Here is a 65,897-nt window from a genome sequence, read left to right as displayed (position 1 = left end):
GTCTCGATGCGACTGGTAGTCCGAATTAGATGACGACCGAGAGGGCGACCTCGTCACGCCGTCGCCGCCGCCCCTGGATAACCGCTTCTCGTCGTCTTCAAAGCCGCCATCCTGGAGTGAGTTCGGGGCCGGTTTCCGTGCCTCCTGCGGGATGGAAGTTTCTTCCGCAGCCACCGCCTCGCCGGACCGTACCGTCGCGCCCGCGGGCGTTACACCCATGTTGTTGCTGTCGCTGGCGTATATGTCTGTGTCACCTCTGCCATCAGCAGAGTTTTGCTTCTCCAACATCTTTCCCCTTTCGGTGCAAACTCCAATTGTCAACTCTCTTTTCGGTTGAGTTGAAAGATGCTGAGAGCTATGGAGCCCAGAAGATTCGTGAGAACGCTTTCCACTCTGAGCGAACGCTGTTAGCGTCTACACGGTAGTCCGTCGGGGCTAGTTGATTAGAAATGATGAAGTCATTGCGGTGAGTTGGCAATCTTTAGAGGTGTTGTTTCTTGGCTTCCAAAGTCTCATTAAAAAAATTCATGGATCCTATCCCGGGAGCTCAAAATATTCCATTCAAATGGCAAGTTCCATGTTCCCAACAACGCATCAAAGAGGAAACGTTTTTCGGCAACATGGCGACCACGATAAGTTTCTATGACGCGAGTCGCGGGCGCATAATGCATTTACCGACACTCGATTCCGGGGGAGGATTTGTCACGGAGATAAGGCTACATCGATGGCGCCAGACCAGGGCGGTGTCCTATCATCGTCTAGCAAGCTTATTCGGCCGGCACCGACTCGGCGTGGGGGTTTGACTCGGAACTGGGTGTCTGAGACCAGACATGCTCCGATCCCCCGCTATCCAAAATAGGCCGGACCTCAGGGCGATGCAGCCTATTCGCGATCAACTTTCGAACGGGTGAAGGGGTTTTATACGTCTCTACTTGACCTTTGGCGACTAGCCAATCAGAGACGTTGATGTCTTGTTGTCTTCCAAAATCATCCACGTCTGCTATTCGAATTAACACTCAGATCCGGCTTCCTTTTCAACTATTCTTCTCTCCGTCCGGTTTCATCTTATTCTTATGATCAAAGCACCAGGTCGTCGTCTCCGGCGTATTCTGGGGTAGAACACTACCTTAGGGGATGGTGGAAATTATGAGAGATAGGAGGAGTTGATGTCCTGTGTGGTTTAGGTACTTAAACACCGGCATGACACTATCGCCCCTTACTAATCCGGGCGGCCCTTGTGACCCACTTTTTATGAGACTCCGTTCATAGGACACAAATTTTGCCTCCCAAACATCAGCAAGCACAATAGCTCAGGGGTAGAGCGCTGGGCTCATAACCCAGAGGTCCCTGGATCGAAACTAGGTTGTGCTATCTAATTTACAATTTTTGTCCGTTGTGCGTCCTTTTGTTTAGTGCATTCGCTGGGTTCAGGTGAGAGAGAGGTGGTTGTACTGAAGTACTACGTACACTTGAATGCTTATATTAAACTCGCTCGCTGGCGACTTTCAAGTGTGCAGGGCTTTCTGGGTTCAGTTGTGTGGTAATGCTTTTAGGTTTACAAGGTTTCATGGTTTGTATGCACGCACTGGTGGCAGGAACATTGTCTTTTCTGTCGTACCTGAGGTAATAGTCTGTGTAAGGTTTGCTACGGCAGCCTGCAGGGCTGACTGCGACAAATTCCGAGTTCGCAAATACGGTAGGTGGGAGCTTACCTTCCACTTTCATCTTTAAAAAAAAAAAAAAAAAAAAAGGAAATTATTTACTCAGCTCGCTTAATACAGCGTGCTTATGCAAGCGACTGCCGCTACCAGCGCCCACTTTAGCGCCCACTTCGACCTTGAATAAGGTACCTCCACTTACCGGGCAAAGCCTACCTTACCTTAATTGCTAACGCCTAGGTACCTCACTTATTACGAACCCCTACTTCTGCACCAACTTCAGCACTTATGAGGGTATTTTTCTCCGGCGTTACTCGCTTTGGGGATTAATCTAAATGAGATCCAGCTTTCAAGGGAAATCACACAATACGACGTACACATAATACAGAACCACAGTACTAATACTACATCCCAAGTTCGTACTAACAGCCCAACGTAGTGATTATTTTAAGCAGTTACAGTGAGTCTAAGCCGTCAAAGCGGGTGCTGGTAAGTGGGAGCTAGTAGTGGCGATTACGTTCGACGTACGTGCCTTCTTATATAAAATATGAATAGAAGCAAGCAGTAGATACTCAAAAAAGTACTTGTTATTATAATTGGTCCTAAATATTAAAGTAAATGATGATAAGAAAAGCCCGTATTATTTATATCACACCTACCGTCACATTGTAGGGAAAAGAGGGGTTTGACCAAGTCGGCCTTGCAGGCTGCCGTAGTTTCTTGTTTCTATCTATCTATCTTGTGAACTCTTGCTATGCCCCCGAACTTCCTGCCTACCTTAGTCGCAGATTACCCGCGCCTTCGCTAGCAGAAGCCTCGAGTCATAGTGGTGGCCATCAGCAGTGCCAACCTTTACCAGAGCAGGTGAAATGTTGAGCAGCACGGTGCTCCCATCACCAAGCGGTTCCTTCTCCCAACCTTCGGCCGTCATGGACCCACTGTCGAAATGAATGCAGCCATCACCCATCACCTGCTCGCGGGGCCGATCCAGGTAGAAGTGAGCTTTGGACGCCATGAAGGTAGCCTGGAGCTGCAAAGCATTGTCAAATATCTTGCTGAGTCCTTTGCCGAGCTTCTTGCACTTGGCGGGGTAGTCGGAGCCGACCTTGGGAATGAATTTGGAGAAGGCTGCCCGCTCCATGCGGACGACCTTCCGCAACTCCGTTTCATCGACACCAATCATCAGCCCGATCATCTGTCCGGTTTCACCCTTCCAATGTATAAGGTTATCGGGGTTCATTCCCTTACGAGTGCATAAATCTGTGATCCGCAGTTGTCAGCACCATGCTCATTCTGTGGGAAAGCGCTTACCTACCCAGGAATTCATGAAAGCAAGTGGTGAAGTTCATTCCGACGGTGCCGGCCCAGCTCTTTCCAAAATTTCCATCCGGTCCGGGCTCAAAGACTCGTCCAATGACGGCTTTCCAGATGTAGTGTTCGACAACAAATGATCTCATGTCCTCATTTTGGAGCTGTTCAAATTGATTGGGGTCGATGGAATTGAGGACACAGGAGCCGTCGACGATGCCGATGCCATGCTCGAAATCTTCCTGTGTAGGACTGGCAGTGAGAATGTTGGAAGCAAGGTGCTCGATGGTATACTTCATCCTCGCCCACGCGGCCACGATCGAGGCGTCCGAGACCTTGCTAGAATTCGCAAAAGGCTGACCATGTGGTTTCGCGGCCTCGTCTCGATCGAGTTGGGACACGACGTTGGTGATCTGTGCCGCAAGCTCTTTGTTGTGTTGCTCAAGTTTGCTCATGGCATCTTGATGATCTGACTCTCGCTGGGCCAGCTTTGCCTCAGCATCAGCGGCCTCTTGAAGCACCAACGCCAGCTTGATTTCCTTGTCGGCCGCTTCATCGACTATCTTGGCCAGTATCTCCTCAAAACGATGCGCGTCTTCCTCGCACTTCTTCGCTGCCTTCTCGCGCTCATTCAGGCGGTCTTCCAGATACTCGATACGCGCTGCCTGTCGGGCAATCTTCGCCTTGCCCACGACAATGAAAGTGTGCTTTTGGTGGAGAGACACCGAACCGTTGTGGAGCATACACTTCTTCTTCCACTGGATAACTTCTAGGTTCTTGCTGAGAAAGACATTCCGTGTCTTTTGAATGAGCCTTTTGCGGGGAAGGAGGGATACTTGAGGCTTCTCGGAGGACATTGCCATCTGCGTGTAGGTGGTGTCGATGATCGTTGGTGGATGAGTCTTTGCCTCACCCTGCTCTTCTTTCGGCATATTCATGGGAGAGTCTGCACCAGTGACATCGTCATCGACGACACCCTTCCAGAATCAATGTTAATTTCAGAGGATCTTTTTTCAGGACTTTGAGTGCTTGGGGCAGCTTACCTGTCTATGCTCATCCATGATTCCGTTGGACTCCGTGGAAAACTTTCTCTGGCCGAGATTGGGAATTTTCGCAACTAAGCAAGCTTATCTAGGATATGGAGGGTTCTTGTATGAGAGATACACTCAGTAAGTGAGGGGCTGACGAGGTGAGGTGAAAGGAAAGTCGGGTATTAAGGTAGTCGATGTTTTGCACCTTCCCCTTCTGCACTCACCTCGCCCAACGGGCGCGCTTTCCGATTCAGATTGCTTTCTCTGAAAATTAGGCGTGAACCTGTCAGCTTGCACACTTTCAATTCCCTTCGTGAGGGTATCGCTTACCTCGGGCACTCCTTCTCTGTACTTTTCGATATCAGGTACCTTCCCTCTAGTTCCATGGCACCCAAGCTTCTCAGCGGCGTCTCAGCAGCACACCCAAGAAATAGCTTCTTCGCTTTCTTATTTCCAGTCAACATCTCACCATTTGCTCTCACTTCACGCTCTTCCGAATTCTCTAGCTTCAACTTCTTTTACTCACCAGCCTCCTTGAGGCTTGCGGTATGATTACTCCTCGGTGTCTCTACAACGCCTTACGTCCCTGAATTATCTTTTCCATGACCTTAATTTCTCCTCCTGACTACCTTACCTCAGTCATCAGACTTCCTCCAATTTGATCATCTCCCTTCTTTTACTGACGAAGCTCATCTAGGATACATCCCTGCAGAAGTTTTCGTTGGGAAAGTAATGCCCATCATGGCGAGAAATCGTGTCGCCAAAGAGAAGAAGAATGCCATCATCATCGGCATAGACTTCGGCACGACGTAAGATCACCTCATGATCATTTCTCATTGTCAAAATTGATGGATCATTCTGCTGATGACTCAAAAGCTTCTCCGGCGTCAGCTGGGCCCACTCTGGTCAGCCAGACGACATCGAGGTCATCAGCCGCTGGGAGTCCAAGATGAACCTTAACTCCGACAAAGAGAAAGTGCCCTCCTCCATTCTGTTCCGAGGAAAGCGCGGCAACTCCTCTTGGGGATACGCCATACCCAATGACGGCAAGCAGGAGCCATTGAAGTGGTTTAAGCTCTTGCTCGTTGACGAATGTGATCTTCCCGAGAACGTCCGAGATTCTAGCCAGATTGAGGCTGCCAGAAAGCTGGCTAGGAGCGCCAACAAAGAGCCGGTCGAGATCATCAGTCGATATCTTCAGCACCTATGGAATCACGCCATAGAGTGCATTGGAAGCACACTTGGCGATGTAATGGTGAAGATGTGTCAGTTCCACGTCGTCATCACTCTTCCGGCAATCTGGCCGGACTACGCCAAGGCCAGAATGCGCAGGGCTGCCGAAGATGCCGGCTTGCTGGAGGCACGGCCAGCTGGAATGACGAGCTTATCCTTCATTTCTGAGCCTGAAGCGGCGGCTCTGGCTACAATGAAGGACTTATCGAAGATGCCCACCGCCAAGGTCTGTAAAATATTGGGTTTTTGAGTGCTGTGGCACTGGCTAATTGCTACTCAGGTTGGCAATCACATCGTTGTGTGTGATGCTGGTGGCGGCACCGTGGACCTGATTACCTACGAGATTCTGAGTTTGAAACCATTCATCGTTCGAGAGGCAGTCCAGGGTGACGGTGACCTATGTGGCGGTGTCTTCTTGGATGAAGCATTTGTCAAAATGCTACAGGAAAAAGTCACACCGCAAGCTTGGAACAATATTCCCAAGGGGGAGGTTGCAAAGCTATTGAATAACGACTGGGAATATTGCATCAAGCCTTCTTTCAAGAATCTGGAAGACGACTGGCACGTCAGTCTTCCTCCTGAGTGTCGCGCTCCTGGATCTCAACAGCGCGGCTTGAAGCGCAAGCGCAACCTCGTCCTCGACAGTGAGGACTTGCTTGAAGTTTTCGACCCCGTCGTTAACCAGACAATCTCACTGGTCAAGAAGCAGATTGATGCCGTCATGACCAAAACAGATTCGAAGCCCAAGGTGAGAAGCATTGAATGTGGTGAATGGCAAACGTCTGACATTGAATTGGAAAGCAAATCATCCTTGTCGGAGGATTTGGCAGATGCCCGTATCTACGAAGTCGCCTCAAGGAAGAAGTTGGAAAGGACGTCGAGATTCTTCAGGGTCATGGCGCCAAGCCGTAAGTTCTCTTCACAGACCTTCCGGGCCGATGCTAACATGAGTCAGGTGGACTGCAATTTGTCGGGGTGCGACCATCCATGGACTGACGCGCCGCAACCTCGCACCTGGTCTCGCGGTCGAGATCCAGTCGAGAGTCTCGCGTCTCAGCTACGGCACCTGTTGCACGATGCCTTATGATCCTGTGGAGCATAACAAGGACGACAAGTTTTGGTGCAAGGAAGAGCTCACGTGGAAGGTTGATAATTGCATAGAATGGTTTCTTGAGCGGGTATGAAAACGAACTTCTTTTTTTGTCATTCTTGTCTGAATGGTAACCAAAGCTTACACATACACTAGGGGACTGATGTCTCTACCGCAGATCCGGTCTCCAAATCGTACTACCGTCTTTGGGAGTCAGTTCCCAGCGAGGTCAGTGACACAATCTATTCCAGCGCGGTATGGCCCCCTCCGAAAAGGTTGAATGACAGCGTCAACGAGCTATGCACCATTGCTTGGAGAAAGAAGATCAAGTTCTCATCCCTTCCGCGCTTCACTAATCCCATGGGCAAAGTCTTCGCAAAGATCACTTACGACATGGAGATGACCTGCTCCGGAAGAAGCGTGGATTTCACTGTCATACACGATGGCAAGCAGGTGGCAGCTAAGAATGTCGAGGTGGTCTTCAAGTCGGAGGACGAGTGACTGAATGGCTTTCAATCTCTGGGGATCAATTCATGGATGGATAGCGAAGAAGCTAAGGGAAGGGAATGACTGGCTTTTCCGGCATACATAGGAGGGAATGGCAGTCAGACAGCAGCTCCTCAGAACAGCTTGGAAGGGAGAATCAGAGCTGATATTAGAAGGGCAATTAAAAGGCAACAGAAATACTAGAACTTGACTTGCAAGATGACTTTCACATTCACATTTACTTCAATACCGTGAAAGCTTCATGTTTCCTCAGATTGGCTCATATGAAATTAATGGGCCCGAGATTCAAATATGCTGCCATGTTATCCTTCGTGGCCTCCATAAATCTCGTCTCCATGCACATTACTTGTGAAATGGCTCTAGATCGCCAGTGTTGCTGTCTTCGAAGCGGGCAGCGTTTTCTGCGGCGCGGCGCCGAACATGAAAAGCCTCATCGTCGCGGACGTCCTGTTCATGGTTTGCTCGTCATTTGAGGCATGACCATGCTGAATGAAAGTAGCAATGCTTGATGTTGTGGGAGACGTATAAAATCAATGAGAGACAAGGGATGATATGGAGGCGAGTGAGGTCGTCGCGGTGGAACGTGCACCAACGGGCCGTGCGGAGAAACCCGCCCCAGCGCGTCTTACCTAATACGCTTGGTGACCCACTTCTTTAAAACAAAGCCCAGGGGGAATGCAGCTCCATGTTCCAGCCCAGTTTCGGTCTAACCCGTTGCGGCCGGTCCATCCCTCGGTCGGGGGACGTCCAAAAGTCGACACCTCTTCGGAAACTTGACCACTGCCTGAACCTCTCAATAACCGGAAACTCAGTTGCTAACTCATTAAACCGCCCTCTATCCCCGAAGACGACGCAAAGGCTCGCTGCCATCGATTCCGGCCCGCGAACAGCATGAGTTCATGAGAAAAGGGTCCCATCGCGCCCTCGTTGTTGTCCCATCACAGCCCGCCATGGCCCTAGCTGGCCTCCCTCTCGTGAGAGGTCACCCCTTCAGCGGACTCTGGATCGCGTTCCTTCATCTCCTCTTCGCGGCCTCGGTATGCGCCTACACGCCGCTCTCAGCAGCCGTGCTCAAGAATGTCACGGTCTCCGAGACCGACTTTGACATTCACAACGGCCCGCTGCTGGCCCCCATTCTCATCCCTAGGGTGCCCGGCACAGATGGGCAGCTGAAGACTCAACAGCATTTTGTCGACTTCTTCACCAAGTCGCTACCAAAATGGAATATTCAATGGCAAAACTCAACAGATAAGACGCCCGTCACGGGAAACACCGATATCCCGTTCCAGAATCTCATCATCAGGCGCGAGCCGCCTTGGACGAAGCCCGGCCAGGCTAACTATCTCACCCTGGTGGCGCATTACGACAGCAAGATCGAACCTAAGGGCTTCATCGGCGCGACTGACAGCGCTGCACCGTGCGCTATGTTGCTGCACGTTGCGAGGACTCTGGATCCGATGATGACCCAGATGTACGATGAGATGGTCGCCCTCGGGGAGAATGGAGGCACCGTTCCTCAGGATATGGGTCTGCAGATCCTGCTTCTCGATGGAGAGGAAGCGTTCAAGTCCTGGACGGATACAGACTCATTATATGGCGCAAGGTAGTTCCATCATGGTATCGCATCAGACGTACGACACTGACACTATGCTGCAGGTCCCTGGCTCTCGAGTGGGAGAACACGTTCAACCCTGCCATGTCCCACTACAAGAACCCTCTCGAGCAGATTAGCATGTTTGTGCTGCTGGACCTGCTCGGCTCGGCAGAGCCTAAAATCCCTTCCTATTTCCAGTCAACCCACTGGGCCTATAAGGCCATGGCCGACATTGAGAAACGTATGCGTGACCTCAGCTTGCTTGAGACCAAGCCCAAGATGCCGTTTCTCTATGACATCAACAAGATGAACAAAATGTTTGGACGCAGTGGCATCGGCGACGACCACGTACCTTTTATGATAAAGGGCGTCAACATCTTGCACATGATTCCCTCACCCTTTCCCGACGTATGGCACACGATGGCGGACGATGGGGAGCACCTCGACATGCCAACGGTGAGAGACTGGACGAAGATTGTGACGGCATTTACTATGGAGTGGCTCGATGCAATGGAAATAATGCCCGAAGAGGCACAAAGGTAGCATACCTAGAAATATGTCCTTATTCGTAATCATCTCTGTTCCCCGCTAGTTTTTGTGCTATCAGAAGAAACAAACTTGAACCATTTCGGTCGTGGTGGGGGTTCATGTTCTCACGCAACGCCTTTGTCACTGGTGTGGTAAACCATACAAGTGTTGAACCTCACTACCTAAACGAGGGGCAATCTGGTTAATGTCAAAGAAATGAATGCAGCCTTACCCTATGCTCAGTAAACCAAAAAGCTGTCAGCTGCGCGCGTATTCCGAACAGTCCGATTTAAGGTGCCCTCCGTTTCTCCGCAAGGTGTACATGAAGCAGCCCGCTTCCTCCAGACGAGACAGGGCAAATTTGACAAGTTCATCCTTCAACCACTACACTACACCCTACACACACTATACTACCGAACGCGCGGAAGGTCCAAAACAGAGATGGAGAGAGAAATCGAAAGTCTTCAAAATCAGGCCCAAAGCTTGCAAAAGAAAAGGAGCTTCACGACTTCTACGGCCATCAGCAACAGCCATTCGCAAGCAGACACGACGTCTATCGATGAGATGTGGAAATCAGTCAAGGAAAAGATACCGCCCAACCGATTCATCAGTCTGTGCGAGGATGGTTACATCGAGTATATTATTTGCAGCGATAACCAGAGTCACAAAGGTGACACGGAGAATCCGAGCAATTCGACCGGTGGGGAGGACGTGGGAGAGTCAGGCGATGCCGCTGCGGGGCCTTTGGCGATCTCGGTTCTCGTCTCCCGCCAGATATTGGCGGAAGCTTCTCCATGCTTTGAAGAATTGCCGACGCACAACAAGCACCATGTGGAGAGATTACCAGAAGATCGTGCCGAGCCGATGCTTGTTCTCTTCGCAATCGCCCACAGCACCTATCCGGAAATCATCCCAACGGAGGTCTCTGTTGAAGAGCTCCTTGACCTATTGGCACATGCTGAACGGAACCATCTCACGCATCTTCTGGGTCCGCACCTCCAGATTTGGTTGTCCGCACTGGACGAGAGGAAGGTTTCTGTTCACGAAGACCGCGTTGCCTGCATCCTTTGGGAGATTGGCGCGGGAGACAAGTACGACGAGATGGTCGATTACCTGGGCTTCATAAGTAGCATCGATGAGCAACAAAACATCCTAAGCCCAGCCAAAACTCCATTGGCAAAAGATCTCAGCATCGGTCGAACAGGAATCCCTGGTGAGTCTCTCGCATTTTGATCGTTGGCGAGTCAAAAAGCGACATTGTCTAACGAAAACAGACGATGTAGCTACAGTTCGCGAAGCAAGACTCTCATTCATGTTCCACCAGCTGAAATTCGCCATAATGTACGGCAGACTCGGCAAAGGCTGCAACGCTAGTAATACAACAGACGAGGATCGGTATCAGTGCACCTCTGTGATTCAACATTCCTTGACGGAGATTTGCAAAACGATCGATATAGACGCTCGTGCCTTCGCCGCGTCAGAGAAGCCGCATTATCTAGGTAGCGTCAAGCAAATTTGGGATTCGCTTGCGAAAATGGCGTGTACTACCATTCAGGACCACGAGTCTTGCAATCCCGTATTAGACATGAAGGAGCGGCCAGAAAACTGGTCGCCTATAGAGTTTGCCTCGAGGCGGGAGCTACATTTCACTTGGCAGGCGCGGAACGCAGGATGGTCGCCCCAATAGAAAGTTGAGCCTCGAGACATGAACGTGGGATATCAATGATTCTTTGGGACTCTCCTCAAGCTTGCCATTGGAGTGTTCATTAAATTAAGAAACCGGAGCGTATAAACAAAGCGTGCAAGAGAGACAAAGCAACACTGATAAGCTGACAAGAATGTATGTCACTAATCGTGAATTATGCCTGTTTACTTTCTTTTAAGGTTCCTGCCCATTGAAAGTTCAAAAAGAGACTAACTATAACTAAATCACTTTTATTTGTTTAAAAATGTAATGAATCGAAGTGATTCAATACTTTAATCTCTACATTACTTTCAAAAAAAAATTAGTTATTGAAATAAGAAGTAAAGGCTCTCAATTTTAGGTTGAACGATAGAAATCTGTGCTGAGACCTTAATGGCTAAGCAGCGGTGCCGCTCCTAGATCGCATCGTGCCACAAGGGATCGAGGTTGGCTCAGTGCGATGTCGGCTGCGCTCAATCCCTCTTTGACTGGTTGAAAGTCGCCGACACGTCCTATGCCAATTTGAGTTGGGAGGATGGGACAAGCCCCGATATCCTGGATTCGTTCATCCCCTACGGTATCAACGGAACGCGCCAGACAGACAAGACAAGCGGCCGGTACTGTGATGATTCATTCCGCGAATCGAAACTGAGAGCTGGTTGATCGGTATAGCGTGATTTTCTTTCCTGGCCAAGTCCGAATCTGACTGGGTCAAGGCTTTCAGCGGTTGTCATCACTTCAAGGAGGAATGCGCCATTGCATTGGGATCTGGATATTTGACGATTGCGATGACCGATGAAGCGTTCGCCTTATCTTTATTGATGTGCGCGGTCATCTAATCTCTGTCGAATAACTTTGTTGAGAATTGAGATTAACTCATCAACGATATCCTATCGACTCATCGAGCCTGCATGGTGTGGTCTGAATAAGGATTGTCAGCTTCGGTTCCTGGTCTCATATAAAGAGACCCACGGAGTATGCCATTAGTATCCAAGCCATGGCGATGGCTGAGCCGAAGCCCCTTGCCGTTGAGGAGCTGTCCATCAGTGTCAAACTTCGACATGAGCACAAGACCCTGAGCCATGCCTTGAAAGGCCTTTTCGTGTCCAAGCTCCCAAGCCATCCACAAGAAAGTTTCGTTCCCTGCTCTTCCCAGATTAGGTGATTAATGTAGGATTTTCTCTGTTCCTCGAGATCTCTACTACTCGAAATCATACTTCTAAACTGGGAAGTTAGTCTGTAGGTTCGCTTAGTGCTAGCAGAGTAGGCTGAAATAAAGGAGGGAGGCGCGGAGCTCCTGTTGAGTCAACATACACAGGTCTTTTAGTAAAGATACGTACGGGGGTCACCCCAGACCAAAGGATAATGAGAGCTCATTATGAAGACCTCTACCGTGAGAGATCCCCCCTCCCCCCCTCACAGGTAAGGTGCGTAATTTAGGGACTTGGATTCTGGATCGATGATCGTCTGCTGGATTTAGTCCAATTTTCTCGTTCTAGATTCAACCCCACGACAACGGATGGCTTTATTCACAAATGATGCAATTGCTTGATGATACCAAATTTTGAATTCAATTTCATCATATGGCTCTCCACCCGCAACGCCTTGAATGCCCATAGACTTGGCTAACAGTAGGTCCAAGGTACAGATCATCGGCGCAACTTCAGATACGAGCTTTTCGCCCTTGCCCTCTTCTCACGCAAGAGCTTCCTCTCCTCGGCCGAGTACAAACCATCTCCCGTCTTCTCTCCTAACCTCCCTCTAGAAACGTACTTCTCCTCCAACCAGTCCGTATACCCGGCCTTCTTTGCGTCCACCACTCCCATGTTCACCCTGTTTCTTTCAACCTGCCACACAGTATCCAGCCCGACCTCATCCATCTTCTCGCAAGGCCCTTTCTCTGCGTGGAAAAAGTCCCGAAAGAGCGCATCGATATCACGGGGCGACGCAAGTTCCGCCTGCAGCACCCTCAGCGTGTCTGACTTGACGGCGGACCATATTCGGTTGAAGACGAAGCCGACCGACTCGTGGGGGAGCGCCAAAGGGTTGAACCCCACACTTTTCATCTGCTTCTTCAGAAAGGGCATGAGTTCCTGGTCTGTGACGCCGCAAGTCATGAGCTCGACGTAAGTATTACGCGGTGGCAGGTGGTAATGCGTGTTCAACAGTCGCTCCGGCCGTGTAATCAGATGCCTCAGCGCGGACGTCGGCCACGTCGAGCTGTTGGACGCCAGGATGCAGTCCTCGGGGACAAGTGCATCGACTTTGCCCAGCACCTCGCGCTTGATCTCTGGGTCCTCGGGGAGGGCTTCGATGACCATCCAGGGATTACGGCCGCAGGATTCCTCCAACACCGTGCTGGTGGTGATCCTGCCTGGATGTGTCTCGCGTACGGCGCAGACTGTGGTGAGCGCATCGCCGATATAGGGCATCGCAGAGGAGAGCACCTTGGCATCGACGTCGTGGAGAATGACGGGGCGGCCCGTCGAGGCCCACATTACGGCGAGCCGTCGGCCGAGGACCCCCGCCCCGAGGATGACGACCGGCCGGGAAGTGGGGTCGCTGGGCGGCGTCCATTTCGGCGTGACTGGCGCCGCTGCTGCTACCTCAGGAGAACGGCTTGAGAATTGGCGAATTTGATGTAGAGAGGAGGAGGAATTTGATTGCCGGCATTGAGTTGTAAGTCGGGCTTTGGGGAGGAGTACCGCCTTCGTCACTGGCAGGGTTCTGGCGATTGCCACGGGGTTTGTGATGCTTCGGCTTGTGTTGCCGCTTATTAGGGTGGGTTGAGTGCGCCATAGTTGTTGACAAGTTCTTCTAGATGCCATTATGATGCGTAGCCTCTCTAGCGTCTCTGCTAGATCCGGGGGAAAGGTGGTCCATTTTATGTTGTTGGTTTGCCGCTCCGCACTGAGCCGATGATGATGGCACTGTCGCCTGATGAGAATGGCCGGAATGGTGGCGTGATGTTGTCGACTAACACTGGGCTGACCTCAACCGCCAAGTTCGGGTCTTCGCGGCTGGGGTCCCAATTACATCACGCAACTGGGGAAAATCCCCAGATCTCCCCGGAAAAGCATGGTCACTTGCTCGGGTAGTCGATGCCGCCCGACGCCTAATCCCCGCTCCTTCCCTTGCAAATGTGGCCCCTCCAACGAGGGGAAGGCCATGATCCGTCTCGGAGGTGTTGGCGCGACGACGCGTAGTGTCGTCATCTAAGTGAAGTCTTCGTAAAGTCCTTTGAAAGTAGTCATTTTTCAGATGACATGAAGAATCAATGATTAGATTGGGAGTCCTTTTAACTCGTGAGAATATACTCAGAGGTTTCGAGAATTCGCAGGTTCATTCACTTCGCTGATTCTTTTCAATAGCTTTGACGATGATGGAGCTTCTTATTCTGACCACCAACGCCTCACCTGGAGAGCGTGGGGATGTACCCAGCACGTGCCTAGGTATCTCCACGCTGAACGATAGTGGGGCTAGCGGTCTGCAATTGGCCCCAAGTTCAATTGTGGGTGTCCGTTTTCTCCCCGAACAAATTCCGTCGGCCGACTCTTGTGCAACTTCAGCAGCAACTTGAAGACCAACCTCAACGCGGTCGCCAGCTTCCCTTCAGTGCACTCCGAACCGACGCAGCACAGTCAAAGGCGTCGTCTTCACAGCCTGCCATCTGTGCCTGAGCAGCGCACTGTGGAATGTCACCCTGCTGGCAATAATGTGCGGGATCCACGTCGTCGTTTCACGCGACGGCTTCCAGTCGCTGCCCCCAGACGTCAAGGCCTGCCTCTGCAACCGCGGTCCGGATCACCTCGGCCAAGTTTGCTGCCAAACATCAGGCGGTAGCAATGGCTCTGTCTTTCTGACTCTGACCTCGACGGTCCTGGCTCTGCGCGGGGATCATGTCACGCAGCAGCCCTTTTGCGACGCGTCTTCTGGATCTGTCCTATGCTGGAACGGAGAAGCCTGGAAGATTGCGGGTGAACCCGTCCAAGGGAACGACGGAGAGGCAATTTTTGCTTTGCTTACAGCGGCCAGTAGCCGCGATACCGCGGAGGACGCGATTTTGAATGTGCTGCGCAGCATTGAGGGCCCTTTCGCTTTTGTCTACTTTGACGCGACTTCGTCCCGTCTGTTCTATGGTCGCGACCGACTTGGTCGACGCTCGTTGCTACTCAATGGAGAGGGAGGTATCAGACTATCCAGTATATCTGAAAGCACGTCATCGTCGTGGGGGGAGGTGGAAGCGGATGGCATCTACGTCGTCGACTTCGTCTCTTGGGATAGTGACTCATTCAGCCCAACTTCGCCTCGCTCTTGGACGCCAGGCGAGACTGAGACGGTAAGCTAGATGTCTCCCGCGGCATACACTACGTTTTTGCTACTTACGATATCAGGTCCTCAATATCGGGGTCTTCAATATGACACTTCCACCATCAGACGTCCAACCATTGTCAGCAGTGTCGCCGTCAGTGCAGGCTGTCAGACAGCAGATGACGCAGTCACTAAAGTTACGTGTCTTGAACGTTCCTGAACCCCCAGATCACAATACCGGCAACGACACGCGATTAGCTGTTCTATTTTCCGGCGGGCTGGACTGCACGATCTTGGCGCGTATGGCAAGCGACATAGTCCCGTCCGATCAAGGCATCGACCTGATCAATGTAGCCTTTGAGAACCCTCGCCTAGCAGCGAAGGCTGACAACTCTCCTGGCGGGCCGAGCCTCTACGAGGCCTGTCCAGACAGGATCACGGGAAGGAAGTCCTTTGCCGAGCTAACTAGTGTCTGTCCTGCCCGCAGCTGGAGGTTCATTGCCGTAAGCTCCTTCAGCACGCTCAGCGGCCTTCCCATGCTAATCTCAGACAGGTGGACATTCCCTATCAAGAAGTGCTTGAACATCGAAGCCAAGTTATCTCTTTGATGTATCCTCATAACACCGAGATGGATCTCTCCATCGCCTACGCTCTCTACTTTGCTGCCCGTGGCGTCGGCATGTCGCAGAGTACTCCGTCGGGTCCCGTTGTACAATACGCCACGCCAGCGCGAGTACTTCTCTCGGGCCTCGGAGCCGATGAGCTCTTTGGCGGTTACGTGCGTCATACCACCGCCTTTTCGAGAAGAGGTTATGTGGGCCTTCTCGAGGAACTCAAGTTGGATGTCAGCCGGCTCGGGAAGCGCAACTTGGGACGCGACGATAGAGCCATGTCCCACTGGAGTCGCGAGGTGCGCTTCCCGTTTCTCGACGAGCAGTTTGTCAAATGGTCTATCGAATGCCCGGTCTGGGAAAAGTGCGACTTTGGCTTCACCGAAGCAGATTCGGGGGTCGATCCTGAGAAAAGGGTGCTGAGGCTTCTTGCGAAGGACCTCGGCATGTGCGCAGTCGCACAGGAGAAGAAGAGAGCGGTAAGAACCATATTGAATGAGGCCAATGAATAAGTCACTAACCAACCTACCAGATTCAATTCGGCTCAAGGACCGCAAAGATGGAGAGTGGGAAAACGAAGGGAACAACGCTCATTGCTCCGTGAGTTTGTTGCGGGATGCGAGTGCTTCCCGAGGCTGGCGATGATGACGTACAGATACTTCCGAGCTGGCGGTCCCTTGAACGATGTGGCCAGCAATTGTGCGTTTCTGTTCTGCAGTAACCCTTTGCTTCCAGCCTGCGTTCAAGTATACATACAATGACCGCTAGCAATGATGTCGTAAAGGCAAGTCTGAGTCAGAGGAGACTTAAACCGAGCTCACTATGAGAAGGTGACAAGAATCAAGTTTCGACGCTTTTTGAAAAGCGCTCTCTAAACCCCAAGGCCGGATTCAGCGACGTTGTTGGTTACATGGACCAAGCCGTGAAGCGAATTTCCTCCAAGCCCCTCAGCATCATGAATGAAACGCAAGTGGCCAGGGAAAATCTCACTGATGGAGCGACGATGGCAAGGCTGTGAGACAGTGGCACATGGTCAACCATCCTAAAGTAGATATATTGCGACTCGGCAGTCCCCATGTAAGCCGAGATCACGCACATGTCGGGGATTCCCAGCCACCCCTTGCCTCGAGGTTTCCTGCATATTGCGCCACCAACAGCGTCCCCATTCCGGCTTGGCAGCATCGCTTAGCTATTCTCAGGCCCAAGGAGACACAATCGGCCCTGTCACAGCATCGCTGGTGGGGTAGCGACGGGCTGTGCTGTCTCTGTGTGATCCTGTTGCCTTGACGATCCACCCACAAACAAACCCAAGGCAGATGATTGTGCTGCACGGTGTCGGCCGCTTTTCTTACTTTAAAGTAAGCAAGGTTCACATTTCCTGATGTTGTCAAGTCCTTCCCACGTACAATGCCAGGCTACAAGCGTTGTTGATTATTTGCAATCTGAAGGCTAGATTCTGGCCGGCAAATGAGCAATCATGCACCACCTTGAAGGTCCCTGGGCGGCGGCAGATAGTTCCAGGCGCCCGCCGTACAGTTCGGAGCCATCGGACCTCTCAAGAGACGACCAGAGACCGCTAATAAATGTGCGGTCCGGCGACTCAACGGAGACCCGCACCGAACTGCCAGAGTCCGAGCAACCCCCCACACCGAAGAGCTCCGTGACCGCCGAGCCCAGCGCGGCCCTCATCTCCGGCGATCCGAGAATTGCCTATAAAAAGCTTGCCAACACGGACCGGGACTCGACCGAGTCACCCCGTCACGCCGGGTGGGACTACACGTCAGGAAGAACAGATACAAAGTCCCATCTGTCCCACAAGGAATCCGGCCTTGCTCCTCCTGGCCCCAAGCAGCCATGGACTTCGTCCCTCATGGGCTGGCTACCCGAGCTGCTGTGGTCCATCATAAGCATCGCCTCCGTCGCCGCCCTCGCGGGAGTCTTGTCCCGGTTCGACGGCCAACGGCTGCCCGAGTGGCCCCTGGGGCTGACGATCAACGCGCTCATCGCCTTTCTCGCGACGCTGGCGCGGGCCGCGTTCGTCATCCCGGTTTCCGAGAGCCTGTCGCAGCTGAAATGGCTTTGGTATCGCAAGGAGAGGCCTTTGGAGGACTTTCAGGACTTTGACTCGGCGAGTCGAGGGCCGTGGGGGAGTATCCAGTTGTTGAAGACGACCAGGGGTTGGTGAGTTTTTTGTGGGGGGGGTTTCTGGTACCGGTGGGAGGAGAGGGTTTGGTTGAAGTTGCTGACTACGTACGCAGGTCCCCGAGTCTCATCGCCACGATCGTCATGATCACGGCAATCTTCACCTCGACCTTGACGCAGTCTGCCGTGACGTACCCCGTCCGTCTTGCGCGCGTAGACGGAGATGCCACGGTAGCCAGGTCCACGTCGTACTTTTTCAGTACTTCCAATCTCTTCTCCGGAAGTATGAACTCCCTCGTCCTCCTCTTCTGCCTTCGTCTGCATGCCACGTTTTACTAAAAGAGCCCCATGTAGTGAACCAGCAACACTATGTCCAACAATCCATATTCGAAGGCCTGAGCTACGATCACACCCAAGAATTCCCCCTCAGCCCGGCCCGCTGCCCCACAAGCGAATGCCAGTGGGACGCCTACAGCTCACTGAGTATCTGCGCCAAGTTCTGGAACATCTCGGAGTCGCTAAACGTCACCACCAAGAAGAGGCCAACCGGCGGCCCCTTGGTACTCGTCTCGCTCCCCAACGGGCTGTCAGCGAACTTGAGCGAGCCTCACTATGGCCTCGTCAACCTGAGGGGCACGAGCGAGCCGATTGCCTCGGACGTAGACCCCGAGGCGGCGCTGTTCAATTTTACGGTAATCTACTCCCTGCGGGAGGGGAATGATGACACGATCGGTGCCGTGGAGGCTGTGCTGTATTTTTGTGCCAAGACGTATACTCTCTCGTTCACGGGCAACATCGAGTCGCGCGAGGTCCTCGATGTCACGTTGGAGGTTGAGCCGGGCTCCATCACGTTCCCGACCGGCCAGGTACGGGACGACTTGCCGGCGATACGAGATCCTCTCAACCCCGAGGGCGGCAATTTCCCCTACGGCGGTACGGGGCTCGGTGCGATGCGGGAGAGTCTGGCGTACGCGCTCAACGGGTCGTATGCGGACCTAAGCGGGATCCAGAGTACACTCGGCCTGGCGCCGGCTCGGTACTGGGCGGCGTTGCAGTATGGCGCCAAGACCTTGGAGGCGCAGGGGCGGATGAACGTCTCGCAGGAGGTTGTGATCAAAGAGTCTGTTGCGAATATTACGAATAATATTGCGAGGAGCTTGTCGAACCGGTGAGTTCCATATGGCACTTTCTCCGATGTTTTTGGAGTCATGGATACGGTGGCTAACTGAGGATAATGCAGGATTACGGATGACACCACAATTGCAAGAGGGAAAGCGCTTGCGGCGGAGACTTTTGTAAAAGTTCGCTGGCCTTGGCTCGCATTTATCTCCTGCCAGGTCGCCCTCTCAATAGTCCTCCTGGCCTTCGCCATCATTCAAACAAGGTCGGCGGGGATCGGCGTGGTGAAGAGCTCTACCCTGCAGGCTATGGTGGCCATCAACTCGAAGGATAAGCAGACCCTCGAGATTGGACTTGCGCAGAGAAAACACCAGGAAGAGGTTGACGATATCGTCAGGAGAGGTCCTGGAATAGCCTGGAGCTTGGGCATGACTGATAGGGGATGGAGTCTACGTATTTGACTTCGAGCGCTGTGTCAGGGGCCACTTTTCTGGATTTTAATGAAGACGATGCAGACAAATGTGAGATTTAAAGACAGGAACACGAGCACTTGAGCACCAGAAACCTTGTAAGCACAGCCGACTTGACATCATCATGTGAGGGTGATTCCAGCATATTTTCATCGACCGCGTTATCAAATGTGTTGTCAAGCTCTCCGTCTGCCGAGACTTCTAGTACTATGGACGATCAATCTTCAGAGGCTTCCTCAATCTGCTTTGACGCTCTCTGGCTTGAGTGATGCGGGTCAGGAATTCTTTGACTTTCTTATATCCTAATTCATCTTCAATTACCACCACTCCATCTACAGTCCATTCTGCCTTTTTGAAAGTCAGTCTCCAGAAGGAGTGGAATCACGAAAACCCCAGCCTCTCCGTCTCCTGAACCCTCGGTAAGCAACAGTAAGAACACAGCGTGACCTCATTATTTCTATCAATATGGTCCAGGCGGAGTAGCAGCATAGCTACTCCGATTTCTTCTACCTTGGTTCTGAAATATCTGCCATCAGCAGCACGATGCCTTAAATCTTTAAGTCTTCATTGACCTCCTCCGTCTTAAAGTGTAACTTGTGTACTTCGACCAGACCCCTTCATCCTTTAAAATATCTCTTGGTTTGTAGATTTCGGTCCAAAATCTCTCTATCACCACTCTCAACTTCTTTGAGTTTATCAAGTAGGTGATAATACGGGCTCTTTGAGCTGAACTACTGGATGGTGGAGCTCTCCTATAACCAGCACACCGGGTCTGTCGACTTCGGAAAATCTCCTCCAACCTCTCTAGTACCGGCAAAAAGTTCAGTGCAAGTGAGCATGTACTCACACTAGGGAGTTGTGTATAAATCACTGTCTGCAAGCAACTTGGCGCTTTACCCGCTTGGGTCATATTTACACTCTGCCTTCTCACGATGACACCTTCGTGCTTTACTAATGCGATTATCTTAAGCAGCCACGATAATACCATCGAGTCGTGGTGAAAAATCAAAATGGTAAAGCAAATTACTTTGAAGGATTCTCGTAGTTGGACTACCAGGGGTCTCGCTCCTGCTAGTCACTTCGCTACAATTGATAACAGGCTCCACTTTCCAGTGACTATCATTCAATTTAAATTTTGCCCGCGGACATGATCAATCCGCACTCTCACTCTACTTTTCCCTCTCGATATGCAGCCAGCGTGGTAAAGACGATGCTTCGACAATTTCTGGATCGTGGACTCTCCGAGACCGGTCTCCGGGCTCTCGGCAGATGCCACCTCGATGTCAAGTTACTATGCCTCCAGCGTTTCGTGCGCATGTTCGCGTACGGCGCGACGACCCTGCAGCTAGTAGCGTACTTTGAACTACTCGGCTTTTCAGCGACGCGCATAGGCCTGTTCATGGCATTCACTCTGGTCGGGGATGTCTGCATCAGTCTGGTCCTCACCTCCATCGCCGATGGCGTAGGGCGCAAGGCGGTGCTTGCTGTAGGGGCCGCTCTGATGGCCGTCAGCGGTGTCGTTTTCGCAATCTGCAGCAATTTCTGGGCGTTACTGGCCGCTGCTGTCGTAGGAGTCATAAGCCCAAGGTCTCACCACACACGCTCTCCGAAAATTGAGACTATGGAAGACTAACAGTCAATAGTGGCAATGAGATTGGGCCTTTCCGCGCCGTCGAAGAGAGCATCGTCGCGCATCTGACCGTCGCTGAGGACAGGAGCGATGTGTATGCCTGGTACAGCCTCATGGGAGCCGCTGGAACGGCGTTTGGGGCAATGACGAGCGGCTGGACGGCGCAGTACTTGACGACGAAGGCCGGCTGGGAGCTCGAGCGCACGTATCGCGTAGTCTTCTATGCATATGCGGCGCTGGGTGTGTTCAAGTTTGTCCTGGCATTACTACTAAGCCGTGATACGGAGGCAGAACAGGACGAAGCTAGGGTCTCTGAGGAGGAGACTGTCCCCATTCTGGGCGAACGACCGGCGATGAGACAAGTCGACGTCAAGACTTGGCGGTCAAAGGTGGTTCCTCGGGTCGAGAAGGAGAGCCTGCCTGTGGTCATCACCTTGTGTGTCCTGTTTGCGCTTGACTCCTTCGCATCGAGCCTGACTCCCCAGTATGCCTCCAATAGTTCCTTTACGATTCTGAAAGCTAACGTTTCCCAGATCCTGGATTGCCTTCTTTTTCCGTTGGAGATTCAAGGTGGATGATGGAACCCTGGGGTCTCTGTTCTTCACAACGAGCTTCTTGGCCGCAGTCACAACTCTGGTCGCGTCTTCTATAGCCAAACGAATCGGCAACCTGAACGTACGTACATAACTAAAGAACCCGTTCCAGATCTTTGTAGCCCCGATAGACTGACCTTTGACACCCAGACAATGGTCTTTACTCACCTGCCCTCAGCCATCTTCACCGCGCTCATCCCTCTACCGCGAGATGCCAACACGGCCATCGCCTTCCTGATCCTTCGCGCGCTGACGCAATCCATGGACGTCGCTCCGAGAGCCGCCTTTCTCGCGGGTGTCATCTTGCCCAAAGAACGCACTGCTGTAATGGGGCTCATCAACGTGTTAAAAACCGGCGTTTCGAGCGTCGGCCCAGTGGGAGTGGGAATCTTGGTGGACAAGAACCTTTTCTGGGTCGCTTTTGTGGGCGCGGGATGTCTCAAGGTCGTTTACGATCTTGGCTTGCTGGTTTGCTTCCGCAAAAATGAGCGAGAGCAAAATGATGAAGCGGGAGGAAGTGCTTAAAGGCATTGGGGGACTGCGTTTTGAGCAGTGCGCATGCAAATTTCTTGCTGGAAAAAAGGAGTAGGGGTATTTTTGTCATTGGACTGCGGACATATCATTCAAGAGACAAAGTTTGGACTGCAATTTGGACGGGGAAGGTTGTGTTAACCAGTCATGTGTATGAAAGCGATCAGCCAATGCCTCCGTTTTGATCTCTGAATCTTTCCATTGCAGCAGAATCTCAAGTCCCTGGACTACGCATGCCAGCCAGAATCTTGTCAGACAACTTTAGTCGCAGCTTCCGAAGGAGCTGTGGATCCAGCCTGTGCAGCAAGCATGGAACTCGGCGGGGGTCTCCCGTCTGTTAGGGCAGTAGAACTCCGCCTTGTGGAAAGGTGCAATGACAACGTCGTCTGAGTTACGCCTTAGTCTTAGGCGCAGAAGGATGGCCAAAGGATAAAGAATTAGCACTTACCACCGCAGCAGTGGGCAGTGGAACCCTGGGAGCCCTGGTCGTTGCCGTCCTGGTTCTTGAACTATAGTGACAGTAGTCAGCTCTGTAAAAATAAAAACGTAGCTAGATTAAAGCTACAGCAGGTGAGAGTTGCGTGAGACGTACAAGACACACGCATTTGCGAGCATCAACCAGGCTGCTGGAGATGAGCAGCATGGTGATGGTAGAGATGATGGATGTCTTCATTTTGAGTTTGGTGGGGTATTAGCTTGAAGTTGTGATGAGTTGTTAGAATTTTCTGTCTACTAATCGGATAAATCGCGAATCGCGAAGACCTCCGCCTCTTTATAGGATTGACAGTTGACAGCTTTCTCTGAATCCTCTCCACTATTCTCGATACACGGTGGAGCTACGGATACAATAAGAAAGTCTTGCAAAGGGTAACCACATGTAATTTCTTACCCTGGAGTTAGCAGGAGACAACAATCATGGATAACAAAGTTAATGTTTGGACTTCTTGTGGTTGACGACAGGCACTTCTCATGCCCCGTGTATCCATATAGCCAGCCCACGAGTCATCTAATTTTCTACCGTAGGCACGATATCTTTGACAACACGACGAGTAGAACAGCGGTATCGGATGATCTGCCCTTGATTCTAGCCTACGAAAAAGCTAGTTTATATTGTTTGCGACAGCTTGACCAAACCGAAGTCTTGCGCACCGCCTCATATCGGAGCAGGCGCGACTCGGCCTCGCCTTCTAGAATTTTCCCGCAAAAGGGCGTCCCGATCATACACGGTTCAGACCGCAAGTTTTGCCGCAGAATCACGCTGACTTCTTGTCGTTTTAACAGCGTCGCTTTCAATCTCCCGACCATCGAAAAGACGCCTACCTAGGTAGGAAATCGCGCTCTCAAAGATGCGCCTTCCCTACCTCAGGACCCGCTGGACAGAAATTCACCCGCGGCGACCCCGTGAACGAGTTCTGTGGGGCATCGACGTCTTCGGCGTCATGAAGAGAATCCGGGGAACGATTCCCGACGCCGCATATCCGGGATGCCCGTTGGGGAGGGGAAATTTTCCATTCGCACCGCAAAAGCCGAAGCCATGAACCCTGAAACTCGAAAGAATCCCTGTTGATTCTCCCAATAATGATTCACAAGTAATGAGCATGGTGATTACCGTATCCTTGGGGACTTTCATTGCTGGTTCGCTTTTGCCCCGTGACAAGATAACTCTGTCTCGGCTCGGCCCCACATCGCCGGCAGACCGGGTTGTGTTTGCCCCCACCTTCTCGTCCGGAAGTTGTGACTCTTGCTTTCCGAACGTCCCCCGGATTCAGATTTACTGGCCAAATTAGCGTTCTTGCTCCATCACCAAATACAATCGTTCCTGCGACCCGCCCAGTTTCGTACTTCATGCCAATTCATTGGTCGTACAATCACGATCTGAAAGTTCCGACTCCCGAGCAAAGGACAACGCACCAAATCGCATAGAGACCAGAGTCTTTCCGCAAAGATGTAGCAAAGATGCTGTGATTTCTGGTTATATTGCGTTATTTCCTTTCGTCACAAACCAGCCACATAGGTAGACGGCGGTGGCGGCGGCAAGAGGAGAATAATGTGTCCGAGAACGACGGTGGTAACATAAAATGAAAGATAAAGAGATCCAATGATCCTCGGGGGAGGGAATGTTGAGTGTCATATGATTCAGCACAGATCACAGAGTACTGCAATCTTGGTAAGCCCATATCTCCATCCACACCGGCATTGCTATCGTGGGGTGGCAATATTATCTCTGCGTTGTGCACAGGAGCCTAGGTCGTCATGACAATGTTCAGTCTAACATGGCCGCCAGATTAATGCCACATTAGGCCGTTCAATACGGAGCTTGAAGAACGCATATGATGGATAAAAGGCACCGTCAATGGCAGAAGCTGGCATTCAATCAATATTGCAAAGACCAGTCGCACACACCCGTCTCGAAAACCCTCGGCAACGCCCAGTCTCGTCCTCACGATGTTCCAGCCAGCGGTGTCGCTTGAAGACGACAAGAAGCATCAGGCAGGTGCCAAACCGCAAAGGATCACGCCAAAGCTTCGGAAGAAAGGATTATACGACTCGGTTATCCTGCATGAGACGTATCAGAGGACATGGGCGATCATATAGGTGTACCACGGTTCGGTTGGTGGTGGTATGGTCCGACGGTTGATAGCATACACGCCATGATTTCAGAAACGCCTGGATCCAGAATTCCTTTTCACGGAAGGGAAAGCGACGTTTCGTTTCCAGGTTCCACGCTGTTGAAAAAGATGGGATGGAGAAGACCCCGGGAGAGAGAGGCTGTGCTGCGTTGGCAAGGGTTACCTACCCGCCTCGCATAACCTCCTCAGATCCGGAAAGAGACAACTCAAATCACTGCTGATTAACGGCAAAGACGTAGGGGTTTTCCAGAGAGCCTGTGCGACGTTGAGTAAGCAAGGCGCACCATATGGTATCTATTACCATCGACAAGTCTCTGGTTCATCGGGCCGAGGCCTCTTGGAATCTGGATGTGTTCAGGTCCCGGGCACGACAGAGAAATCCAGGCTCGGTTCGGGTATTTTTTTCTGAGCTTCGAGAATGCCACCGCCGGGGGGCGTGACTGATCGAGGTTCATCTGGTCTGAGACTCGTCCGAGCCCGAGAACCACCAACAATGGCGGGCTGGCCCTGAAAGAGTAAAGGGCCCCCCTGGTAACGAACCCCATGGTGGGTGTTGCGCTTGGCGTCTCCAGAACGAGCCTCACCAGGGCCACCAGGGGAAGAAGCATCATCGACTGGGCAGCGGGCTATTTTGAAAAAGGGGAGCTAGGGCAGTCCGGTGAGCGGCCCCGCAGAAGCGTCCATGTTGTGGCACTCGCGGATCCCCTGGAAACCAGACTACTGCACGGGACGGCGTCGAGTGCCGGTGCAGGGGGCACACGGTTGGGCGACGGTATGATCTGCGCAGGGCCCATTGGCTATGAATGGGTTGTTACCCAAAGACCCTAGGAAATGATGCATACTGCTGCGCTGCATTCGGGGACGCGGCACTGTTGCAGCTCGCTGCTCCGTTGCACCAACAACACGGTTGAGTTGGAGGAGACCGGACCGCCCTCCCCCTTCCACCCTCCACCCTCCAAAAGTCGAGAGACATCTGCACCGACTCTGGCTCAAAACGACGGGTCTGTCCCGCAGATGCTCTCTTGGCGGGCGTCTGAGATTCTTCTTTCCTTCTTTCGACATCTCACATCGCCGGACATACGTGAGAAGGGCACATCTTTTGCACCTCGCTGGCCGTCGTCTCTGTTTTCTCGCGTCCTCCATGCCTCGGGGGTTTTCTGCCCATTCGTTTGCGTGTTGACGAACCTTGTCCGGACTTCTCGCCCCGTGCCCGGTTCCCAATCGTCTCTCGTCTCATCCTATCCATGAATGATCGACCGATTCGGCTGAAAACAACCGCCCAATCGTCCACGTCTCAACATCTTCAGTCCGGCTGAAGGCAGATCAGGATACGACCCAACAACACTCCGTCTGCTCCGTGCCTCTTCTCGGCTCTTACTCACCCACTCGCTCACCCTCACACTCATCTCACTCGGCGTGATCTCCTGCCACGTTCCAGAATCCCGAGGTTTATCTCTTTTTTAATATTGCCTAACCTTTTGTTATTACCCGACCTGGCTTATCATCTTTACTTCCCGTCTGAGACACCCGCCGCATCGGTCACTAGTGTCTAGTCTTTATTTTGGTTCCTGGCATTGCCTCTTACCCTATTAACCTCCTTTTGGTTCTAATTTTACCCGGTTCCCTATTTTCTCATAACAGATAACGTCACTGGCATGCTGGGCAATCTCCAAACGGAAAACTAAGTCGAAACAAGAAAAACAAAACAAGCTTCATCATCGCCGAGAAAAAGATCATGCTCACGGCCGCTCACGCAAACCCTCGATCCTCTTCACCTTTTGTCGCCCGCTTTTAATCTCCAAAACGTTTTGTTGTTGTCCAAACCCCCCAATTCGAGGATCTCTGGTGGTGCAGCGGCACAACAACAACAAACACCACCACCGCTGCTGCCGCCGCCGCCGCAATGGAACGCCCCCACCGTCCTCCGCCGCTCACGATCCCCCCACCGCCCCGGAGCCGGACCCGAGTCCGGAGGCCTCGTCGTCCCAACGCACAACAGGCACGACAATTCAAACGATGGCTCCTCCGCGCCCAAATCGCAAATGACGTAGCGCACGTCGCCGCCGCCTCGATTCTGTTATGGATCATGTCCTGGTTTCTCTACAATGTGTCGTTTCCCATGTCATATCGCACAGGGTCTGTCATCTCGCCTCCTCCTCCTCTATCCTTCTCCTTTCCCCCCGCATATCTTTTGAAGTCTAACCATGAACCACAGTCCCGCCGCCGTCGCCCTCATCGCGATCCTCTCCACAGATATCCTCCTCGACGCGCGCTCAATAGTCCATGCCCACGACCCCTGGCCAGGCTGGACCCTCCTCCTCCGCCTCCTCCTCGGCGCCCCCCTCATCGCAATCTTCTGGGTCTACATTGCCCTCGGCGACGTCTTCGCGCCCGGCTTCACCTACTGGGGCATGCCCGACACCTATGGCCGCGTGCTGGCGTACATGTTCCTCTGGGGCATCGGGCTCTGGGACCTGTTTTTCGTCCTGCTGTGTCGGCACTGGCTGGGAAAGGAAGTCAAGCGGTACGGGATCCGGGCGAGGCGTTTGTTTAGAGAGGTGAGAAGGGGGAGGATGTCGCCGGGCGTGAGCGCGCATCGGTTGGGTAGCGCGGGTGGGGAGGCGCCGGGGAGGGTTGCGATTATGGATGTTGAGGCGGCGCGGCCGGTGGATGAGGAGGAGGAGGGCGGCGACGGCGACGGCGGCGGTGATGGTGAGAGGGTTGGGTTGCCGGTGAGGATGGGGGTGAGGCGGGTCAAGAATAGCGTGAGAGCGAGCGTTAATTCCGTGGCGAGCGGGACGGGGACGGGTAATGGGAGGGGGGATGAGGATTCATCGCCGCCTCCGCCAGCGTTTATGAGACCGGCATGACATTTGTTTGGGCGCCGAAGTTGGAATCAAGATACCTTACGTAGCCAGAGAAATAGTGAAAATGTCTACATTAGCTAATGATAATCTATATTAATGTCAGAGGACTCATTATGGGATATGCATGTGAAGTGGTTCAAGGGTGACATGTCCATCTGATGGTGACTTTGGTTCGTCTTGTCGATTTTCATTATTCGTCCGAATTTACCTGGCAAGCTTAAAACTTTGATGAGCGCAATGTCAAACAGCATCTGTTGCAGCACGTCATTCCATATTTATGCTTTGGCGCGAGGAATAATATGTGCACTGAGTCGTGAGGGTATATTAGCCGCATCGTGACTCTTAACACGTGAGGTCTCAACGATCAAGGTCAGCTTCATCACATATATTTGAGGTGCATCACTCAAAGCAAACATCATGAAGAAGAGATAAAGCTACTGATTAATTGCAGTTTGGCTGCGGGTATCAACTCTACAACACCGTGTGCCATTCTAACTTCTGGGGTAATTCTACACAAGGTATCCTCTGCTACTCCCCGCCTTGATTTTGATACTGGGATAAGTGACCTCAAAACCATGGCTTCAGCTGCGCCAGCTCCTTGAACAAGGTATACGCATCTGTGTCTGGATCGATCGCAGCCTTTTGGCTTCGCTTTGTCCGCCGTCCACTCTTCGGGGCCTCGTTGGTATCAACGTTGATGGGAGGAGCCGCTGGGCCGACTGTCGGTTCAGCCACAGCTGTCGCGACCACGCTGTGCCCGGCTGCCTCTTCACGATCGCTCGCCGCAGCACCAGGACCATCCAAACTGCCCGCCATTTTCTTGCTGAGAAACCTCGAGGCCTGGGCCCAGTGCCTCTTCTCACAGCTCCCATCCCCTTCGTCATCGGGCTTCTATCCCACCAGAGGCTCCATAATCTGCTTCCCATGCTTGTCGACCATGAAGTGGCTAAACGCCTCCTCGTCGTTCTCGTCATAGAGCAGCGGGTCGTCTCTCTCGGGCTTCAGGCGCTGGTAGAGGCCGTGCCCGGCCTTGGGCCAGGACTCGGGCAGCGCGTCCTCCGAGTCCTCCGCGTCCGCCGCTGCTTGGTCGGCCGCGCCGGCGGGCGCCGTCTTGAGGATCTTGCGGACGCCGCCCGTCTTGGACCGCTGTTTTGAGGGCTTGGGAGCCGCACGGTGGTCCTGCTGGCGACGAGGCTGGGGTTCTTGGTACTGCTGCATTTGGTGTTAGACTTTTGGGGTTGGAACGGGGCCGGCGATGGCTATGGACGTACAACTTTTGGTTCAGCCCAATCTGGAGAACCGAAGATGGGCAGGTCGGGGTGCTTCTTGGAGACGGAGGCGAGGACGTCTACGAGAAGACCAGGTTGGATTTGTTCACTGAACAGGAGGAGATTGATGAGGTCGCTCCTCTTAAGGTCTGAGAAGTATTCTCGCCTCTGCAAGTACGTCAGCAATGATCCTGGGTCCTTGTACGGCTGTTTGATAGGTACCTCGTTGCCACTCGCGGAGCCTCCCTCAAACCCAACAAGGCTCGGCTTAGGAAACTCAGGCAAAGTAGCAAGCCTCTTCTCACGTCTTCTCTCGACATCATTATGGTACTTCTTCCACTCCGACTGCTCTTGCTTCGCCTCGCGGTACCTTGCGATTTCGCGGTGATACTTGGCCTGCTGCTTCTCCTCCTCCTTACAGGTAACGCACTTGAACTTCAGAGGACTGCCGCCGACAACGACGTCTTCCGATATCTCCGGGTCGTGGCAGAGCTGGTGCCAGGCCTCGCCGCAGCTACAGGGGACGATGAGATTGCCGTCAGTCGCAGAGATGCGATTACACTTCACGCACATTGGATTTCCGCTGCCGTCGTCCTTGGTCCGCTTCCTCTTCACAGGCGGCCTCGGTATGGGACGCCTGAGTATTGCGGGCTCCGGGTATGGAGGAAAGTTTGCGGATTTCTGGGAGGCTTCATCTTCCGCGGCTGTGCGCTTCCTCTTTGCTCCGGATGATGGTAGATGGCTGGGTGGAGCAGCCGAGGGCTCCACAGGTTCTGCATTGGGGAGGTGAAGTGTCAGAGGGAGGTGCGAGTAGTCCACGGGTGTGTCCTCGATATCCTTTTGAGAGATCGTGGGTGTTGTGGGGGCGGGAGCTGTGACGATATTAGGCGGCGGTGAGGTCCGGGTGGCGCCATTAAGACGACTCATGATGAAGTGCGAAGTCGTGGGAGAAAACTGCGGTATGTACGGGCGCTCCTCAGAAGCCGGCGCGGGAGCCGGTGAGTGTGCATCCTGGCTATTTTCTATGGGTGCAGGCTCGATATCCATCGGTGCATGTGACTGCTCGCGAGCTTCGAATTGGACTGAGCTTGTTTGCGCATCTTCGGCCTGTGCCTCAACCGTCGTCGACGGGAGTATTCCCATCTCAACTGTGGCCTCGATGTCACCTATCTGAGCCTCATTCGAAGCATCATTATCAGTTACCATAGGCTCTGAAGCCAATGGCTCAGACATATTGAGCTAGTTACTGCAGCTTGTGCCGCAATGCAGGCGCATAAGCTAGGTGTGGGTGCTATCGAATGCTGGTGATGAAGCTAGCAGACCGAGTGTGTGTGTGATGCAGCGGACAAGAAGCTTGTCTTGCATGTGCGGAAACTCGAACCAGAAAAAAAAGGCTGATCAACAAATAGAAAAATAGGGCATCGAATTGATGGGTATCTTTGTGAAGAAAGGAGAAATCAATTACAGTTTGGCGTGGACAGAGGACAGACAAAGTCAACCGCAGAAATGCGCCTTCAAACACGCGAACGCTGTGAGTCGTGCGGGTGTCACGTGAGTCACACCGAACCCACCGAGTGCGTACCCACTTACCGGACCTTGGATGTCCTCGGTCAGACTCGGTCAACCAAATTGCACACAGTGACGAGCGAGGCAAAAGCGGGAAACTTGGACATGGGGGAGCATAGGCAACAAAGTATAGCATTCAGGATTTCTAAAGCCTCTTCTCTCTTCGCTTCACTTCTAAAATAAAAATTGAGGTCTTCCCTGATGGTTACGACGTGTGAAATGCCTTGGGGTGGGTTAATATTGCAGTGAACTGCCCCATTACTTACCCTTGAGCAACCAGATACCCTCATCCGATGCACTCATCCGATGCACAGCGCCTTGGGGTGGGTTAAAATCGCAGTGAAGGCCATTTCTGGATGTAGGACGTGTCCTCCGCCCATTTCAAGCCTAGCTTACTTAGTCGCTTACTTAGTCCTAACCAATCACACCCTCACCCTTGAGAGATCGGATACGGTCCTCCGAGAACCCAAGGTGCTCCCCCAAAACCTCATCCGTATGCTGCCCCAGCATAGGCGGCACCGTCCGGATCGTCGGCTCGCTCTCCGAGTACTTGACAGGCGTGTTCACCATCCTAATCGGCCCACACTCGTCATGCTCCATCTCAACAACCATGTTGCGCGCCTTGGTGTGCTCGTGCTCCAGCGTACCCTGCACATCATTCACAGCCGCGTACGGCATGCCCCGGCCCTCAAAGACGGCCAGCCACTCCCCCGTGGTCCTAGTCACGGTGATCTCCTCAATCAGGCGCTCGAGCTCGACCCTGTTGGCGACGCGCTGCGCGTTGGTCTTGTACTTTGCATCGTCTTTCCATTCTGGTTTGCCGAGCCCTTCGCAGAGGATGCCGTAGAGGCGGTCGTTGCCGCCGCCAAAGAGGATGTCTCCGTCTTTCGTCTCGAAGGACTTGTAGGGAACGATTGACGCTGGCCGTCGTGTCAGAAATCCCGGTACTCATCGAGCACATGCCATAGAACGAAAAACTTACGATGCGCGGTGCCCCAGCGTCCAGAGTCCTTCTTGCCACTGATTAAGCAACTGCTAGCAATGTTGGCCAGCGTCGCCGTCTGGCAATCGCTCAAGGCTACATCAATATGCTGTCCCCTTCCCGTCCTCGCCCGCGCGAGCAGGGCCGCCATGATGCTGTTGCTCGTGTAAAGACCCGTCGTCAAGTCCGTCACGGCCACGCCGACTTTCACAGGCTCTCCGTCGCGGCTGCCTGTGATGTGCATCAGACCGAATTCGGCCTCGACCATGACGTCGTAGCCTGCGCGGTCCGAATAGGGCCCCGTCTGGCCGTAGCCCGTGATGGAGGCGTAGATGAGACCCGGGTTGATGGTGCGTAGGGTTTCGTAGTCCATCTTGTACTTCTTGAGAGTACCCGGCAGATAGTTCTCGACCAGGATGTCGCATTTTGAGACGAGCTTGTGGAGGATTTCGGTGCCGTCTGGGTGTTGGAAGTTGAGGCCCAGCGACTTCTTGTTGCGATTCACCTTGAACGGAGCTTTTAGCTTGGCTCAAACGTATTACCAAAGGGACGCTCACTGCTAAGAAATAGGCCGATTCACCGGGACCTTCTTTCGATGAGCCGGATTTGTAGGTCGCATACGGAGGCCCCCATGCGCGCGTATCATCACCGCGGACGGGATGTTCGACTTTGATCACCTCGGCGCTTCATTTGAGTCAGTGCGGTTGCTTAGCACGAGATGAGTGAGTTCGACCGACCCCAAGTCTCCCAGAATCTGCGTGCAATATGGCTATATCACTCGTGTCAGTAGGTGCCCAATAGTTCGAGGAGCGAGATCGCTGATTGGTCTCACCCCAGCCAAAACTCTCGTCATATCCAGCACACGATACCCGTCAAGCGGCAGCTTGCTACTCGGCACTGACGAGTATTGGCGCCATGCCCTCGGAAGCCGTGACGGCTGCGGACATGACCGAGCAGCCCTCGACACTATCCGGGACGAAACTCCAAATAATGAGTAAGTCATTGTCCACGTTGAAAAAATGCGGCAACCTTTGCGGGGAAGTTGTGCTGGAGTTGAAGACCGGCATTATTGAGGTCGCGACTTGGTGCCCCAGCTCCGACCCCGGTCTAGCTCCGGTCCGTTGGCGGGGATGCCGTCGGGTAGGCCTCGGCATTATCCTAGTCCACCAAAATGTAAGTACTTAGGTAATCAGGCACAGACCATCACGGACTTCTTTCGTCCCAGTCGCCAGCTCTGAAACTCGGACTCTGATCTCCCGGATGTACGGGAACACCGATTTGGTTGAGAATGCAAAAGCTACCACCAACCCACAGGCCGGCCAGTCTAGGGCAAGCAACGTATGTATGCGAACGATCTCATGCTTTCATTCCGTGATTTCTATTCTTACATGATCTTCGTGCGAGCTCGCGGCCGGATATTGAGCTGCACTGGCACCGAACGCCTCCACAAATGCTATGAAAAGAAAATAAGACTCCCACGACGGAGATAGCCACCAATAGCATAGGCGTCTTTTAACCCCATTTAAACCATCCAATTATCATCTCTAGTCGGAGCTTCTATAGAGTCTGCTGGACATCGTTCAACTTCTAACTGGTTCGCCTCGCGTTGTCTTGCACATTCACAAACGACGCTGAGCTTTGAGCGGGAATCTCGACCCGGGGACCTCAAGAGTCTGCCGACGTCGAGTTTGCTGACCTTCGGGCGAACCCACCGGTGAAGAAGGAGATCCCGGTCGCCGCTGCGATGACGATCGAGAGTATACCGGTTCTGAATTATTTCTCGGCCTAGCCCTGCTCGGTGATGGAGGCGACAATGGCGACTCTTGCGATGCGGGTGATACCGGCCTCGGGGTCATGGACCCATATTCACTTCCTGAGTGGTGTCCCGGCGACACTGGCTCCTGCGGCTCATGTTCTCGATATGTGCTGTACTGCTCGACCGTGTCCCTCAGATTGGAATTGCGCAAGCGCTCACCCGGGGTCTCGGGATACTGACTCCCTCTGTAATCCGGGGCTCCGAAAGGGTCTTCGGTGGTGCTCCCAAACCATTTGCCGACTTTGATCAGGCCGGCGGAGACCTTCCGTCTGTGCCCTGTACCTTTCTTCGTCCCCTCAGTCCCACGTGTGGATATGCCAGTGAGCGGGGGGAAGCCATTCTCAACGTGGTCAGCATGCCCGTCTGAGCTTTCTCGAAAAGACTCCGAGTCGACTTCTTGCGACCGATCATGGATTAAACGACAGTGCTCACAGCCACAGATGTGAAGAGGGTCTTTTGGAGGTTCCTTCATCCCGTCTAGCAGGTAAACCAGGAACGATCCTATGACTGCCAGCCCTGTTGCGACAATGGTGCCCCACTGGCCTGGATGGGAACTTGTCAGCAGATAAGATATTCGCCAGGCGCGTGCAACTTACCAACACTTCCAAATGGTTCTGTATGATAATCCATCTGTGGGCTCCAAAGGTTGATCTCTCCAAGGATGAGGATGGCCAATGCTGCGCCACCAAAAACGAAGACCTCAATCAGATTTAGGAACCCGCTAAAGGTTCTGTGTAGATCCTTTGACTCCTCGATTTCCTTCTCCTTCTCCTTCTGTGGCCCGTTTTGCTTCTTGATCCAATCGGTGATGACGATTTTGTTCCTCATGGAGATGAGGGAGATGATGGCTGGAACGCAGCATGCCACCGCAAGGAACATGGCGTTGCCGAAGCGGAGCTCATTCGGTCTTGGAACCACGAATATTTCGCTGGCAGCCTTTTGCCTCAGGCGTGAGAAAGGACCAGCCGTCTGGGAACAGGTAAGGCCGCATAATGGACTATCTCCGTAAGGAAACTCTCTTGGGTTCGGCGATATTGGTCTGCCGTTATCGTCCTGATAGCAGGGAATGGAATTGGATCGGTAGAATTCGACGGCCAAGCTCACGAGACCTGCAAATGTCAGTGAATTTTCGAGAATTTTCGTGCTCCGGCTCTATGGCTTCCCACCTGCCAGTAGTAGACTCGTCCACACGAAGACGGTGTTGCGTCCCTTTTCGTGGAAGTAGGTCTCGGACTTCTTGACCGTCAATGGAACTGCCAGAATGCCTATAGAGCAAAACTGAAGTGCTCCATAGATATCCATATCGGTGGCGTCTAGGCGATGAGGTGTCAGCTAAAAGTTCGAAAATTTTGTTGATTCGAACTAACCATCCACGTGCAGCACGGCGAGGACGATGCCATGAACCGCAGCCACGGCCGGTAAGATCAACGCCGCTGCTATGCAGACATCTCTAATCCATTTTTCTCCCCGGGCTAGTACACAAACTGCCAGAAGAATGTAATATCTGGATGACCCTGTATTAGCTATAGTTCTCTTGTCATGACACGTGGACTTTCTGGAGATCAACAAGAGGTACGGAAACAGCCTTCGCCCTTTGACTACGACTACGGAATCGGCGCATCTTTACTCCTCAGCTTATCTCCAAAATCGAAGCCTAAATCATACCAGCACCGGACAGCATTGCCACATAAAGTGAGGTAGAAGGACCGAGACACAGCAAGATAACGATGGAGTCTCAGGCAATTTCACTGGAGCCGTCTCCGGTTTTGTCTCCCGCGTGGTAGGCTGTATGTGATCCGGTTCCATTGCATTAGGGAGTGGAGAACGAGAAGCATCACTCACAGGATTCGTTGCCCAAACCCATATTGCCCTGATACAGGCCATCCACAGAAAACCTCTATGCAAGCAGTAGACGATCCGCAAGACGTGGTGAGCTGATCCGTGGCCCGCTGGCTGATGATAGCATGCAAAAGAGAGGCAGGAGAAAGCGGCGGCATCGCGCGGGTCCCATCAATGTTCCCGAGAGGTTGATACTACGGGCTCCAACCATCCAGTGTGGGAACCCTTGGTGAAATATGCTTTCGTTTCCTCCTCGGTATCAACGTTGGATGCTGTGGTCAATCGACGAAAACGGCTTTTGGCTGCCTCTCTCATCGGTAGTTGGACAAGACATGGAGGCTGTCTCCCGCCCCTCCATCCTAATAATTTCACCTCCCTCCCGATTGCCCGAGTGTCTAATGCCGTGAGAGACTACCTCACCTCAGGGTAAGGCTGGGAGCGGAAGGTGCTCGTGTGCCTGCTTACTCTTCTGGTGTGCCTCAGAGATACAGCAGAGCACCGCGCAAGGGGTAAAGGCTTGGGTTCATTGGCAAGCATTCCATAACCCCCTGGTGGAGGCGCAGCTAAAGGATTCGGTTGTTCATCTTACCGTCGTCAGCAGAGGTAGGTTTTAGGTAAAGAAGGTACCATGGTCGGGCATCGCTGAGAATATCACGCAGAATGCCGACCAATGAATGGGCAACGCCAAGCCCTTATGGGTTGGGGAAACAGCAGATCTCATAGCTTCGGGGGACGCTTTGATAACTTTTCTGGCCTGTAGAGGTTGCAGTGCCCTGTCAGATCTGTCATTGACGAGAAAGAAGAGACAATCGGATACCTACGTGCTGACTTGCTGATGGCATTCGAACCGTGCAGGAAACCATGCCGGTTGAGGCACTAGGGCGAAGTCCAACTCGCCAGCCGGGCGGCGTTGATGTCACCCCGCCATCTCACCCCGTCTCAGGTCTTAGTGCCATGTTCTCCTCGTGTCCCCTCGTTCCCCAGGCCTCACATGACTGGGGCGATCCCGCTGACGTGGGTGGGCGCTAGCTAAGGCAGCCTGCTCATTGAAATGGAGTCTCCAGTCGACTTTCGAGCAATTCGTACAGCGTGTCTGCTTGGGTGGATATTCTTAGCGTGAATTCTTCGGGCTATTCAGCATTTTTTTTTTTTTTTTTTTTTTTAGGAAAAATAAAGACGTTGATGGGGATGAAGAAAGATGGAGTGAAGAGGCGGAGGATGAAAGTGTCAATTGTTTGTAGATATCTCCATAGATGCGCAAGAGATCGTAGTTTTGGGTCGTCAGGCATTACTCCTGGCGGTACCTCAGGCGCGATGTGGCAGTGATGGTTCCAACTTCCAAGCCTTGGACGACATTGGATGTCAATCACTCGGACCGATGCCCCGCCAAAGAAGCGGCGCCGTCGACTGGAGAAGTTGAAACGATCACCCGCGCCTTCCTCTGGCAACCTGAGCAAGAGCCGGGTAAATACGTACTCGGGCCCACTTATGGATCGCACATTCCCCGTCGTCACAATCCGTCTCTTGCCTCTTTCACCGCACCGCTGAGAAATTTCATGAGAAATACATGGATCTCGCCATTTCCTCCCTCGTCATCGATTGATTTTTGGGCCCCATGAGGGCTGGAAGTCTCGAAACAGACTCGAAACGGTCACGATGGCCATCGACACGCGGACGGATCAGATCAGGGAATGGAGGTCAATCGTGACGTTGATTGTCTTCTTCCTCGCGAGTAAGTCGTTGTACTTTGTCACTCCGACAGCCTCCAGCTGCATCGCACAAGTGTCGCAAATGGAAATCTAATCGACTCAATGGGCTCACAGACATCGTCGTACTGTTCCCCTTCCACATCCCAGTCTATATTCCTGTGCGACTGTGGGATGCGGTGTTGAAGGTGCTCCGCGACTTGCGCGTGATACCACGGCAGGATGCCACTCACGATGACTTCAAAGAGGACCGTTTTGGGGGTATAACCCCTCGACGCAAGCGATTCGTGCGCTTCGAGTTCCCAATGAACTCAATCACTGCGCCGCTGATCGCCGACCTGTTTCTCCTTGCCATCTTGGCAATTGGCAGAGAGGAAGTGTATGATGGGACCATTGGTCAAAACGGCATTCACCCTCTCGATATCATGGTCTTTTTTCTGACGCTGGCGTACATTGCCATTTCGATTGACGCCTCGGGACTCATTCGCTATTTGGCGCTGAGGGTGCTTCAATGGGGAGGCAAGATCGGCTACCGGTTGTTCTTCTACCTCTACGCCTTCTTTTTCTGTCTCGGGACCTTCATCGGCAATGACCCCATCATCCTATCCGGCACAGCTTTCCTCGCATACATGACCCGGATCTCGAACAACATCAAGTACCCGAGAGCGTGGATATTCACCCAATTCTCCATAGCCAACATCGCCTCGGCCATTCTCGTGTCGTCCAACCCGACCAATCTCGTGCTTGCCGGTGCCTTCGATATCAAGTTCGTCGAGTACACGGCGAATATGGTTGTGCCAGTCGTTGTCACAGCCATTGTCTTATTCCCGTTCCTTCTCTACATTATATTTGCAGATAAGAAGCTCATCCCGGAGTCTATTGAGATGTTCCAACCGCCAGAAGAGGCTATGCGATCGAAGCCCGTCAACCCCAACATTCCAAATCCCCGGGGAGCCGCAAATACTGCCGATCAAGCGCCCGAGAGCAGTCCGCAAGCCCAGTTGCTTTCAGCCATTGAGATCCTGAACCCCTGGCTCGACAAGGGAGGAGCCGCCTTTGGCGCCGTCGTCATGTCGGTGACCCTCGTGACAGTACTGGCTCTGAACGCCGCAAATGTCAAGCCGAAGGGTGGCCAGCATCTGCAAGTCTTTTGGGTAACATTACCAGCCGCTTTCATCATGCTTTGCTGGGACTTGGCGTTCGGCTGGTACCATAGGAAAGATACTCGCAGGATAGCGCAACAGGGACGAGAGGGACAAGATGAGGCGCGCATTAGAGCAGAGCAGATGGCAAGGGAGAATGATAATTCGGGCATATTGAACCAAGAAGGCACGGGCTTGGGCGAAGGCACGACAGAGATATCACCGCTATCAGATGCGACCAGGCCACAAATTCACGTTCAAGATACCGATCTCTTGGAAGACAAGGGACGCCTTGAAGTTGCGAACGAGGAGGTTTCACCTGTCAGTAAAGACATCAGCACGAACACGTCGGATCGGAGCGCCGCCGCCGCTGCGGAAATCATGGTCACTCCAGCAATTCCAGCACCGGAGAGCAGCGAAAATGTGACCTGTAATGCAGGCCCGCAGCTCGAATCGTCACAGTCTACGGCTGTCGATAGGACAGAGCAGTTTAGAACAAGCAGACCGCCGAGCGAGGGCTCTATTACGGAGAGTAGGAAACGAACTTTGCCAGTTGCGGACACTGGACCTAGCGAAGTACACGGGGCATTGCCCGACGGTGTCAGGGATGTTGAGAAGGCAGTCATTGGAGGACAATCTGGCCGAAGCTCAAGTGTTTGCTCCAAAAAGCAGCCGGCGACGCTGGTATCGCGCTTCAGGGATGGGTATCGCTGGTCGCAGGAGACATTCCCCACGGTGATGGCGGTGCTAGCCCATCTGCCCTTCGCCCTCGTACCTTTTGCTTTTGCCATGTTCGTCCTCGTACAAGCTCTGGTGACCAAGGGCTGGGTGCCAGTATTTGCGTATGGATGGGACCACTGGGTGGAAAAAACGGGAACTATTGGCGCCATCGGCGGCATGGGGTTCCTCTCAGTCATACTCTGCAACGTGAGTCTCTACCCACTCCAGATCTGATTTTGATCACGGCGTTAAATGAAGGCTGACTTTTGTGGCCTTTCTCTAGTTTGCGGGGACGAATATCGGTACCACGATCTTGCTCTCCCGCGTCATCCAGGCGTGGCAGCAGATCCACAGGGAGAACGGCGTGCCCATCAGCGAGCGCACGTTCTGGGCGACGGTCTACAGCATGGCTCTCGGCGTCAACTACGGCGCCTTCAGCACCGCCTTTAGCGCGTCGCTGGCCGGTCTGCTGTGGAGGGATATTTTGGAGAGGAAGCACATTTTCGTCAGCAGGAGGGACTTTGCGCGGGAGAACATACCCATCATCGCCATTGCTATGACGGTCGGTTGCACGGTTCTGGTGGGTGAGATTTACATTACGCGGAAGGACACGCCGTATCCGCTCTGAGTGGTGGATGAGCGTCGCGAGTTGATGGCTGGCGTATAGACGACTGGACGTTTTTAGAGACCGAATTTCAGAGATACCCCAATTGAATGGCAATTGCTCAACGACTCAAGTGAATATTTGTGAGTTTCAATTCTCAGGTTTGTGTTGAGACTGAAGTGACCATACTGTATGTCTCTTACTACCAACAACATTTTGCGGCATTGTGCGATACTCGGTGGAGGGAATGAGATGCCACGCCAACAAACAACCCCAGAATTGACAAAAACACACCGCACACGAATCAACCACAGCACTCCGCCACAAGCAAGACATTAGAACGGGATCAATAGACTTGTGAACCAAGAACAAGAAGTAAGCCACCTTGGAGCGGCATCGTGCAGCCGTCCCGTCGCGACTGCGGCAAGAAGAGGGCAGCGGGAGGGCTGTGTAGGCGCAGGCGAGCTCGCAGCAGGCATGCATACCATGTACGGTAGGCGCGAGTACAAACATCGGATTTGCGGATGGCGTGCAGCAGGGCTGTGGCTGAGCGATGAGCGCAACCCGGGGGGCTTCTGCTGCCGCAACGCAGACTTTTTTTCTTTTCTTTTTTCCATGCATTCCGCGCATGTCTAGGAAAGAGTCTTAAAAGATTGCTTACCTGTCTCTGTTGGAGGGAATATTGCTCACTTCTGCCTCGGCGGCATGGTACGCGAGAGTTTCACCCGTTGGCGGCACGGAGTGAGTTGAAGGTCCGGTTTCTCCCAACAGGCTTTTTGAACAAGTGGGTTTTCTGTCACCAACATGGATTTCGTCCAAGTTGGTCATGGGCGGATGTGGTATGGTATGATTGCATACCGCGGTTCAGCGCTTATCATGTTCATTTCAAGGTCACATTGACATTGAGCAGAGAACGAGAAGATGGCGCAGCCGCGCTGCTGTGCCGTCATGGTCGCCCGCACGATCCACGGAAGAGGCATTTTGTAGTGACAAAGTGCAAGTTTACCGCGATGGTGATCCATTTCCGGACGTCGGCGGAGGGTTGTTTGTGTGTGCATGTGTCTCAATCACGATCGTCCAAGCCAGCCCCCAAATCACCAATCGTATCCTTCGACTGCCGAGCGTCGGATTCGATTGAGATGTGTGTAAGCTGAGGCAGCAGTATACCTACCTACAGCAGCCGCAACTCCTACCGACGACTGCGGGGTTGATGGGGGGGAACGGCACGGGAGGAATGGGAGGAGCCTGGGAGGGGTTCATCGGTTCGACGAGGGACGGAAGATCAGCGTCTTGTCAGCACGGGAGGGTGCTCACTGCAGGAGCAGGGCCATGCTAGGTGTTCCTCTCCGGCGGGCGGGCGGGCAGCGGGTGCATCCGGATGACGGTCTTGTTTCTGAATGGAGCTGAGAGGGGGTGTCTCTCTTTTTTTCTCTTCTCCCTCTTCCAGGCTGTCGTCTCGGGAAAGACGAAGGACCACCCCTATTTCGAAAGGCTCCCAGAGCCCAAGGGTTCAAGAGGGAAAAGACGGGATGACCTCGACTCTGCCTCGGGATGCTTTTTGGCCCAAGCACCCCGGCGATTGAGTTGACGCTGGAGCATGCAATGTTCTGCCCGAGAGAGGAATGTTTCACCCCATCGATGCAGGCAGAGCTTGTGTCTTTGCTGGTAGGCCGTGCTGGGCTTCGGTTACTGTTTTCTCACGCAGCGCAATGCTCCTCCAAAAGGCTTTCCCGAGTCCTTTGGTTGAGATGCGGCAGGGCATAAGCAAATGCGTCCAAAAAGATAATTTCGACTGAAAGAAATGGGAGGCTCCATAAGAGCTCCAATCAATCCAAGTTAAATGCGGCCGAGGCAGTATTGACCACTCAATGAAGACCTCGGACATGGTAGCAACAACGATCAAGTCAAGCTTTTCCACTCGCAAGTCATTCAATCATTCACTCGTCAAATCAGCTCGAAAGACATCCCATCTTCCAGCAGCTCTCCGTCCCATTTTCCCCCGCGGGGGCCAAGTGTTTCCATCCGGACTGCGCAGGCAGAGGGGGCATCCCGCGGTGCTTAACCGTCTGGTATCATCGTGCTCAAACGGGGGTCCAGCCGCAGAGCGCACTGCTCTTACTGTACGTCCTCGCATGCAGAAACATGAATGTTTTTTTGTGCTTCTTGCAGTTGACTTCCGGGACGCAGCTACACGATAGACTCCACCCCTTGATTCCACCACGGAGGTACTTTATCGGATCCCTTCTCTCTATCTGAGGCCATCCCGGAGGAAAAAGATCCTGCAGACCCGTTGAAACGACCGCACTGGGACGAAGGAGGGGTGCGTGGGAGTGACCAATGCGCCTGTTGGATGGGAGAAGAATGGACAGAGTTTTTTTTTTCTTTCAACATTTGCTAGCTAAAGAACCTTTCTGAATGACTTTGTTTAACCTCTCTCTTGACGCCAAGTGACTAGACATCAGCTGACGTAGGGAGAAAAGGCCAAATGGGACGATGGCCCGACTCGCCAGCTCAGAGCCCTATTTGCCTCGTGCCGCTGTTTGCTCTGTTGCTCGTTTACCCCGGCCCGGCCTGGCCAAGCCAATTCTTCGCATGATGCAACGCCAAGATGAGTCTCTTTCTTTGTGCGGGTGCGAAGGGAGGGGCCGGCTGAGAAACGTTTGGAACGTGGTGACAATAGGGTGGTGGATATATACTCGTGGCAAGGGAAAGGGGAAGGGCGGGAGCGCGAGATGAGTAGAACAAAGCCGGCATGGAGGCAAGCAATGACAATGCGAAGGGGGTTATCGAGGTCGAGGATTGTCTTCCTTTGTTCGACCGAATAGCATCTACTTGGCTCATCGCCAGTCCGATGCAACCTCACTGAATCATCAGCTTGCAGATTTTGAGAGTGAGCGAGCGAGTGAGTGACATTGCAGCGCCTCACTAACACGAACGGGGTTCGCATCCATCGATGGGGGGTGGAGGGGGGGTAACTCCAGCTCCGCCCCGCGGGTCCTTCGCCTTCGCTAAGGGGGGAACATGGCGCCGTGAACCAGCAAAGAAGGTTCTCGGCGGGTTCGTTCACGGTCCAGCAGCGCCGGGTCACGACCGAGCTGGACGGTAGGGCGTGAGGGTTGGTGGCCGAGCGAAGCTAATCGAGCGCCTGGGCTAAGCCGAGTTGAGGTAATTCTCGTGTACAAGCCGTGGACCGTTGTAGTAATTACACGAGGACGAGCCTAATGTTTCTAAGTTGGGAACCAAGGTTCACTCTCTTCTTCCTCTCTGGCGCACACTCACTCTGTCACATTTGTTCCAACTGCAACTGCAGCACAGCTTCTCTCCCCTCACCAAGACCAACAAGCCCCAGATGCCTCCAACGCAGATCAACGTACGCAGCGCCAGGCAGACGAGCACGATGATCCAGGGACTTATGCAAAGTCGAGCATGTCTCTCGTGTGATATCCGCCGAGAGGCATGACATGACCTAGGGAGCATTAGGCATAACTTTAGGACATCTTTCGGCCTTTCTCATTCCTCGCCGCCGCAAAGAAAGAAAGAAAAACAAAAAACGCCGTAAGAAACCAGCCCCAAAAGTCTAGGTATCCCTTCCAGACACACCCTTGACTCCCCGCGGTTGGTCGGAGCGGATCAGTTTCCCTGTTACGGAACAGGGGTGGTAGCGCATCGAAGCACACAGCCAATTATAGCCGCGTCGCACGGCGCCGAGCAAACGATTGAACCTTGAACCAACCTAAAAGGATACTTTGCTATCTTCGGATAGAGAAGTTGGAAGTGCATCGCAGCGGCACCGCCTTATGGGGCACACGGCTACTATTCTCAAACGATCCTCTTTTTCTCTTTTTTTCCTTCTTCGTCCCTCTGTTTCTGCTTCTCCCCGGTCCATCCCATCACCCCACACCTGCAGTTGGGCGATATGCACACTCCCAACCCATGAATTCGTGTGAGTGTGAGTGGAAAGCCAAGGCTCAAGAGGATCCGGGCCACTCAGCGGTAGAGATGCCCTCTCTGCCTCACGGTTGCTTGCTTCCACGGCTCGTGCTCTCTCTGGATGGACAAGGGTTATAGGAATCTTCCCCATGGCTATGCTTGCTTGCTTGCTTGCTTGCATGGGAAGCTGTTGTGAAGCTCCCTTCTCATACGAAAAGGTATTGTGTCTCGAAAGGGAACCAGACCAGAACCATGTAATAAAGGGGACCTCTCATCCCTCCTTCTGTCATCTGTTTTCCCCCCTCTGACCCTCCCATTAACCACACGGGCTTTTCTCGAGGGGTCAAGCACAGAGCTGTTTATTCCCATTGAATCCCAAAAGGCTCCGAGCGGAAACAAAAGCAACAAACCCCATAAGCATAGCATGGTGATGTCCTTGCTTGGGTGCAGTCGTCCGGAGCATCATTGACCACCCACCGCACGAACCCTCAACCCACCCCACCCTCTTCTTCCGCCCACCTTACCCGTCCCACTGGCACCACCGGAGGCCGGCGCCGGCGTACACTATCGCGGCACCATCTTAAACTTTTCCCCCATCAGCTACGACCTTGCGGAGACAACACGAGAGAGAGGCAGAGCGAGTCGAGACCGGGCGGGGCGTACGGACTGCGACTAGGACTGCGAGGTGATCTAGCCCGCTGTCAACAAACAAACGCCCTTCTTCTGTCCGCAACGTCAACATAAGAAGACATGGCACCTGCCATCTTTGAAAAACTCAGACGAGAAACAACATCACAAGCAGAAGCAGCAGCAACAACACCATCATCACCATTACCACCACAAACACCCACCAGAGCACCAACGCCAATAGATGCAAGCAACGGCATTGGCGGCATACCAGGAAACATTGAAACCCCCTCCTCATCGGGAACAACAACAGTCCTCATCATCGTCATCCTCTGCTGCGCATCCGCCATCATGTCGGCGACACTCTTTTACATATTTGACCGCAAGAAGAACGCCCAGTTCCGTGAAGCGTGCAAGCGGGACCCCTACCTCACGCGGAAAGAATTCGTGCGCCGGCGCAAGCTTAGCGTCCTGGAGCGGCTCGAGGAAGAGGAGCTGCAGCGGAGCATCATGATTCGCAAGTCGCTCGCTAGCCGCGGGCCGTCGAGGAGTAATAGCTGCGAGGACGTTTTCGACCTCTCTGCGATGCAGCAGCAAGCAAGAGATATGCCGGAGCCGCCGAGGGGGAGACAGCAGATGAGTGAGCACCAGGAACAATTACATCATGGGCAGCAGTTATCTGGGGAGTGGGCACCCAGCGAAGGGAGGAGCAGGTCCGGGTCGGAGACTTCGAGTTCGGCTTCGTCAGCGAGGCGGGCTTATGCCGAGCCCCATACTAGTGTGGAGGCCGAGGCCGAGGCTGCCGGTGCCCCGCTGACTCCGCAGTCCAGCGCGCCGTCGCCGAGCCGGTCGGTGCTGGATAAAGAGACCGCTCCGCCGCCGATTCACCCGATGCAGGAGATTACGCGACCACTGGCGGCGGTACCGAGACCTTCTGGTGGCTCTTCGCATTTTTCATGAAAGACGAGTCCTGGAGTAGGAGCGTGTGGTGATTATGAGACATGAGCGGGCTATTGGGAGAGACGGGGCCTGGAGTTTCCCCGTCATGTATTCTTGTACCTTCTTTACCGTACTTTTCATTTGTATTGATACCCTCGACCGAATACACGTCAAGAATTCTGATGCAACTTTTTTTACTTACAGAATGGTGAGAAACATAGGGATGAGTGTATGTGGAGGCCGGCTGATTGGATCCTGCCTGATGAAGTGCCTTGCAAGTTGCCTCCCTCAGGCACTCCGTCTTCGGCGGGCTAGAACATTCGACCAGATGACAAAGGTTGAAAACTCGAGGTTGACGGTGGAGGCGTGAAAGGTGCCCCACCACGTGATGGACCCAAATAAGGTTTCCGAGTCCCAGGTTCTGATTCGACTCTGTGTCTCTAGATGCTGAGTCATCCTGCTACCCATCTCCGCAAACCGCCTGCCTAAGGTCTTTTGGAGGTCAAAGTCCTCGTTCGTAATCCAAAACCTCAGCCTCGATTCCTTCCCCCCTACAACCCACTTCACGTCACTCGCTCGCCGCACAAACGATCGTCGTCTGCATTCGCCGCAACGAATCCTCGAGAACCGTCGCATCGAATTTTTTCTGAGCACCTTTGCGACCGTCGCACACGAGTCCTTCGAGCCGACCTGCTCCGCGACCTCGGTATCGTATCGTACCTTCCCAGGTCTTTGTTCGCCACTTCCCACGTCTCGGACGCCTTCACTGGTAGAATCGGTCGGCTGGCAATCAGAGCCTTCTCTTCTTTCTCGTCTCCTCTCCTCTTTCTTGACCCGCAAAACCGTCTTTGGCGACTTCCGTCAAAGGACGTTTAATTGGTGAGAGAGGATACTCCTGTCGAAAGTCAGGAAGTCATGGCTCACCTTTTTCTCTCTGCATATTTAGGGCATCCCCTGAGCGCTTTCGTCATTATCCCGCTGAACGTACACCCCGTTCAAGAAGAAAAAGCGATCAAGCAGTCTGAGGATACTCTATCTATATACATTCGCCTGCTGCCCGGCGTGGGATCGAGACTGTCTCTCGGTTCTGAAGCAGTCTCCAGCATCGTCCTTTGAGACGATCGTTTGTTGGACGAAGTAGCCGTCGCCCAAAAAAAACACCGCCAAGCTGCATTCGCCGCTCTTTGTTCAGCTTACTACTGATCTCCTCTGGACCCAAACCAGCAAACCGACAGAAGAAACCTACAAGGCAGTGGTAAATAAGCGAAAAGAGCTCCGGCGAAGAAGAAAGGAACTCAGACGTCGTCGCAAAGTTTTTGACGAAATCAACAACATCTATACTGCCAAGCCGTACAAGCCCAAGATGCTCGGCCCCAATGGAGCCGCGACGGATGAGAATGCCGAAGGATTCAAGGACGATCTCAACTGCGTTGTGATGTGTCCCGACTGCAAGGAGTACCCGCCCAATTTGGTTGAGGAATTCTCATCTGGCGACATGGTGTGCGGTTCATGCGGTCTTGTCGTCGGAGACAAGATTATCGACACCCGCTCCGAATGGCGTACTTTTGCCAATGATGACCAGGGCAATGACGACCCCTCCCGTGTCGGTGACGCTGTCAACCCTCTGCTCAACGGCTCACAGCTCGAGACCACCATCGCTTTCGGTGATGGCAGAGACTCGAAGCAACTTGCCCGTCTTCAGAATAAGTCCCAGAACGACAAGGCTAGCAAATCGCTGATGCAGGCGTACAAGGAGATTGGTGCCTTCTGCGACAGTATCAACCTCGGCAAGAATGTCTCCGATGCGGCCAAGCATATCTTCAAGCTGACATACGACCATAACTTTATGAAAGGCAAACCGCAGGAGGCTGTAATTGCAGGTTGCATCTTCATCGCCTGCCGTCAGACTGGCGTCGGCCGTACCTTTCGCGAGATCTTCCAGGTTACTCATGTGTCAAAGAAGGAAATTGGCCGGGTTTTCAAGCAGCTGGAGTCATTCCTTCAGAAAATTAAGGAGGAGAACCCCCGTGGTGCCGGCTCTCTCTCCAACCTGGACGGCTACAAGGCCAGCGCTTCTACCAGCGCCGAGGATCTCTGCACTCGCTTCTGCTCCAACCTCAATTTCCGCAACGCGCAGAAGATTGAAAACGTCTCGCGCGCGCTCGCACGCAAGACATCGAGCGTCTCTGAGCTGGCCGGTCGTTCGCCTCTGTCTGTCGCTGCCGCCTGTATCTACATGGCGTCTCACCTCATGAAGGAGTCGAGAACCTCCAAGGAGATTGCCTCCGTTGCAGGTGTTAGTGACGGCACCATCAAGACGGCGTATCGGTTCTTATATCAGGCTCGCGATAGACTGATCGAGAAGGAGTGGGGCGCGGACAAGAAGGCAATCGATAACCTTCCGGTTAACTAGAGGGTTTCTGGTCGCCTTTTCAACTGCTCAGTCACTGCTCATCCCCAGGGCGAGGCGGACGAAATGGCCATCATCAAAGATGAGGCGAAAGGCGTCGGAGAAGACGTGACATTTTCGACTACCAAACAGAAGTGGTAGAAGACATGGAAATGGACGCCTTGTGGCCTCATGCAGCCGGCTGCAATTCTTGTTCGTCAGCCGCGGCTGCGAAACGTCCAAAATTTCCACGGGCGCTTAGGGGTGGTTTCCCTTGGCCCGCCATCTCTCAATCCGTCGATCGGTTCTAGTCACCTGGAACGGTGCAACCTCAGAGCTCTTGGAAGATTAGAGCTTGAGGGTCCGATTACGACGAGACAGATTTGTTTGCTTACTCGCTTGCGCCGCGAGGTTTGGGATGGGAATTCTGGAATTTGTAGGACTGGGGCGGCTTCATTGCATAATCATTGCGGATATGTCCAGATTGCTGCTTGGCTTCTTTTCATACCAGGAGGGTTCATAGCGTAGACAGCACGAATCACAACATCCTCATGCTTTCACTTATGAAATTATAAAAATGTATGGTCCCTCGTGACCTTGGCATGGTCGCTTTCAGAGGCACATCAAGCCCGAAAAGATGTGGTAGACAACGGAACAGGTTCAGATAGGCACCTAGCTCACCAAGGTGGATTGAGGCGATTCGTAGATGAACTTGCCTACAGTGTTTCGAGGACCGTGCATCTTACCTCTAGCACTGTCTTCATAGCCAATCAAAACCATTTGTCCCCCCAATAACTTTTTCCCACTCCAGGGAAACTTGAGCCTTGCCTCGCGTCGCGACTCCATCAACCAGCGCCGATTGACACTCACTCAGCCTTGCACTTCACCGAACTTGCGCATTGCACCCACGAAACCCCATCTCGACTTCACCATCCGTCGCGAAAACTCCACGTGCGTGCGTCACAATGTCCGGACGTCGTTCTCGGTCAGGCAGGGCTGCCGCTAAGCGCGCCTCCGCTGCACTGCGTAAGTACAAGAAGCCTATCCCAATTGTTCACCCTGCGGTCGCGACATTCCGAGCTGCCTGGCACATGATTTGATTGCGTCGATGGCCTGCGATCCAAAAGAGATGAAGGTTCTGCTCGATGCCGTTCTCGAGAACAAAGTTCTGTATGGGATACGAGCCCATGGTACCTCAACGGTTTCTCCTCGCCTCACGTACCCCTCCATTTGTGGCTGCTACCCCTCGAACAGACTGGTGTCGCAGCAATAGTCTTTGTCGGGGTTCAACAACGAAAGCTTTTTTCTGACTGCATGACTGTTACAGAGAGTACGCCCAGAGCCTTTGAAGGTATAGATGATGACGAACCCGTCGCCGAAGCTGTCGAGTCTGAGCCGGAACACGAGGCACAACCCGAAGAAGATGAAGAGGATGAAGAAGAGGAAGAGAAGGCGAACGAATCAGGCGAAGAAGAGGCCGCTGATGAAGATGGAGAAGAAGAAGAAGAAGAAGAGCAAGCAAATGACGAGGGAGAGGAATCCGAGCCCTCGGCCAAAGAACCGACTCCTCCGACGGAACCTGTGGTGCGTCGCAAGCGACTAGGACGGCCCCCGAAGAACAAGCCACCTGGCTGGGACAATATGATCACTGTACCCGCATCCGAAGCCGACACCCCGCGTCGTAGAGGTCGCGGAGGTTGGCGCGGCCGCGGCGGACGCCGACCTGCGCCTGGACAGGCACCACCCAAGCTCAAGCAGGTGATTGACAAGGAGGGCACAGAGGTCGACATTGTCGACGACGAATGCGTACTGCCCGAGGACGCGGAAGGCGAGACAAAGGTCGATAAGCTTGGCAATCTCCAGGGCGGCCGTCAGTATCGTTGCAGAACGTTCACGGTCAAGGATCGCGGCGAGCGGCAGTACATGTTGTCGACGGAGCCCGCCCGTTGCGTCGGCTTCCGCGACAGTTACTTGTTCTTCAACAAGCACCCGAAGCTGTACAAGATCATTGTGAGCGACGACGAGAAGATGGACATGATTGAGCGGAATATTATTCCCCACTCATATAAGGGCCGCGCGATAGGTATCGTCACGGCACGATCCGTCTTTGTCGAGTTCGGCGCGAGGATCATTGTGGGAGGTCGGAATATCGCGGATGACTACCGTGTGGCTGATATGCGCGCCTCCGGCATTATCGAGGGACATCTTGCGGACCCTTCAGACGTCTTCAATCCCAACGAGCCGTACAACACGAATCAGTATGTTGCGTGGTTCGGTGCCAGTGCCGTGTACCATACCAACCAAACACCGGCCGCGTCGGATCCTCTCGCCGGCTTGACAGAAGTCAAGAAGAAGAGAGTCAACGTGAATGATACAAACTGGCAGTTGGAGCACGCTCGTGCTGCTAGGTGAGCTTGAATACTTCAGTCATCATGGTGTGTGTCATGGACTAACAAAACCTCAGCGAGTTCAACAGTCGCCTCAACGCCATCCGCATGGCGACACTCCGAAACGGCGCATACGACATTCACACCAACCTCATGCAGAAGCCAGTCAACACGCAGCCCACCCGCGCCCGCGTCGAAGTAGTCACCCCTGGCAACACAAGCGACCCGAACAGCGCATTCCCGACCGTGCCGTCCGCGGTGCAGCGCAACTTCAACGTCATTGACATCGTCTACGAAATCCCGCGCGCGGGCGTCCAATCCGCTGGAAAGCGACCCGCCGAGGTCCCCGACTTTTTGAAGCCCTTCAACGGCATCCTGGCCATTGGCGACGACCTCAAGGCCCTGCTTCCGCCAGAGTGCCGCGAGTCTCTCGAGAGGCATCAGGACCAGCAGCGGGAGTTTGAGTCACGCTTCGGCGACGAGAAGGACAAGATGGCGCGGGGCAACCTGCAAATCGACAAGGCAATTGTGCCGCAGGGCAAGCACTCTTAGAAGGAGCTGATTGCGATGCCGGGCTTCTATCCCATGCCCGACAACCGCTTCGAGTCGTGGTTCGGCAGGCGCGAATGTAGCTTTTGCGGTGGTAGAGTTCAAGAGTGCGGCCACGGGACGGAGAAGGGGCCGTTCTTTCATACTCGGCACCTCCGTGAGACCAAGGTTGAGTCTCCGCCGCGGAAGAAGATCAAGTCGGAGACGTCTCAGGGCAAGATGATCGGGTCATCGTCCCTTGCGAAGATGGTCGCGTCGGATATTGAGTCCTCCCGGGGGCTGAAGCGCTCCTTTGATGGACAGGGTACGGCCGGGTCTGTGGGGAAGAGGGTGAATGTCCAGTCAGACATCTTTGGCGGTGGTATTTGAACGGAAAGAAGGGGGGGTTGGAGGGCATCAAGTGCCTGATGGAATCCGTCTTTTGTCGTTTTTTTTCGTTGGGGGGATTTCCTCCCCGTTGGCCTGGCGTTTTTGGAGGTGGGGGGGTCCTGGCGGTGGAATGGTTTGAGGACCACTACCTAAGAGACTGGAAAACTTATTATTGCTGATGTTAATACTGCGTTTTTTTTCCTTTTCCCCTTGCCAGATGGGCTTTCTTCGCTGAAGGCATAGGAGATGAGGGAATGGGCAAATCTGGGGGATGCCTGGAGATGAGAGCGGGTGATGGGGAGGTTTGAGTAGAAGGGGGAGTATGGGCTATATATAGGACTAGCACGATTCATGAATGGCTCATAAAGGATTTCCTCGGCGTTGTCTTGTCCTTTTTGTGTCTGAGCATGTGTGAAATGTGAGGCTGGGGGCTTTCAGAGACTCGGATATGTTTGGTGTGGTGACTGCCGTTCATCATCATGGAGATATTGTATCATGATACAAGAGACAGAGTACACTATAGGCTCCGTTCCCCAAAGTCATTTGTTCCGGTCCTTGGTCGGTTTGGATGCCGGGTCCTGGAATGTGGCCTTTGAATGATGAGTACCTATGGTACTGATTTATACAAAGAGGCGTGCTGCTACCTTTTTTTGGAGATGTTGGGGGGTTGACGCACATATTGGGTCTGATTTCGTAGTGCATCTAGATCTCTTTCAACAGCCGTCTTTGTGACTCTGTCGCATTCCCATTGAGATGAGTGAGAGTACACAATATAGACGGCATGTTCTTGGTGAATACTCAACGCAGGACTACGAGAGAGCTGCTGCTTGTTGTTTGCTAATGTTATTAGCAGGGACTCTAGCTCGAGGCGAACAAGTGTATATACAAGTTGTGCACCATCGGATTCCCTTGTGATCGACCAATCACTTCATCGCTGGGCATTGGCCCATGGCCTATTCGTGTGGTCATGAAGCACTACTGCCTAGGATTTGAGCTGAATGTTCACTTGTTCAGTTGGCGAGCAGGGCCTATCAGACTAAAGGTCACGATTCACCATGTCTTGTAGTACCCGCTCCGTATTTGGGGAAATAGTATAACGAATACGATACAAGAGGTGAATAGGCAGCGAGACCTTGAAATCTTTTAAGGTTGACTTAGATTATGGACATGCAAGCTCATTGTCAGCAGCTAGGTATCTACCGTACAAGATTTACAACTTTCTGAACGGAAGGCAACGCCATGATTTTAAGGCTTTCTTTATAATATTGGATCTATGGCCTTTGTGGCTCCATCTGCCTTGAAGACTTGCGCCCATTGACTGGAGACAAGTCAGTAAATAGGCTCACAGTTGCGTGGAGACAGCTTCATACTTTAGATCCATGGATATCCGGGGAGACCGGATATATAAGGTAGGAGTAAATCGAAGGCGTGTAGTGTTTGAACGGGCTATCAGACGTATAGAAGATTGGCCATTTCGTTTAATACGTCTTTGACGTCGATCAAGAAGGCGCGGTGCTGTTATATACCGGATATTCGATGTAGGCTAGCTTCGCTTCTATGTTGGTGGGTGCTGAAGGTGTGATGAGTTGTCTTGGTTCGTCCTCTGCCTGATTCTCAGTTCCGTTCCAAGTTCTGGGTGCAGGTTTGTCCATCAAGGGCTTGGATAAATTTTCATTCCTGTCAGGGTATAGTTCATCAAGTAGAGACAACACTAAAGCTCTCGCGATGTTGTGGCACTCGTGGACAACAGTTCAGAGGTACTACTTGGGGCTGATACCGTGTCGACTACGATCAATCCTACATTCGACACTCGCTAGCCATTCGTTTGCAAAAATCAAGATAACTCAGCTCGCAATGGACTCTGGAAACCCTTTTGGTTACGCTAATGACCATGTTCCAGATCTTGGCTGACGCAATGCTACGAAGATTCTCGGCTCTGTTTACACGTTTGAGAATCTTTATTTACGCAATTCTGATAAAACGGCCATCCCCACGCCAGCTCACACTCAATAAGCGACTCCAACCCTTCCCCCCTGAACCAGATCTTGACAATCCTGAATCCTGCAGCCCCTTCCAGTGACTTGCCCTACTACTTCTCGGTCCTCTCCCTCGACGCAAAAACAGCCATCAAGACCAACAACATGCCGAGCGCCGCAACATGCCAAACCGCTCTCCCCCCCCCCTTGAAGTTGCGACGTTCTCGTTGATCAGGAGCCAGTTATACCCCGGCCTCATCGCAGCCTCAACGCGCGCGAGGATGATCTCGCAGACGTCGTCCGTCCGGTTATGCCGCACAGAGTGCAGGTAGTACGCCCTCGGGCCATTGAAGGGCTGCTCAGTGTGGAAATCATGCGGCATCAGCTCGATTTTGGGGTCGAGGTCCTGGACTTGGGTTTTTCCAGAGGACGTGCGGAAGGTCTTGGAGGATATGGTGACAAGGCGCGTCGGATTGCTTGCGGAAGAACTCGTCTAGATCATGGCCAATACCGCCTCCAACTTCGATGGTGGACGTCGCGACGGGGGAGGTGTCGGCGCTGTTGATGAGTCTGTCGGTCACTGGGTAGAAAATGGTGTCCATCCATATTCTCCCTACTGACCGTACACCTTCATGAATTGTTGGAATTTTCGCCGGCGGTGTACTTTGCCTTTGAGGTATGATGATAGCCGTCAGCATACCGATACTTCGACCGCTCAGCGAGCGTACTTTCGGCAGGCGCATGTTCGGGCCCAGTCTTAGCAGATGCGGCACACATACCGACGAGACTGGAGCTACGATCGGTCCTAGCAGGAGGGTAAAGTTGGAGATCGAGGCGCCGTCGCGCCCATGGGGGGCCAGGAGTAGAGCGTAAAGACGGTTTGATGAAGTCAGGCTGGATGAGACGGAAACAAAGGTCACCGTGGCGAGAAGCCGCGACAGCCAGGAGATGAAACTTAGTCAGGAATAATTCAGTGGAAACATCGTACGGACGGATACTTCCGGAGTGAGGAAAAAGGGAAAGGGTATTTGACAGGACAGGAAAAGCCAGCTCCTTGAATCGCCAGGTCTCCTCCTGAAGATAGTCGATCGTCTGAGCCAGCTCATTGAGGTTGAGCAGCATCTTAAGTTTTATTGATAGGAACACTAGGATGTACAAGCAGAGGAACAGCTCTCGCAATTGAGAGGCAATTCGTCCAGAAGTTCGGCAGCCTATGCTAATGTGGGGGATAGTGTTGTGCTTCTCATAAATATAACGCTGTTTTTGTAGGAAACATTATGTATAATGATAGTAATAGAGGCAATAAAAGATCGCTGTTGAATTAACAACGACAGAGACCCAAAAAGAACTTGAAGATAGAGAAACGGTCAGCCGGTCATCGTTCACCCAGCCACCACAAACTAACATGCCCACCCGCTTAGGATCCAGGAAAACAACAAGGATAAGCTCTGACAGTCCTGAGCCGAGTACCTTAGAGCATCATACAATTTACACCGTCCGCTCTGGTTCGTTCTAATAAGATTTTGATGAAGTAGAGACGGCTGTCAAAAGACATCTAGATGCACCGTATTGGTCCAGACCCTGAGAACATCCAGAGATGCCACCGGGAGCGATAGATCCAGCCTTCTCAAGAAAAGCCTTCCATCTAATATGTAGGATGGCGGCTAACAATAAACGCCTCTATTCATGACAAAAAGTAAAAGACTAGCTTTATACCACGACCTCAGCGCCTCTTCACCACTCATAGTGTCATCGTCACATCATTCTTCCCAATACGGACAGGGCAGTGTGAGGCAGTGTGTACCATCGGTTTTAGCCTTTGCAGAAGTAAGGCTGATAGGTTTGAAACCCGTTTATCAGCAACTCATGCTCGCAAGATGTCAGCTCAAACCACAAGTGGCCGCGTTGAACGACCTCACCAACAGGTGGTACGCCCATGCATCAGACGACTGCTCGCGGGGGGTTACTGAGGATGGGAGGCTTCAATTCATATTCGTCAGTCCGATCTAGTTTTTGAAAAACGCAGGAGCAAGCTCTCATCCGCGGGCAGCTCTTGCCTTCTTTGTGTTTCGCCTGTTGCCTCCTCGACCAAAAACACTCATACAAATTCCACTAAGCCTCAGCCTCGTGACGGGAGCAATATCAGAGTGCGTAAGTTGAGGAGAAAAGAGCCCACCGCCTGCTATTGAATGCCACGTAAATTCCATCAGAGCCACCATGACCGAATATCAAAGACCGCCATCTCAGCAAACTTGATTACCAAGACAAGGGCCTACATACCTTAATAGATATCACGAGGGTCTTGGTAATCCCATCGAGCAAAGAGATACGTCAAGACAGGCAGGTTTTTCGCAATGAGCCTTGTAGATATCATATACATACGCCTCGCAAATGGCGCACCTCTTACGGCTAAGTCAAGGCTGTGTGGCCCGCTCGTTCAGCCACCATTCTCAAAACCTCTTGACTCCTACGAGAACGAACCCAGAAAAAAGCAACATCAGACAAGGCTGAGACTCATTCCCATCTAGGCGGATATCATCTCGAGAGGGTAAAAAACCACTGATCCATACCCATCATACAAAATACCCTTCCTTAACCAAGAAAACACACCTCACAACCTCACAGCACAATTCAAACATCCCTCTCACATGCAAAACACCCAGGCGAGAAATCAAAGACACTTCACCCTCACTTCACACACTCAACCCACCCACAGACGGTTGAAAAAAAAAAAAAAAAAGCATCTGTGCGCTTCAAAGTCCCTGTTGAACCCCTTTCTCCTCACCTTCTATTCCCAGTCCCATCGTCATATCTATTTTCCGACGAGGACTTGCCCATAGCTTCATCAAGCTATTTCACGTCTGTCCTCCATTGCTCCAGGCACCATACCGCAACTCTGGGTCCTCGCCCCAGCCCGGTGCTTGATGAAGAACAGAGAGACACAGACAGACAGACAGATAGAAGACGACTCGGGCCGTCGTCACAGACATTAAACCTCCCGGCGTCAAGTCAAAGCCACAACAATTCAAATCCAACCGAACTCAAACCAACCCGACGACCAGGAAACACGACAGACCACCGCAAAGATGTCCCCGTCCAAAGGAAGGGCATATTCAACAAAGCGGGATTGCAGTAAAGCCAGTGACATAAAACAAGGGTTAAAAAGCTTATTATAGCTTCCCTCGTCCGTTCGTTCGCTCGCTCGCTCATCCTCAGGAGATGTGACATCACTTGGCTTGCTGCTCTGGTCTCTTGTCTCTTATCTCTCTTCCCGCCTCTCCTTTCTCCCATGTCCCCGACTCTCTTCTATTCAAAACTACTCTACGGGCTTTCGCTCCGTTTCAAAAGGGAGACGACGCGCCAAGTGCAAGAAACAAGGGGGCCTTCGCACTCAACAACACACATGCTCTTACCACTCAAACACCTGGGCCCGAATTTTGCCACAGCAAAAAACAAAGCGGTGGTTGAGCAGACAGTACCTACGTCAGTGTGGGAGATAGAACAGAGAGATCCTATAATAGATCTCCGGACTGTGCATTGCAGGATATCTGCTTCTGCCCCGTTCTACGGTAAGGCAGGGGAGCGGCCTGCACTCTGCGCTGCAAAGCAATGCCATGATCGAGGGAGGAAAAAAAAAAAGGTTCGAGCCAACGCTGATCTGACATGATCGAGACCACACTCGATGCTCGCGCCAATACGAAGCTTAGCATCGCAGACAGCTCGCCTGTCCGACCAGAGAATCCAGCCGAGAGACGCGGGACGACCACATACGACGCGGTCAATTGACTAGAATGTTCCCTTCCCGGCTCACAGGGATCGTGGGAAGACACACCCTCCTTCCACCCGTTAGTCATCCCCCGCCTCCTTGGGCTCGTCCGACCGCAGAAACGTGAGCGGACGTCAACCAGCCCAACGGCGCCATATGGCATGGTAAGGGTGGTGGGATGGAAGGCACAGGTGGGATGCTAACCAGTCATCGGGACATGGATGCAGTAGCCACAGGCCGCCAGGCCCAAGACCGCCCCGCCCAAGTTCCGACCCAGTCAACGCCAGACCACCGGCACCAACCAAAAAGCACGAGAGATGACACAACTAGGGGAACACTTCTCCGTCCAGCCCGCTCCGTTGTCCAGCATGCGTGAGCGTGTGTGCGTGTGTGCGTATTTGAGTGTGCAAGCAAAGATCACGCGCGTCAAGCTTGCCGGCGCTGACCACCGCAACCCAGGAGCCCATTAGCTGTAGCCTGGTTACCATCTCTCTCCTCTGGGGAAAGACACGCTTAGCCTGGTATTTGTCTGCGATTGCCGAGACTAGTATGTTCGTAAGGAGCAAAGTCGCGACAAGTGTCGGCTCTCGCAGGCTGGATGGGTGAACCGACGTAGTGTGTCCGCAGAGAGAATCAAAAGACGTTAGGCAGACATGTATGCTTAAGTCGCGCAGGCCCTCGTCACCGCTTGCATGGCCGCTGTTACCAGCAGGTCCCAATGAGGTTGCATGTACCATCTACCGCTATCCGGCCGAATCGCGAATCCAAGAGAGTCATAGATGCGGTACGGCCTTGTCGGTACGCCACGCGCATATCCGTTTTGCGTTTGGCGCAATGTGTAAAAATCGAAGCGTGGCTTGGCAACCTACAAAGCAGCTCTGCCTTCCTTTTTCGAAGGTAGGCAAATGTAGGATGGACGATGCTCAAGTTCACGGTGGCTTGCAATGGCTCTCGGAGCAGGTTGTCAGATCACCGACTGGTCAACGGCGGCCCGTCCGGATACGCTGGGAGTCACAACTCCCAAATTTGCCCACCCTGATAACAATGCAGAATCGAGTAGTGCGTGCCCCGGAGACAGCAGACAATCACCCTATGGAACATGCGCCTCGTCTCGAACGGGTGGGTGGTATGTGCTTGAGTGGCAAGGGCAGGCGGGCGGATCAACATGACGGTGATGACGCCTGGGTGTTCGCGTTTGGGCAGGGTGTGAGGTGAAGGATCGCAGGGCGCGGGATGAAGACGGAGCGGGTCCACGGCCGAGCTGCCTGCGGCGCAGAGGCATGAGAATAATTCCGGTGGTGAACGGGCGCGACATTGTTCGGACGCTCGTCAAGTTATCCGCAAGAATGGCTTGCGCTTCTCCATGCACTTGGCTGAGGAGGAGGGATGATGCTCACATAGATCCAAATTCCCAGCCGGTCGCATCCTGCCCTTTCCAAAATGGACACCAGGAGCAAGGGGTTTCTCCGGCCATCACTGCCACTTTCTTCCGCTCGAGGCAAGGCACTAGGTAGTACTGCAAGCACTCTAGCAAGCGCGTCTTCGCTAGGCTCGGAGACAATGCTTGAGGCCAAGTAGTCATCAGCGGCGGGGCTGTATTCGGCTGGTAAGGTCGCTCCGGCGGCCGACATGACACGCTCAAAGAGACTTGTCGTGAACGTTTCTCGTGTACGGATAGGTCTTGGTACATGTACTACAGGCAGGCCGTGGTTGGGTGAAATAAAGCAGATCCAACTCCAAAAACAAACGCCGGCTTACTAGTCGGGAGGGGGGGAGGAGGGGCATTTGGGGGTCACGCAGCCAGCCCGCCGAAGTAGATGACGGCGGGCGTAGAACTAGACCAAACGTGCATCTTCTAGCACGTTGTCGGTTGACTCTTGGAAGCCTTGGCTGACCCTCCCTTGCCTGCTCTTGATCGTTGCGCCTCCCTGCTCCTCTCACTGTGACTGTGTACGTGTGCTTGTGTGTGGGTGGGTAGGGAGGAGGACGAGCCGATTTGATTTGGGAGATGTCTTTGACGGCGGATAGGGGCGGCCATCGGTCACGGGTTGAGTGTGGCGACTAACACTACGTCAAGAGGGTTGCACCAACACATCGATGAGTGTGATGGGGGGGGGGTAGTGATGCGTTCCTGTTGAACGTCTAGTGGTCCCGAATGAGAGTGCTTGTGCGGAGCAAAGCCAGGCGGCTTGGGGCCGATAGTTCCTCCCGGACCCGTCCATGACATGCCATATGCCTCATGGCCATATGTTTGGTTCCTCCGTCCTAGGCGCCGTCGCGGTGTCGTCCATCGTGGAATCGCTTGCAGATTGGCCACAGTGAATCAACGTGACCCTGCAACGCTGGCGGCTTCACAGAATCGCGGCATTTTTCTCAAACATCTCCACTTAGACAGCGCTGCCCGCCGTCCGCTCCACCGGTTCCAGATACCCGGCCAGTCAACGGTCGCCAATCGTCGCCGACAAGGCATTTATAAGCAGTCGGCCTTGACTTCGACGCAAAGAGCTGTGATGTTCTGCGACAGGGGAGAGAGGCTGGTAGTCCAAAGGGGCGTCGAAGTTTGAATATGGCACCCCAAAAAGTCCCGTAGTTCCAAGTTCGTCTGCGGGGTTGTGAGGAGAAGGTTACAAGTCGTTTGACCATCGGTCCGGTTGAGCGGTTTATTTGCGACTTTCCATTCGGGTCACGATGTATCACGATGTTCGAACTCTCGTTGCCATCTGCATTCTGTTCTATGGCAGAGCGTTCATTCCCACGGCCGAGGCGCACGATGGATACATATCTTTTGCCACACAGATGCGTCTGTACCGCCGCCGATGCCTGCGGCAAGATGTTCAAAGTTTGGTGAGGCACGGAAACTTGGACCAGACTATGCATGACGAGGCAGGCGGCAAAGCTTCACCTAGCTTCAATGAGGTGTTGAAAACGCGATACCCGTCGGAATCCAACAATACAACGGCATCCCCACACCACCTGGAGCTGGTAATGATGCGGATGCCTATTACATGGCAAGACATGTTGGCGTTAGTAAATGGGCTCTGGCTAATAGGGAGCACTCGTGAGAGGTCCCGAGGATAGGTGTGTCCGGCGACGCGGGACCCTCGGCGTCGGGTGCCAGGTAGCCGTGCGTCGTATGCAGAGTTGCCCACGCCAGGCCTGCCCGTCCGTACACTCGTGACTTTGGAGGGCTGGGCGGCTGGGGATGCACACGAGACTCGGGCGAACCAGTCAGTGATATTGGTGCTAGCCAATATGGAAGCAAAATGGCGACGTTCCGAGAGAGACTTGAAGACAGCGAAATTGAAGACTTCTACTGTAGGATCCTGGAGGAGGGCGAGAGCGCGGGCAATGGCAGCCATCGGAGGATTGGAGACTCCATGATCAAGTAGACATTGTGTCCTGCAGACAAGGTCATTGGCTGCACCCAAATCCGCTGCGCACATCAGGCCTTTCCTCGGCGTCCTTTGAGTAGATCAGGTCGAGAAGGGATAGACGTCAGAAGATCGCTCCTTGACCACGCCGAGTTGAACCGTGGTCAGCCCACAGAGTCCGAAAATTGCAACGATGGCCCAGAGCCTTGCCTTGAACCCTGAAAAATTCTCGTCGACGTGCATTTAGCATCGACTAGCGGAAAGTCTGGACAAGTTTGACAATGACAACTGCCCGAACGGCCGTCCCTGATTCAAGTTGGCCAAATCCTGACGATCTGGAGACTTTGATGCTGTTGAGCATTGGGTGGGGGACTGCCTGTGGACATCTCCGCGTCCCGGTGCCATCGGCAACTGCGGTTGCCTTGTCCTTGGTTTGCGATAATATTGTAACCATAGATTAGGAGTCTTCATCGTCTGTACGTGGTATCGCAACGGGTCCTGACCGCGACGGGCATCTGATCGGATTGGAGCTCTCGCCATGTCCCGCCCGGGTTCCCCTCGAAGTTAGTTGCGGTGAAGATGCCCAAAAGCCCCAATCTGCAGGTAATCCCATAGTGGCTGGCTTTGACCCTCTAAAGAAAAGAGGGGAATCTTTGAGGACCCAGGTCAGGACTGCGAAAAAGTCCCAGGGGAAAAAAAAAAAAAAAGAGGTCGAATCGATAGCTTTTCGGCTGGCCCAGGTCGAGCACCCACATAACGGGGCCCTCGTGCCCTGCCACCCGCTAGTGAAGAGACGGATGGTGGAGTTGGACCCTTGAACAGGCACTCCAGGCACGACGAGTTTGGAGAGACAGGCCACTTTAGCCTCTGCGTGTTCTTTGCGTCTGTGGGCCGTTGAGAAATCTCGGCGCGGTTTGTTGGTAGGTATTGGTGTGATGAAATTCCACCCGATCCTCGGGCCTGGAACCCAGTGACTACAGATGACGACTGCTGGACGAGACTGGTTCCCCGACACACTAAGCAGTAGTGCCTTTCTTTCAGCCAGATGACCTTTCATAGCGTATGAGTTGTCAAATCTTCCATCTCTATGGTATACCTGGGGTGACCGGCTGTCATTCCGCACGAGACTCGTTTTTCAGGGTCCAAAGCAAAACCCCCAGCATCCCATAGCGTTGTCGTCAATTTGTCGGCGCGGTTGAAACCCCGAGATATTCATAGACCAGGCGGCGGTGCATTTGCAAGGGGAGCACTAATTAGGCCTCAATGAAGACCAGGCCAGGAGAACCAGCCTGGCACGCCTGGCAAACCTGGATTGTTGGCGCGCTTGTGGAGTCTTAGCACCACGGCGGCCGGCCTCAGTCCATCGACGGAAAGACCGCAAATTCTCTCCGTAAAGTGAGTTGCAGCAGTGGACACTGCCGGTTCAATGAGAGACTCAGCTGGGTAAGTCGGCCAACCTACCAGCGACTTAGAAGGGCTGTTGAGATCGCCAGGCGCCTTCCCCTCGTAAAAGTGTCTCCGTCAGGTGGCTGAGCCTTGGAATTTCTCGTTGTATCACGTCCTGCATATTGACGGGGTCTGGAGATTCTTTGCCAGAACGCTCGCCAGGGTTGCGGCGGTCCACGCGTGTGTTTAACACGAGGCACCGCCCAAGGCAGTAGACCCCCTGTCCAAAGGGGTACCCGCTAAGCCGAAAGAACCACGATGAAAAAGAGGATGCACTGTGTCTCTGGTGAGATACACCCCAGGTGTGCCACTACTTCAGCCGGGTCTACCGGTGTTGAGCTGGTGACAATGAAGGCGTCTGATAGGCTGATTGAATGAGCGGCTTCACACCGAGTCTCAAAAGATGGCCAACATTTTGCTTCTTGAGCAGTGGGTCAGCTTCACCCTTACTCGCGATGAAAATGGGATAGTGGGAATCCATTCGAACCTCCAAGTTCTCATTCTTTGTATCCGAAGCGGCAGGAAAGGCTGGCAGCGAGAAGAACCACTCTGAAGGATGATGTAAGCGGTACCTCCAGTATTGAGAAGACGAAAAAGCTTCTGTAACGTTGAAGGTGGCTCGTCATCGGCCTACATCGCCCTCCAACAACGTTTGAAAACCCTGTAATCTATTGCCGTGACGCAGCTGAGTAAGGCACAGCATCTCAAGGCCTTGTTTCCTCATCTCCGCCTTGTGAGAGCTGTTCATACGCAGGGCTGGAATTTCGTGGACGTTGAAGCGCATGGTTGGTCATGCAGACCGCCTGGGAGGTTGCGAGGTCGTCCAATCAGAGGGCCAAGATTTGAATTCTCCAAGCCATGGAGCCTGCTCATATCCGGGGAATTGGCATTTGTCTCCAGCGGCAACCAGGCGCAGGGCTGGGAGGGTTTCTCATTTCCAAGCCGATGCCTCGCTGCCTGGCCGGGTTGGGATCGAGAGGTTCTGGCTTCTGTGGGAGGTAGTGATGCCGATCCATGCAATATAGAATACAGGTCTCACCTGCGAGCACGGCGAGCGATTGACGTGCTGGCGATGCGATGCTGTCGACCGGATCCCCGAGCGAGACCAGAGCACGTGATTCGATAATGTTGTCAACGACCAACAACTGGGAAATTTGAACGGTTTGTCAACTGCAAGGCAACGATAACCCTGAGCGTAAGCCCGGATCTCACTTGAGTGGATTTCTAGATTCTTGGTTCCTGGTAGTACCCGTACTGCGATGGCACGGATGACCCAGCCTTCCTGACCCCTGGATAGATTGAGTGGCGAGGGCCTGGCATGGGTTGAGAGCACTGAGCACGTCGCAGCTCCTCCCGAACCATGACAGCGAAAGCTCATCATGGTCTCTGCATGGCGAGCTCTTCCTCAAGGTTACAATACGCCTGGCGAAGGAGAAGGTTTCCCTGAGCAGCTTCAGGAAAAGGGATGCGAATATTGTCTTGTGACACGATTGGAGTAAGAAGCAAAGGACAAAGGCTCAAGGGATCCATCCAGACACCCGCGGTTGGGTATCGAGCTGGCAGGCCGAGACCAATACTCTGTAGAAGGCATGGTGCATGCGAAAGCGAAGCTCCAATGATAGTTGGTCAGCCTGGCTTTGGGTGTTTGAAATGCTGTGGCAGGAGGAAATACAGCTCCCTGCCGGAGGTGAGCCGTGAACCGTGAGGGCAAAGCACTGGCACGGCGTGTATCAAGGTCGAGCGGCAACAGCAACGCGCTTGGCAATGTTTGGATGGTGTGTGAACGGCGTGGGAGGGTCATCAGCCGGACACACAGCTGGCCGTTCATACTTCAGAGTGTTGCTTCGTGTGACAAAGTGTGTCGTACCGGGCCATTTGCGCGCGTGTGAAATTGTTTCCTGTGTGCCATTTACGTTTGGCCGGTGGACCGTTTTCTGCTGCTGAATCACCCTCGGGGTGGTGCTAATAGATGCCAGAATCGAATGGAGAGACACCTGGGCACTGTATCTGGGACGGTGCATCGGAGAGTGGAGCATGCGGTATTTCTCTTCCTCCGCTGCAATTTCATGCAACTTCCAAGAATATGCAGATGCAATACGGATACGTATGCTCCTCATGTTTCCATTGCATTACAGCTTTTTGCTGGGCCTTGCTGCTGCGGGAGCTGTTTTGTTAATGTCAAAATTGAAAATGCCGCGTTTGGCTAGCAGGCAGCTGTGGCGAGCCACCCTACTCAAGGTTGATGAGCTGCAGGAATGCATCTTGGTGGGATGAGATTGGGAATACATTTCCAATGTTTTGGTACATGGTTACCATCCGCCCAGCCAGAAGAGGTTTAGCAACGGACTGCCACGTTTGCCAGAAATGTTAATTAGGGTAGCGGGACGGGGAATGCTCACACACGAAATCACGAGGCTGCCTCGTCTTGATGAAGCAAAATGGAGACCAATGACTGCCCGCCGGACTGTCGCACCCCCTTAGCGCTTGTTGCGGCTTAGGTAAGGCATTCCTGGCATCGTGGACGGGGCTTTGGCGACGGCAATAATTTGGTGATGGCAGTGGTGCCGGAGGCCATGCTCCCGAGGCAAAGGAGAGACTCGAGAAGTGGTCATACCAGACCTTGCTTCGCTCACCGGTCGTAGTTCCAACGTGTCGAGATCAGCGCCGATCCCATCCATGACATCCTGGGCCGGGCAAAGAGACTCACAGCAATGGGCCCAAGGTGAGGCAAGTGCGAGGCACAAAGAGCGAGACCTCTCAACGCCTCATCACGGCCAATATCCGCCAGGCACTGGTGATTCAATGCGTTAGTGGTCGGTATGGTGACGGTGAGTGGGTGCCCACTGGGTGCATGCCGTCGTCATAGTCTGGGAGTCTGGTAACTCTGGATCTCTGGCTGACCGGACCGGGGGGATTTGGCTGGGGAAGACAGGCTCAGACTCTGAGGATGAGAGACTGCCATTGGGCGACCATGCCGCACCGCCGCAGAGATCACCCAGCAGATCGGACGATGGGCACAGTCCACCGACTCAGACTGGCCCTTGCCCTTTGCAGTCGGGATTGCAGGCCAAGGGCGATAGGCTCTGGACTCCCATTCGCCGAGCCCCGAATTCATCAGAGGCCACTGCCTGGGGGCACGAAACGGAGAGTCAACGGCAGAGACGCAGAGGGCAGAGAGTGCCTGGTGTCACTGCGCTGCTTGTGTGCCCTTGGTGCGTGTGGATGGCCGCGAGACCAAACACCTTGTTGCTGGCCGAAGTTTACGTAGTAGTCTGTGGAAGACGAGGACCGGGGCGATGCAGACGCCAGCGGCCAAACGGGGGCGCGGGAGTCGTCAGACCCAGACCCATACCCAGGTCCAGACACTCTCAGAGGTGCCGGGTGCTGCGAGCCTGCGACCCAGGCGGTCAGCGGTCAAGCCAAAAAGATGATGCTTGTCAGTGCTGGTGTAGGGGGAAAAGGTACCTGGCAGGTTGCCTCGGTGCTTGGAGTTGTGTGAGTTGATACGAGTACCTGCTATAGCCGCGACATCCCAGCCTCCCTGACCCGTATGCAAGGTACAGGCGACTGACATAAATTGCACAAGGCTAGCCTAATACTCTGCAGTACATCTAGAAGCCTCGGGAGACTGACTGGCTTGACTGGGTCATCCCATTCTCGAGGAACGCTAGAGCCGGACCGCCATTATCGACCTTTTTTTTTTTTTTGTTTTTCCTTGCACGCCGAATGACCACCTCGCTTTTGTTTCTATGGGACACCCGGGGTGTGGGCATTGTGTTGGTTGCTCGATCCGCATGGTTATGGGAAGGGAGACTCGGGATGATTCAAGATGTGTGGATGCGTATTCGTAGACAACGTCGTCGCCAGGGCAAGTCGGTTGGTCGTCAGGTGCACAGTAGACCAGACGCAGACTATTGAATTACTGCGGTTGTTGCTGCCCACGAGTCGGACGGCGGATGACTGGGGAGATGGAACAGACGTTGAGGGTATTGTGAGCTGTCATTGTTTCCTGGTGAATGAAGTCTGTCAAGTCAGTCAGCTTTGCTTTTCCTCCTTGTCGCCGGTTCCCTCAGTTGCATGTCATGCACTTGACTTGCAGCAAGCACTCTCCGGGTTTTGGTTGCTGCCACGATGTATTCGTGGACGACGAGACGATTGATTACCCTGTAAATGGCTTGCAAGAAGGCAGCACAGTGTACCTCGTGTTCATCGTCAACGTTGGCCTCACGTCTTTCTGTACCTGTCTCTCCGGTGCATCGCCGGCTTGGCCATGTTCTTTTCTGAGGAGAGATTTGGGCTGCTCTGTATCGTGGATGCGCTTTAGTGTGAGTTTTACTCGACAGACACCACCACTTTTGGACAGTTGGAATTGCACCCCTGGACATTGCCTCAGACCCCATACAGCGCGCTTTGATTGGAGGAAGGGGCCAGTCAGGCCTGGCTGGGAAGGTCGAGTTTGAAGGAGCGCCTGCACAGCAGCCAGCCACCCAGCAGCGAGCCGTAGGTAGCAGCAGCAACGACGAGGACAGCAGGAGCAGGAGCAGTAGCAGGAGTAGGAGTAGGAGCAGGGCCAGACACCGGCCAGCGCTCTTGCAGCGCCAGGAGTCAAGTGCAGGGCAGGTGCGGTACTCAATGATGCAGATGTGGCCCAACCCCTGCCTCATCTCTCCCGTGCTGCCCGTTCTTCCCGTGCCCTCCTGTCTTTTGCTTTCTGCGCTGCCTCGACTGATTCTCCTCCCTGCCCTTTTTGCCGCCTCCTACTCTCTCCCGCGCCTGCCTCTTTTTTTTTTTTTTTTTTTTTTTTTTTTTTTTTTCTTCTTTTTTTTTTTTTTTTTTTTTTTTTTTTTCTTTATATAATATCTTTTTTTTTTTTTTTTTTTTTTTTTTTTTTTTTTTTTTTTTTTTTTTTTTTTTTATTTTTTTTTTTTTTTTTTTTTTTTTTTTATTTTTTTTTTATTTTTTTTTTTT

General features: G+C 53.1%; 22 protein-coding genes across 22 annotated transcripts in view; 12 read left to right on the top strand and 10 right to left on the bottom strand.

Annotated features, from left to right (window-relative positions):
• The window catches only part of CORC01_12320 (major facilitator superfamily transporter), a gene marked incomplete at both ends in the record, with an annotated part of 1,874 nt that extends 1,586 nt beyond the window's left edge, over positions 1–288 (bottom strand). The window contains one exon of the mRNA XM_022623941.1: positions 1–288. This exon is cut by the window's left edge and continues 135 nt beyond it. Within this exon, the coding sequence (XP_022469562.1) occupies positions 1–288 (288 nt within the window).
• A 2,148-nt stretch (positions 289–2,436) lies between these two features.
• On the bottom strand, positions 2,437–4,027 carry CORC01_12319 (uncharacterized protein; the record flags this gene model as incomplete). Its single annotated transcript, XM_022623940.1, has 3 exons — positions 2,437–2,918; positions 2,974–3,943; positions 4,010–4,027. 3 exons carry the CDS (start codon positions 4,025–4,027, stop codon positions 2,437–2,439), a joined length of 1,470 nt encoding a protein of 489 aa, XP_022469561.1.
• Positions 4,028–4,738: 711 nt separating this feature from the next.
• Positions 4,739–6,821, top strand: CORC01_12318 (uncharacterized protein; the record flags this gene model as incomplete). The annotated part of the gene is made up of 6 exons (XM_022623939.1): positions 4,739–4,806; positions 4,874–5,456; positions 5,511–5,978; positions 6,032–6,138; positions 6,186–6,408; positions 6,477–6,821. 6 exons carry the CDS (start codon positions 4,739–4,741, stop codon positions 6,819–6,821), a joined length of 1,794 nt encoding a protein of 597 aa, XP_022469560.1.
• Positions 6,822–7,777: 956 nt separating this feature from the next.
• CORC01_12317 (peptidase family M28) lies at positions 7,778–8,964 on the top strand (the record flags this gene model as incomplete). The annotated part of the gene is made up of 2 exons (XM_022623938.1): positions 7,778–8,430; positions 8,484–8,964. The coding sequence occupies 2 exons, from the start codon at positions 7,778–7,780 to the stop codon at positions 8,962–8,964; spliced, it is 1,134 nt and encodes a 377-aa protein (XP_022469559.1).
• Positions 8,965–12,282: 3,318 nt separating this feature from the next.
• On the bottom strand, positions 12,283–13,131 carry CORC01_12316 (3-hydroxyacyl-CoA dehydrogenase; the record flags this gene model as incomplete). Its single annotated transcript, XM_022623937.1, has 1 exon — positions 12,283–13,131. The coding sequence occupies one exon, from the start codon at positions 13,129–13,131 to the stop codon at positions 12,283–12,285; it is 849 nt and encodes a 282-aa protein (XP_022469558.1).
• A 1,118-nt stretch (positions 13,132–14,249) lies between these two features.
• Positions 14,250–16,159, top strand: CORC01_12315 (asparagine synthase; the record flags this gene model as incomplete). The annotated part of the gene is made up of 4 exons (XM_022623936.1): positions 14,250–14,972; positions 15,028–15,447; positions 15,498–16,034; positions 16,088–16,159. Coding segments are annotated over 4 exons (1,752 nt in total), but the record flags the coding sequence as incomplete, so codon positions are not given.
• An 873-nt stretch (positions 16,160–17,032) lies between these two features.
• On the top strand, positions 17,033–19,277 carry CORC01_12314 (uncharacterized protein; the record flags this gene model as incomplete). Its single annotated transcript, XM_022623935.1, has 4 exons — positions 17,033–17,736; positions 17,814–17,980; positions 18,052–18,865; positions 18,938–19,277. 4 exons carry the CDS (start codon positions 17,033–17,035, stop codon positions 19,275–19,277), a joined length of 2,025 nt encoding a protein of 674 aa, XP_022469556.1.
• Positions 19,278–20,496: 1,219 nt separating this feature from the next.
• On the top strand, positions 20,497–22,034 carry CORC01_12313 (uncharacterized protein; the record flags this gene model as incomplete). Its single annotated transcript, XM_022623934.1, has 4 exons — positions 20,497–20,873; positions 20,930–21,400; positions 21,450–21,591; positions 21,660–22,034. 4 exons carry the CDS (start codon positions 20,497–20,499, stop codon positions 22,032–22,034), a joined length of 1,365 nt encoding a protein of 454 aa, XP_022469555.1.
• Positions 22,035–22,301: 267 nt separating this feature from the next.
• CORC01_12312 (uncharacterized protein) lies at positions 22,302–22,713 on the bottom strand (the record flags this gene model as incomplete). The annotated part of the gene is made up of 3 exons (XM_022623933.1): positions 22,302–22,426; positions 22,489–22,549; positions 22,633–22,713. 3 exons carry the CDS (start codon positions 22,711–22,713, stop codon positions 22,302–22,304), a joined length of 267 nt encoding a protein of 88 aa, XP_022469554.1.
• A 3,860-nt stretch (positions 22,714–26,573) lies between these two features.
• Positions 26,574–27,540, top strand: CORC01_12311 (uncharacterized protein; the record flags this gene model as incomplete). The annotated part of the gene is made up of 2 exons (XM_022623932.1): positions 26,574–26,806; positions 26,886–27,540. The coding sequence occupies 2 exons, from the start codon at positions 26,574–26,576 to the stop codon at positions 27,538–27,540; spliced, it is 888 nt and encodes a 295-aa protein (XP_022469553.1).
• Positions 27,541–28,104: 564 nt separating this feature from the next.
• Positions 28,105–30,038, bottom strand: CORC01_12310 (uncharacterized protein; the record flags this gene model as incomplete). The annotated part of the gene is made up of 4 exons (XM_022623931.1): positions 28,105–28,377; positions 28,438–28,749; positions 28,809–28,973; positions 29,028–30,038. 4 exons carry the CDS (start codon positions 30,036–30,038, stop codon positions 28,105–28,107), a joined length of 1,761 nt encoding a protein of 586 aa, XP_022469552.1.
• Positions 30,039–30,785: 747 nt separating this feature from the next.
• Positions 30,786–32,420, bottom strand: CORC01_12309 (CoA-transferase family III; the record flags this gene model as incomplete). The annotated part of the gene is made up of 5 exons (XM_022623930.1): positions 30,786–31,291; positions 31,354–31,858; positions 31,911–32,037; positions 32,091–32,122; positions 32,256–32,420. 5 exons carry the CDS (start codon positions 32,418–32,420, stop codon positions 30,786–30,788), a joined length of 1,335 nt encoding a protein of 444 aa, XP_022469551.1.
• A 552-nt stretch (positions 32,421–32,972) lies between these two features.
• On the bottom strand, positions 32,973–35,033 carry CORC01_12308 (uncharacterized protein; the record flags this gene model as incomplete). The annotated part of the gene is made up of 5 exons (XM_022623929.1): positions 32,973–33,712; positions 33,766–34,278; positions 34,336–34,482; positions 34,537–34,653; positions 35,012–35,033. 5 exons carry the CDS (start codon positions 35,031–35,033, stop codon positions 32,973–32,975), a joined length of 1,539 nt encoding a protein of 512 aa, XP_022469550.1.
• Positions 35,034–36,664: 1,631 nt separating this feature from the next.
• On the top strand, positions 36,665–39,204 carry CORC01_12307 (arsenite efflux transporter; the record flags this gene model as incomplete). The annotated part of the gene is made up of 3 exons (XM_022623928.1): positions 36,665–36,740; positions 36,832–38,783; positions 38,860–39,204. The coding sequence occupies 3 exons, from the start codon at positions 36,665–36,667 to the stop codon at positions 39,202–39,204; spliced, it is 2,373 nt and encodes a 790-aa protein (XP_022469549.1).
• A 4,656-nt stretch (positions 39,205–43,860) lies between these two features.
• Positions 43,861–44,697, top strand: CORC01_12306 (uncharacterized protein; the record flags this gene model as incomplete). The annotated part of the gene is made up of 1 exon (XM_022623927.1): positions 43,861–44,697. The coding sequence occupies one exon, from the start codon at positions 43,861–43,863 to the stop codon at positions 44,695–44,697; it is 837 nt and encodes a 278-aa protein (XP_022469548.1).
• Positions 44,698–46,039: 1,342 nt separating this feature from the next.
• Positions 46,040–47,089, top strand: CORC01_12305 (transcription factor TFIIB; the record flags this gene model as incomplete). Its single annotated transcript, XM_022623926.1, has 1 exon — positions 46,040–47,089. The coding sequence occupies one exon, from the start codon at positions 46,040–46,042 to the stop codon at positions 47,087–47,089; it is 1,050 nt and encodes a 349-aa protein (XP_022469547.1).
• Positions 47,090–48,030: 941 nt separating this feature from the next.
• CORC01_12304 (chromatin remodelling complex subunit) lies at positions 48,031–50,004 on the top strand (the record flags this gene model as incomplete). Its single annotated transcript, XM_022623925.1, has 3 exons — positions 48,031–48,091; positions 48,393–49,473; positions 49,530–50,004. 3 exons carry the CDS (start codon positions 48,031–48,033, stop codon positions 50,002–50,004), a joined length of 1,617 nt encoding a protein of 538 aa, XP_022469546.1.
• Positions 50,005–50,037: 33 nt separating this feature from the next.
• Positions 50,038–50,370, top strand: CORC01_12303 (uncharacterized protein; the record flags this gene model as incomplete). Its single annotated transcript, XM_022623924.1, has 1 exon — positions 50,038–50,370. The coding sequence occupies one exon, from the start codon at positions 50,038–50,040 to the stop codon at positions 50,368–50,370; it is 333 nt and encodes a 110-aa protein (XP_022469545.1).
• Positions 50,371–52,717: 2,347 nt separating this feature from the next.
• On the bottom strand, positions 52,718–53,089 carry CORC01_12302 (O-methyltransferase; the record flags this gene model as incomplete). Its single annotated transcript, XM_022623923.1, has 1 exon — positions 52,718–53,089. One exon carries the CDS (start codon positions 53,087–53,089, stop codon positions 52,718–52,720), a length of 372 nt encoding a protein of 123 aa, XP_022469544.1.
• Positions 53,090–58,800: 5,711 nt separating this feature from the next.
• CORC01_12301 (uncharacterized protein) lies at positions 58,801–59,501 on the top strand (the record flags this gene model as incomplete). Its single annotated transcript, XM_022623922.1, has 2 exons — positions 58,801–59,135; positions 59,267–59,501. 2 exons carry the CDS (start codon positions 58,801–58,803, stop codon positions 59,499–59,501), a joined length of 570 nt encoding a protein of 189 aa, XP_022469543.1.
• A 439-nt stretch (positions 59,502–59,940) lies between these two features.
• Positions 59,941–60,540, bottom strand: CORC01_12300 (uncharacterized protein; the record flags this gene model as incomplete). Its single annotated transcript, XM_022623921.1, has 1 exon — positions 59,941–60,540. The coding sequence occupies one exon, from the start codon at positions 60,538–60,540 to the stop codon at positions 59,941–59,943; it is 600 nt and encodes a 199-aa protein (XP_022469542.1).
• Positions 60,541–61,254: 714 nt separating this feature from the next.
• CORC01_12299 (uncharacterized protein) lies at positions 61,255–61,713 on the bottom strand (the record flags this gene model as incomplete). Its single annotated transcript, XM_022623920.1, has 2 exons — positions 61,255–61,478; positions 61,680–61,713. 2 exons carry the CDS (start codon positions 61,711–61,713, stop codon positions 61,255–61,257), a joined length of 258 nt encoding a protein of 85 aa, XP_022469541.1.
• Between the last annotated feature and the right edge of the window lie 4,184 nt (positions 61,714–65,897).

The sequence above is a fragment of the Colletotrichum orchidophilum genome, assembly GCF_001831195.1.
Source record: "Colletotrichum orchidophilum strain IMI 309357 chromosome Unknown Scaffold_149.1, whole genome shotgun sequence".
Taxonomy (NCBI): domain Eukaryota; kingdom Fungi; phylum Ascomycota; class Sordariomycetes; order Glomerellales; family Glomerellaceae; genus Colletotrichum; species Colletotrichum orchidophilum.
This window is presented reverse-complemented; position numbering and strand designations above follow the sequence as displayed.